At 41.5% G+C, this 72,089-nt stretch overlaps 2 protein-coding genes across 2 annotated transcripts; one reads left to right on the top strand and one right to left on the bottom strand.

The window, feature by feature from the left end:
- Positions 1-15,229: 15,229 nt before the first annotated feature.
- LOC308076475 (ecto-NOX disulfide-thiol exchanger 2-like) lies at positions 15,230-51,554 on the top strand (the record flags this gene model as incomplete). The annotated part of the gene is made up of 13 exons (XM_080416780.1): positions 15,230-15,364; positions 23,159-23,317; positions 26,355-26,561; positions 28,397-28,630; positions 30,196-30,408; positions 37,814-37,920; positions 41,593-41,713; positions 43,982-44,169; positions 46,693-46,833; positions 47,101-47,157; positions 47,568-47,679; positions 49,587-49,672; positions 51,423-51,554. Exons 1-13 carry the CDS (start codon positions 15,250-15,252, stop codon positions 51,552-51,554), a joined length of 1,872 nt encoding a protein of 623 aa, XP_080272906.1. The 5' UTR covers positions 15,230-15,249.
- A 2,356-nt stretch (positions 51,555-53,910) lies between these two features.
- Positions 53,911-54,351, bottom strand: LOC308075667 (snaclec CHH-B subunit beta-like; the record flags this gene model as incomplete). The annotated part of the gene is made up of 1 exon (XM_080415615.1): positions 53,911-54,351. One exon carries the CDS (start codon positions 54,349-54,351, stop codon positions 53,911-53,913), a length of 441 nt encoding a protein of 146 aa, XP_080271741.1.
- Positions 54,352-72,089: the final 17,738 nt, after the last annotated feature.

Raw genomic sequence — 72,089 nt, 5'->3', positions numbered from 1 at the left:
AAGGACCCCCAAAATGATATGTATTTGTCTGCCGACCCCCCCCCCCCCCCATCTCAAAATATGTTGTTCCAAGGACCCCCAGAAGCAAAGATTTGAGTTACAAATTTTCTTGATTTTTCGAAAATAGCACATCTACAAGCTCGTAGCACGGCACTCGGTGAAGCGCTACGAGCTTGTAGATCTGCTATTTTTGAACGGCCAAAGAAATCTTAAAAATGACACAGATGCGTTCCTGGATTAAATGGGTTAATCAGCAGCAGGGGATTCGCCCGGCAAGCTGCTGTCGACATTCCATCTCAGCAGGTCCCTCGGCTTCTAATTGGTTACCACTGATAAGATTCCCGTGCTCTAATTGGCTGCTACTCATACGATGCCGTCAGCATATAGTGCAGGAGTAGACAGCAGCTCAGGAACAGGTGTGTGTGTGTGTGTGTGTGTGTGTGTGTGTGTGTGTGTGTGTGTGTGGGTGAGTGGACAAGACTAAATTCAGGCCCCGAACCTTGTTTCTCCACGGATAGTTTTCCTGACGTAAATGGTAAATGGTGCATTTATATAGGGCTTTTATCCAAAGCGCTTCACATAGATTGTGCACTACATTCACCCATTCACACACACATTCATACACCGATGGCGGAGGAAACCATGCAAGGCACCAACCTGCTCATCAGGAGCAATTAGGGGTTCAGCGTCTTGCTCAAGGACACTTCGACACTTAACTCTGGGGGAGCCCGGGATCGAACTGGGAACCTCACGGTTCCCATCCGGCCGCTCTGCCCCTGAACCACTGCCGCCCGTGTCATGAGGCTTCTCTGCCAGTGGTGTACCTGCTATAACAGTGTTTGGGATTTTGGTTATTCCACTTGAATCACCACCAGGTCATTTTTCATTATAGATACAGTGAGGCGTTTACAGCTCCTGGGGGCTGGATGGCCTATTGGCACCACAGGGATTCAGGGATTAATCTTTCTTCTGTAACCCAGTTCTGTACTTGGCTCTGTTCAGCTGACTCTGCTAAAACCATGCAGGACACATTATTCTGAAATGTTCAGCCCATATTCTGTCTTGTTTGGACCCCATGCTTATAGATTTAGCAGATGTTTTACTGGCCCCGTGTCTGGTGTTTGTGCTAGAAGTGCTGGTGAAGATATTCTCACACTGTTATGTCCATACATAAAAGACTTTCCCTTTCCTCCCCTGCTCTCAACTTCCTGTCGGCCCCCCTCTCCCACTGTAACCGTAAGCTCCCCCGACAATGAAACCGTATCGTCCTCCATATCACATCCGAGTGGTTTACTACCGGGTAATCTTGTTTGATCTCCAGGATGTAACCATCCTTCTGTTATTGCTTAATGGATCACATCAAAAGGCAGACAAAGCACTATGTCGTATTAATCTCAGGACCGGGGCGCTGTCCACAGAACATGTCTAATGGATGCGTGGCTATGAAATATGGGTGCAGAACTACTACTACTACTACTCTCAGATACCCTAACCCTACTTGTGATTGAGTGTTATGAGACCAAGACCACCCGTGTATGCCGGGTCGCGTTGTCATCCCAGAGATGGAGCGGTCTCTAGCAGAGCATGGAGACACACTTATAGAGGTGCCTTGGTCGTTCAGCTATGAGTCTCATGTGGGCTGTGTGGTTGTAGTGAATCAATCACTTTCTATTCTGTCTGTTCTGTCTCATGGAACTCTGGGGAACGGGACGGAGAACACAGAATGAATCAGATGTTTTATTTTCGATGCAGCGCATGCTGCTTTGGTAATGGTTAGCGTTGGAACTGGAACATGCAGTACAATGTTTTTGATGTGCGAGACCATTGAAGATGTTATCCTCTGGTGTAGGAGGAGGGCATGAGGTTCATGTGTAATAATACAATCCAGTTCCGTTTGAACTTACTAGCCTATGGGCAGTGGTGTAAAGTAACTAAGTACATGTACTCAAGTACTGTACTTAAGTACAATTTTGAGGTACTTTTACTTTACTGGAGTATTTCCAATTGTCTATACTTTTACGTCTACTCCACTACATCTCAGAGGCAAATATACTATACACCACTACAATTATTTGAAAACTTTAGTTATTAGTTACTTTGCAGATATGAATTATTACATTATAAAACATATATTAACCACTTCAGCCCTATTTTATACTATTTGAAAATAGCCGATCTACAAGCACAACGCGTCGCATCGAGCTTGTAGATCTGCTATTTTCAAACATTTTAGTACTTTTACTTTTGGTACTTTAAGTACATTTTGATAGCTATACTTTTGTACTTTTACTCAAGTACATTTTGAATTCCGGACTTTTACTTGTAACAGAGTACTTCTACATTGCAGTATTGATACTTTTACTTAAGAAAAACATTAGAGTACTTTTTCCACCACCCACTGCTTATGGGGTTTGAAAACAGACAGGCTTTTGAGAAAGATAGGATCTAGTTAGATTGTCATCACAGTGAGTTTGTGAATATGAAAAGCCTCGATCTGTGATTTCTTCACCTGGTTGGCAGTATGAACAGCAGGAACGATATGACTAAAACATCATCATTTTACATATTGTGTTAATTGTTTAAGAATCGGCGCTAGTGTGGGGAGCTCCTTTCACGCTGTTTCACAAATTAGGACACCATCTACCACCGTTGTGAGATTGTATTTTGCTTTAATACATGCACCCTTCCACAAGGCTGAACCTGGAGTGGAGGAGGACCATGAGGAGTTTTTATTGTTTTCTGAAAACACCTGGTATTCCTATTCTGGGGGCAAACATTTGACAAATTGCAGATCTGGAAGCTCACTATGGCATTGTGAGCTTGTGGTTTTCGACAAATATATTAAGTGTAAATATACAAAATGTACAATATTTGAATGTGTATAGAAAATTTGGAAATACTCCAGTAAAGTGAAAGTACCTCAAAATTGTACTTAAAGGGATACTTCACTTTCAAATAAAATAAACATTAAAAAAAATTATTTAAAAAAAAAGAAAAGTTATGGCAAAATAAAGGCCCCCTCACGCATTAGAGTGTCCTACTAATGTGTGAGGGGGCCTTTATTTTGCCATAACTTCTTTAATTTTTTTTAAATATTTTTTTTTAATGTTTATTTTATTTGAAAGTGAAGTATCCCTTTAAGTACTGTCCACCACTGCTGACTGGAGCCTCCTTGGACGTTCTCTGAGATGTGGAATAACATTATGATATAATGGAGAGTAAAGGATAAGGCTTCACACTTGGCTACTCTAGAGAGGTCTGCCTTCTGAGACGGAAGCCTGTGAATATTTGCACGATGTTTTGTTCGTAATTAGTTTTTTAAGTTATTTTTTTACTTTATTTCCAAAGAAATGCTAATGTTTGTGCCCAAAGTCACAGTTTGTCTTTGGTGTATTGTAAACAGTAGCACTTTAGTTAATCTCTCTCTCTTCATCCTCCACATGTATTCTCCATGTGCGCTCCACGTTAGAGAGACTGCACCATTGACTTGTTCACATAAACACAGCTACAGTTACTGTAGTTAGTTCACACCAACTGAGCCCCTGTTTGTTTGTTTGTTTATTTGGATCCCCATTAGCTAATACCTCAGCAGCAGCTACTCTTCCTGGGGTCCACACAGAAATGAATTACATTACATAACATGAAAACATTTTACATGACTGTATCAAAAACAAATGTTAAACACTTAAAATACAACAAAAATGGAAAATATTAATCAATCTTGAGTGTATGGTATAGTAGCCTTATAAGCCTTATAAATGTAACATCTTAATGATACCTCAACAACCAAATTCAAACAAATTCAGGTTACACATACAGTTATACTATGTAAAAACATTAAACAGTGTACAGTCTGTTCTTCCGTCCCCTGGAAGAACAGACTTCCAGGAATTAATTTGAAACACCTTATTATTACCTTAACATTATTAATGTGGTTTTGGGGGTTTCCAGCTTTCAGTGGTATTTGACCTGGGAATGTGCTGTATGCCACAAATAACTCTGGAAGTAGGAAATGAAGCATGCTGTCAACCTTGGCATCATTTCATTACTGTACATTGTTGTGGAGAGGAGATAGAGTTCTGTGTGACCTTGACCGAAATGAAGGTATCTTTAACCCATGAAGACCTGAGGCCGATTCTACAAATGCCGTTCCAAATCAGTAGTTCTCTCACACTCAAGATTTTTCAAAAATGTTCAAAAATAGCAGATGTACAAGCTCGCAGTGTGGCACGAAGTGACGAGCTTGTACTGTATATCTGCTGTTTTTAATAACCAATGCTAAAGTCTAAAATGACACAGATGCTTTCCCGGTTTCAATGTATATCGCGTGGAGGGTAAAGTGGTTGTCGGGATAACGATAAAATACAATTTCAATGGGGACATTTTAAACAGAAAAAACAATTATTACAAGAGAAACATGAACATAACATTTACGTATGTGATTGCATATGGAATTAGGCCAGCAGAGGATACTGAAGCAATTATCAGTTTGATGGAGTTGGATGTAATTTACTCATTGATTTAATTACAGATATTTCAAGGGCCCTCTCCTCAGTGTAGTAATTAAGACCCATTAATGAAGCTGTTTTGATTAACGACGGATAATGCTGGGGAATGAGGTCATTTTAACCCATTAAGACCTGGAACTGTGTCATTTTTAGATTTGAGCTAAAAAGCATTATTTTACACTTTGGGCTATTCAAAAATAGCAGATCTACAAGCTCATAGCGCGGCACCGAGTGCCGCGCTACGAGCTTGTAGATCTGCTATTCTTGAAAAATCGTGAAATGTGTGCAAATCTTTGAATATATATATATTTTTAAAGCGAACATTTTTAACTCAAATCTTTGCTTCTGGGGGGTCCCCTGGAACAAAATATTTTGATGGGGGTCCGCGGCCAAATACATATAATTTTGGGGGTCCTTGAAATGAAAAAGATTGTGCACCACTGATATAGAAACATGGTTTTTCAGAATACTGTGGAGATTTAGGAGAAATGTAGAATCGGCTTCAGGTCTCAAAGGGTTAATAAACAGCTCCTGAACACACCAGAAACCCAGTTCAGTCCACCACACACATCTCACGTTTCATGTTACCATGGAACCTGATGCAAAAAAGGGACTTAAAGAAAAAGATCTGTGTATCCGTGCAGTGTTTTTTTTTTTTTTTACTTGGCAGATATACAACTTGGACATAAAGAAACAAGAGAACTTGCATTCCAGAAATCAATCGGGTTCATACTGTTAGGTTCAGGTATTTGTAGTGCGCCCGGCCCCATCCAGTTATAACTCTGGCCCGGAGCGTAGTCCGAAGAAAGAGAAAAAGATAAAAAAAAGCATAATACAAGACAGACAAGTGAGTAGCATTGTGGCCCCAGAGCCATGTATTAGTAGTTAAAGGAGAATCTTGGAGTTTTTCTTACCTTTTCTATGATGTTATGATATCTTAGGATGAATGGTACAGTAGAAAAATGTCATAACTCGATCCCGGGTCCGCCACAGCTTAACACATTGACTGCCAGAGTTTATTCATAATGTACTCACCCCTGTGCCAGCAATTTGCGTGTTTTTTAATTTTTTTGTTTTGTAATTTTTCATTCAAATACATTCTCTGATTGTGTTGTCAAGCACCTACGATTGTTCCACCAGTAGAGAGCAGCACATCCAAACATTGATCACCTCGCTCACCCCCTCCCAAACAGGCCCACGTCATATCCGGTCATTCAAAGGATGTGACGTTTTCGACAATTCCCGGCCCGCTGATCGGCCTGAAAACGACGTGATACACTACGACGATGGCTGTTAGTCACCCGGACCAAAGAAAATAGAAGTTGAGCTGTCCGTTTGTCTTTTCTACCGTGTGAAAAACCGTGTTTTTCCTTATTCTGGCCGAAAATCACCGGAGAAAAACAACGTGACCCGGAAATGATTTTTTTTTTTTACATCCGGCTCCGGGTGAGTGTGACGTAAGTGGAAAACGAAAGTGTTGATGAGAAATAAACACAGCCGTGCGATCACAGATTAAACAATGAAAATTCAAAAGAACGTGTAAACAGGCTCTTATGAATCCTGGCACTCAAGCGATGGATTTGAAAGAACGTGTAGACGGGATCTTGGCACTGTATGTGTTAAAACGTGCGCGGATAGGCCTTGCGTTAGATCGCATATTTTAACAGCTTTTTTTTTTTTTTTTTTGTGAGATCTGACGTTCATAGTGACAGAACACTGTCAAAAAAGAAATGAGAAAAAAAATAGAAGTCGCGCTAGACGAGATTGAAATCTCGAGATTTCAATCTCGTCTAGCGAGACCTACAGTAGGTTTTTTGGTTGCATAGTGTTCTGTCACTATGAACGCCAGATCTCACAAAAAAAAGAAAAAAAAAAGCTATTAAAATATGCGATCTAACGCAAGGCCTCTCCGCGCACGTTTTAAGCTGTGGCGGACCCGGGATCGAGTTATGAAATGTTTCTACTGTACCATTCATCCTAAGATATCATAACATCATAGAAAAGGTAAGAAAAACTTAGTCCAAAATTCTCCTTTAAGTAATGAATGTGGATCCATTATATCGTCTAAAACTGTGACTTTTCAGGATTCAAATATATATATTTTTAAAGTAGCAGATCGACAAGTCGATCTGCTACCTTTGATGCTTTTGTGTGATGCTGTAGTTAGTATGATCAAGTAGGGCATTAATTTACCAGAAAAAAAGAAAAGTTAGAATATGGAGATACATACCGACAGCAACGACACAAAGCTAATGAGGCTGTAGTAATATTAGTCGACCTCCAGGAGCCCGTTCAAAGCCGTTCATCTCTTGACCAGCCATGGAGAGACGAGGTCTTGACGCTGCATTCTTCATATTGGTAGAAAAGGGTTTTAGGGACTGTGACATCGTTTTTAGATGTCTCTCAGATTAAGACAAATTGAAACAGAACCGCAGAATCATTCTACTTATTTTCTCAGATATCTCTTCCTGCCGTATATTGCAGTCCTCTTTCATTAGCTTTTATGCTGCTTATCTAAATTCACCACCATGCCATTTCACATACAGCTTTTGAAGTGTTCATACGCGAGGGTGTATGAAAGCATATTACATGTTCAGGTTTCTCTTAATGGTATTATAGTGTTTTTTTTATCATTTCTAAAGCTCTAATTTCTCATGAATATTGAAAAGTGTATTAGGCCAACCTTCAGTTGGACAGGATTTGCTCATTTAGTTATGACTCAATATTAATCACGTGTCCGACTAACTATAGATTTTCTGCCATTTTGCATTTTCTTCTAAACTTGACCATCAAATTTGGTTTTGAAATGCCTTAAAGTAATACTAGGTAACGTTTTCAACAAAACTAAAGTTAAATTGTATATCTTTTGTGAGTGGCAAAAGTTTCACAACACCCACTCCATGAATTTCACCCCCGGAAGCCTTTTATTTATATATTTTCTATTGAATGTGGACTGGGGGGACTTTCCCGGGGAAATGACGTTCCTGGCCAACGTCATGACGTCGTGGCCGACGTCCCCAGGAACTACCGCAACGGTTTCCTGTTTGGCCAGGAACTATCGCGGTAATAACTAAAAGGAACCTCACGCTGATGTTAAGAGAATGTAGGATTAGAAGATCGAAAAAGAACAGAAAAAGAAAGCACAGCTCATGGTAACTAATGCTCCACTGGCTAAGAGAAACGATCCGTAGATAGTATAAAACAATTAAAAGATCGCTTTTTGAAACGCTTCCGGCTTCCGGTGAAAACGAATGGAATTCTGGGTAATCGAGGATTACGGAAATTGTATGCAGTGACGGTAGTGACCAGCAGAGGTTGCTAAAAATCTTTATTTGGGATTCTGCATTGTATAACTTTAATGTTTGCCTATAATTGAGGGTCAGTTTCTCACAAAAACAAATGCCATTCTGTACATCATGAACGCAACGCCCAATCAACCCCAAATTTCAGTCGCATGATGAGGGGCCTCTATAGAGCTTTTTATTCCTCTCTTTCTACCTTCATTATTATGAAAAAAAGAAGAAGATTGAAATTGTCCTCATCCATGGTGGAGGTTTCTCTCTGGAGGTGATATTGGCAGCACAACGCAATGAAATCATCTGTAATCGGATGATGTCTCTTTGCACAAAGGAGGGACATCGGTGGGTGTCTCAGTAGCATTGTGTTCATTAAGGAGTCTTCCTCCTCTAATACAGCTTAACGTTCCTCAGCCAATGGTGGCTTCTGCTACATCATTAGGATCAATGGACCAATCGATGCCCTCCTGAAACCGAATCACTCACGTCGTAATCGTGCCGCTTGTAGTTGTCAATAGTGCCTGGTCGTGGATGAGTTAATCAATAGTGATTAATCGTAGAGGGTGAAGAGGTCTTCTGCTGTCCCTCAAGAGCCTGAGGACTGACAAAGGTGTCGACCACGTTCACCAAGTATCGTCAAAACAAGGTTGTTTTTGTAAAGTTTGAAACTTTCTCACGCAGTTGTGATTGTATACTTTAAGCACTTTTGGTAATGTTTGGAATTATCTCTCTCCATCTTAATCTCTCTCTTCTCTTCCTCGCTTTCTCTTTAAAACACCTCCACCCCAACTCTATTTTGGTCTAAAAATGGATCCCGACAAGGGAATAGGAATTGAGATGAAATGAAAAGCGATCGGCCCTGGGAAGTCCTCAGCACATGACTTCAAAGACATGTTGCTGATGTCCTCTTGGGTGCCGGGGATGCTTTAATGTGAATTTGTCTTAATTTTCTCTCTCTCTCTCCCTCTCTCCCCACCCTGCCTCTTCAAAGCTCTGTAACGTGTTGTCATTTGTCGGAGGTTTTCGCCTAAATGGCTTCTCAGCTGTTCATGTGCAATCAAAGCGAAGAATCAAACTCTGTAAAGGAGAGCCCTGTTAAAGTATTTAATTTAGAATAGGCACCCATGGCATTCGGTCCTTTGGGTTCATTCATGGCATTTTTAATTTAGGAACTAACTAGACATTTAGCTCCAGTCGCTATATGAAGCCTTGTAGAGTTAATTTTGGAGCAGTTCTAATTTGTTGGTTCATGTCAGTATTATTATCCAATCAGTCCAGAATGAGAGTGACTTGTTGGGGATGAAAGAATATTGGAACGACTGGACCATTTCTAATTCCAAATATTGGAGGGGAATCAAGTTATTCACCTCTGCTGGCTGCACATTAATTTTCTCTCGAGTCTGTTAAATGCAAGTAAATGTGTGAGTAGAATATTTCGCTGCTCTTCAGCATCTAAATTTGTTTGTTGATGAGAGACAGAAAATGTCCTCGCTTGGTTTGTTTTCATTTTGGCCCCGGGTTCACTTAATCTAAATTGCAAATGAAGAATTTGGTTATTTTGTCAGATGTTTTGTTATGCAGCGGCATTACATGAATAGAAATGTGTAAACATTCTGTCTCTTCTTGATGCCCCACAGTAGACCGCTGCGACACTCAGGTTTTCCCTCAGACAGTCCCAGCTCACTAATGTGGAACCATGATATTTGTCAGTGTGTAATTGTTGCCAGGTTAGCGGGTGAAAGGAGCACATGGAGACAGGATTGACAGTACTGTATAGCTCAGTGACAGTGCAGTGCAATGCAGTGTTGCCAGATCTGGTGAGTGAAACAAGTCTATGAAAGCAAGCCCAAAAGAAGCGACCGGTTTTACCACTTGAGCTCGATTACATCAGCTATTTGAAAATAGCCGATCTACAAGCTCGTTGTGAGCTTGTGGATCGGCTATTCTCAGAAATAATCTTGAAATAAATGTGCTATTTTTTGAATGTTGTGAAACATTTTTAACGACACTAATCTTGTAATAATTTTAGATGGGAGTCTGCAGACAAATACATATTCATTTGGGGGTCCTTGACATGAAAATGTTGGGGAACCATTGGTTTAACCCATTGATACCTGGAACGCATCTGTGTCACTTTAGATGTCTTTGGCTATTCAAAAATAGCAGATATACAAGCTCATAGCGCGGCACCGAGTGCCGCGCTACGAGCTTGTAGATCTGCTATTTTTGAAAAATCTAGATTTTTTTTTCTTTTTTAGATTTTTTTTTCAAAAAACTGTTAGGATTTTTTTTTTTTTAAGAATCGCCTCAGGTCTTAATGGGTTAAACAACATTAGGAAACAAGCCCCAAATAAGCTTTTCAATAAACTACACTTCATAAACAACTTTACAGGAAAAACAAGCCCAAGGTCGCTTATAATACGCAGACCTGGCAACACTGGTGCCGTGCTCAGCGAGACCTGCATTCCATTATAGCTGCTTTCCGAAAGTGAAGGAGAAATGTGGTCTGTCCTATGAGACCCATGTCCTCAGGTCTCTCCTGTTGTCTCTCTGTGCTGGGTCTGTAATCCCTGCTGTCTTTGTTCCTGGTCCTAAATGAGATGTGTGTTTTTTTTTTGAGGAACGCACCGACGAAAATCTGTGTGTGTGTGTGTGTGTGTGTGTGTGTGTGTGTGTGTGTGTGTGTGTGTGTGTGTGTGTGTGTGTGTGTGTGTGTGTGTGTGTGTGTGTGTGTGTGTGTGTGTGTGTGTGTGTGTGTGTGTGTGTGTGTGTGTGTTCAGAATCATCTTTATTGTCACATTACAGGTGTAAAACAGTGGGTGAAATGTGTTTATGTGCAAGTTCCATCCAATGTTAAATGTATTTGTGTAACAGACAGAAAATCTTCCCCTCTTCATTCTCATGTTGTGTGTGTGTGTACCCGTGCGTGCGCAGGAGCATTTGCTTTAAGCCTGCACAGTCACTGAATTCAGAATTATGTAAATTGAGACAAACCATAGTCCCATCCCTTATTTATAACAATCTTCCTAAACTAGGTATTCTGATACTACAGTGGTTGACACTAACGGTTGCCAGACTGCCCGTGGCAAGTAAATAAAAGGTTCGGGCAAGTGGGGTTTGCTTTCAGGTTGCCCGATGGGTAAGTGCATTCCGTCTTCATTAACTATTATTGGCTATTCATGAAGAACAGTGCTACCTTATTACAACTAGCAGTTGCACTTTTTGAAAGTGACTGTCGCCACTCGGCAATTATCCATTGGATTTAACATTAATTTGTTCTACAATCATACATTTAACCTATCATTTTATAATATATGGAGGATTTGCTTATGGGTCAAGAAGAACATGACCTGTGCTTGCCCGTCTGGGCAAGCACCTTAGTGTCAACCCCTGTATTTATATTTAGCAGCTACATATAAAACGGGCCTGTCTAAAGCCTAGTTCAGACTAAAGATTCATGACGAGATGAGTTGCAACTTGCAAAAGCTTGCTACAGAATGCCAATACTGTGGATATGAAACTGGACAGTCCCCACGACCGATTACCATTTCCATAGCAACGATATAATGATATAGAATAAAAACTGCAGACGAGCCTATCCCTAAAATCCGACGGTGACGATTCACATCAAGGCGACGAGCAGATGTTATTTTACTGCATCCATAGCATGTCAACATGTAATATATTATATCGTTGCTGTCGGGCAGAAATCTCTCATCTCCATATTCTAACTTTGTGTGTGTTTTCGTAAATTAATGCCCTACTTGATCATACTACAGCGTCACACAAAAGCATCAAAAGCTTCGTGCCGCGTCTTGAGCTTGTAGATCTGCTACTTTTGCTATTTTTGAATTTGAATCCTGAAAAGTAACAGTTTTGGACATCCAGTATGAGGTTTCTACCCGACAGAGATGATAGATATTATATACTCTTATATACAAATATGAAATAGTTATACGTTATCTCTTCCTTTCTTCCGTTTGCTCCCTCTCTCTCACAGGCAGGTGTGTGAAGTAAAAAAAATTAATAAAAAATACATGCCTGCATCACTACTGTGTGTGCATTAGAGAGAGAGAGGACAACATACTGTATGTACCGTTACAATGGCAGATTAATGTGAGCAACATGTTTGTGTGATCACTATTTTGTCAACGGTCAACTGGAATGTTCTGCAACAGTTTCCCCGCGTTGCAAAACATCGGTCTGAACTCGGAGAAAAGTCTCCCACCAGAGAAAACCCCCCACTATTTAACGTGTGTGTGTATCTATGCACATGTATAGGTTATATATCTCACACTAGAGAAACCCCCCCACTATTCAACATGTATACAGTATCTCTGCATAGTTGCCACGTGTATAGGTTAAGTAAATCTTCCACAGCTGCGTGCAGGGCTCAGGTCCTGGAGTCCTTGCTTGTGTCTCTGTTTGCATGTAGGTGTGTTGTTCTAAGTTGAGTTGATCTCTTGTGCTGCTGGTGTGGATTTACCGGTGTAGTTGTCTACAGGTGTAATGACTCTGTAATGATGAAAAAAGGAAAACAACATGCACATCCCCTACCCGAAGTTGGGCAGGTGCTGAGCGACGAACAGTAAGCAAGGATACATAAATTAACGCTTGTACGCTGAGGGCTCCAATGCGACCACATTTATTGCACCACAAAAAAAGCTGTGACGTTTCCAGCTCAAAGCTCTTCAAAGTCTGAGGAAGAGCTTTGAGCTAAAAACGCCACAGCTTTTTTTTGGTGGTGCAATGATAATAAATCATCTGTTGCATTGGAGCCCTCAGTGTGCGAGTGTTAATTTATTTGTCCTATGACTCTGTAATGTGCCATGTACATGAAAAATACACCCAGGAACACAAACACGCACACATATGATTTGATCCCCCCCCCCCCTTTGATTGGAGCACATGCACACATGATTGGAGCACATGCATTGAAACGTAATGCTGTCTATTCAACATTTTCCGCTTCAGTGGATGCATTAGTATATTCGCATTCACTAACTGTAGGGTTAGGTATGAATATGAATACCCAGTAATAATAGGATCGCGTTCATTCACTCTCAAAGGTTCTCTGTTCCAAGTGCAATCAGGGCCTGAGGGGCGTGGAGCAACTCATGTTTTTCTTCTCTTTACGTCCTCTCATCTTTCTGCATCTGCCTTCTTCTTTCCCATCCTCCTCATCTATTCCTTTCCCTTATTCCCCCGCCCCTCCCTCTCTCTCTCTCTCTCTCTCTCTCTCTCTCTCTCTCTCTCTCTCTCTCTCTCTCTCTCTCTCTCTCTCTCTCTCTCTCTCTCTCTCGGCCGTAATGGCCTTGTAGTTACAGTAGCTGGTAAAACCTCGCCCACTTTCAACTAAATGACCCACAGCTTCTCTATGCGTCCCGGAGGGCCTAGCGATGGGCTAACAGCCAATGGTCTTTAAAGTGACTTAATTTACTACTGGCCTCCTGAGAGAGAGAGTATAGGGGTACTAAAGGTCAATCTTCTGACTCCGGGGGGGGGGGGGGTGAGAGAGATCAGAGGATCCCGTGGCTGGTTGGTTGTCCTCGGTCTGTGCTCCCTATCCAGTCTATGTGGTTAAAATAAATAGAAAATATATCACTGTCCATTTTGTCGATGTCAGTGGGTTAGGTTGCGACATGACAATAATTGAAAACTCTCTCCAATATTGACGCGTTTGGTCTGATCAATAAAGCCAATATCGGCCAGCTATAGCGGCCAATGAGCGACGTGTGGGAGAGAGTACCTGTAGAAGGCTACGATTCAGTGACATGCCCCCACCCTCCAACCACCAGCCCACCCACCCCTCTCCTCCACCCTCCATCAGCAGGGGTCAGGAGGCTAATGTAGCGGAGTTGACCCCCAGGTCAAATGCAGCAGGGCTTTTCAGATGAACCTCAGCTTAATGTCACATCAATTCAGGACCTCTGGCCTCTTGATTATTTCCCCTCCATCACAGGAGATGCCTTGGGTGTTGATGCCAGGAGCAAAAGCACTTAGTAATGCAGTATATATCATAGCATGTTGTCATTGCATAATTACTGTTATATATGCATGCACACAAGCCTACAGTATATTATTCATGTAATTACAGGCTGCCATGCCCTGCACTTTATTTGGAAAGAACTGTGTGAGATGTATCCCTGGCGGTCTCATGACCTGTCACCTGCCTCAGTCAACTCTCAGTCACTATAATGGTCAGTGGTGGAAAAAGCTGGTATGGGCGGTCCTTGGCACAATGCGAGTGAGATTGTACAATTCCACCCTATAGAATGGATGCATACATTTGATTTGGATGTAATTCCTTTCCATTGAATGGGGTGATTCATAGTAGATCGGGTGACCTCTCAGTCACAGAGCAAGTGCATCCATTAGCACTGTGACTGCAGTAGAAAGTGATTCTGCAGTGAAACTGCAGTAAAACACCCAGCTCTCTGTTATGTAAGTGCTCCAGCAGTCTCTCTGTTAATAGAGTCGTATTAGTTAACAAGTCCATGAAGCTCTCATCAGCAGCAACATTATCGTAGCGTCACACCAACAGCTCAGGACTCACTATGAGGCAACGCACAGCAGAGAGCTTTGAAAGAGCCCCTAAACAGGAAATGCCCTGTTCTGGTCTTCAGTTTCAGTGATGTCAGACAAACACGGCCCGAAGCCACACATTCTGAGCTTGTAGATCTGCTACTTTTGATGCTTTTGAATTTGAATCCTGAAAAGTAACAGTTGTGGACATATGAGGTTTCCACCCGACAGAGACGATATGATGTTTACAGCCAAATTAATACGGGTTAGGGTCTAGCCTTGCGTGGCCTAGGCTGCCCCAACGCTCCTGATTTCGTGTATAGAGGGGCGGGTGTATAGAGCCGGCGAGAGATTGCGCCTGATCCCATTGGTTCACCGATCTGTCCGTCAACCCCCGCCCCGTTAACACAACATTACGAGCGACGCCCACTGCACTCTGGTTGGTTGGGAAATGAAACACTTCCTCATACCGAGTACACCGACGCGCTGGGCCAGGCTTTTATTTTTTAGCAAAACTAAACAATAAAAGCCTGGAGATCGAGGCTATGCGTGGCCAGACTACCGGTATATCACTGCGTGGATATGAGTCTGGTGCTTCTATGAGCACATTTTTTTTCCCAAGGGGCGGGATCAAAGTTAATTGGTCAGACCTACAACCAACTACCAATTACAGTCTCCCATATTTGAATACTGGGCCCTGATTGGTCACCCCAGACTTCGGGCAGGAAATGGATTCACAACGGAGCTTTGCCAGACCCAAATCGCAGAGGGCAATTTTCTTTTGCACTGGCAGATTTGTCTGCTCCCAGGCTAATTAGGGTCAATCCTGTCTTTGATCTAATCTTTTATCCCCCTCTCTCTCTCTCCCTCTCTTTTCTCTCTCCCCCTATCTCTCCCCAGAAGGGATCCCTAACATAACCATGGACTCCAACTCCATGACGATGCCCATGTCAGACCCGGGTGCCTGGGCTACAGCCATGAGCAACCTGGGCATGGCTCCCGCCATGAACATGAATGGACAGCCTGTCATGCCAGGTAAGGTACCAACCACACGACCCTACAACTGAACCACACTGCTTTCTTTACGCTGGACTGCATCTTGACATCATGACGTCACAGAGACACTTGGGTATTGAATTAAAGGTTATTTAACGTCACGTCACCAACAGTGTTGCAATGCTGAATTGGAACGTGGTTGCACTCTATTTTAATGACTTGACGCGCAAGTCGCTTAACACCTACACTACAGGTCACACAATGGACAATTGATATAGCCTGGTATCCAGCCTGCTTCGCTACATTCGGCGGACTTTTTTTTCTCTCTCCGCTTCTCAGTCTGGAAAGCCTCCCATTGGGAGGTTATGCAGAACTACACTGGAACTACATATGTTACGTTGGGCAACGTCGTTGCTGATTGGATGTTGTTCAAACGAATGACGAATCACAACGATCACACTGTTTTTTTGGTCCCGCCCCGCACCACAGACCAATCAGAAGCCCCAGGTTCGATTCGAAGCTTTTGGCATGTCCCGCCTCCCTTGGAGATAGGAGGCTTTCCAGACTGAGAAGCGAAGAGAGAAAATAAAGACCGCCGAACGTAGCGAAGCAGGCTGGATCCCAGGCTACAATTGATATGCATCTAGACTCATTCCTATGTTAATCCACCTGGTGTGAGTCGGGAGCCTGTGTAAACTTTGTTGAGGTTTGAATTTAAAGTAGTTTTAAATCTATGCGCGTGCTCCTGGTCAAATAGGTTCCTGCACGGCGTGCAAGGCCGTCCCATGAGCAATGCAACCCTGGTCACCAGGCTTTCCCTTTACTGCTCAGTGCTTTGATCCAGTCTAGAGTCTGCCTGCTGAATCTGTTAATATGCATAGACTAGATCAGGGGTCTCCAACACGGGGTCCTGGACCCTAGAGCGTCCTCAGAATTACTACAGGGGGGCTGCCAAATCCTTGTGTGATTGGAAGGTTTATTTATTTTATTTTTTTCTTTAACCACTTCAAGCCTATAGCATCCCTATTCTGAGGGGAACATTAGCCAAAAATAGCAGATCTACAAGCTCACAACGCCTCGTAGATCTGCTATTTTCGGCGAAGAGGTTTGATGTAGAAGGGGAAAAAAGCAGACCAAGTACTGAGCCAAAGGTGAAGCTTACTATGTATTTGACGGTTTAAGTGGATGTCTGGAAATACACATTGAATCCAACTTGCAGTGCTGACAAACACACCTATAATGAAGCTATCTATGAAATCTATGAAAAGGTTTAATCTGTAGCACAATCTTATACAATATGTTGTGGGGGTCCCTGCTTCATCTTTCTCTCAGCTAAGGGGTCCTTGGCTAGACCCCTGGACTAGATGTTCAGGCCGATGCTTTTGCATCATTGTGTACTGATGAGTTAGCCTGGTAAACCCTCCCTCCGGAAATCTCATTTGTAATTTATTTTGGAAATGAGATTTTCCGGAGGGAGGGGCTTTACCAGGCTACTGATGAGTATGTGATATAATATGTCAGAGGAGGCCATTCATGTGGGTCCATCAGCTGCTGGAAGCTGTCAGGTCAGCAGAAAGAGGAGTATGGAGGTATATCAGGTTCTCTTCATGGACTTCTTTGGAGATTTACTGTAGTGTGTGTTGAGCTAATTCACCCAACTCAGCTTATCTTGTCATCATCGGTACATCTGAACGTGACATGATATTGTTTTGCACACTGATTCTGTGGTTTTGTATTGGAGATTACTGGAGGCTACACCACAAAATGATCCTCTTCAGCCCCCCTGAGTTTACGGTGTAAACAAAGTCTATTTAGAGTCCTGGACCTTGCTTACTGTAAATCGCTCTGGATTAAGAGGACGGATTTCCCCTCAGTAATTCCAGCATCATCTTTTTACCTCGTTAAAGGTGAGTGAGTAATTGTTCAGTAGAAAGGGCTTATATTATATCCTCCAAAGTTTTATTAGCCTTTCGTTGTGAGGTTAAACTTTGTAAACCTCTTATTCTCATTACTCATGAGAGTAGGCTATTACTTTAACGTTCAGGGGATCCATCGCGTGAGGGATTCACTTGCCAAAATAAGCTGATCTACAAGTTGTTATGGCTGTGCGTTCCGACACGTTGTAAGCTTGTAGATCAGCTCATTTTGAGTGGTGATGGTGTTTTTTGGTCTGACGATGGATGTTTCCAGTTACCTTTTATGGTCTCAAATGGGGCGTGGAACAATGCTAATGATTTCCATGGGAGCGTGCCTATGACTTAGAAACAAACATGAGATACTGTACACCTGTGATCTGCACAAATCAAGGCTCTGCACTCCCTTTTTTCTTTGTTTTGTTTTGACGGGACACTACATTGATAGGTATTGTTCATTAATATGCAATGTAAATACACCAGATTTAGCAGAGATGCTAATTCACATCCGTAGTCCCCACAAAAAAAAATAAAAAACAAGCAGACAATAGAGTACATTACATTACACTACACAGGGAAAACAAACCATAAATACAAAAACAGAGGTACAAAACAGGTACAAAAGGTGAATCGCCTTTCAGAATTGACGTATGCAATATACACGATATTTACGACCAGGTTATACACAAGATGTACGTCCTGACCAGGTTAGTGAATGAGTACATGTTCAGTAAGGTTTGTCTTTGACTGCAGTGCAGAGTTTTGCTGTAGAGAACTCTGCTTCTGGGGACTTGTAGGGTGATATTGTACATTCCCATGTTAGGCTGCGTCGGCCATTAGTAGTGACTGTATTGAAATGAACAGGCTGAGCTGTGTCAGCGGGATGGAGTTCTGACTCTATTATCAGTCTGAGGACTGGAGAATCACACACACACACACACACACACACACACACACACACACACACACACACACACACACACACACACACACACACACACACACACACACACACACACACACTCACACATCCATAAGATGGCAGACAGAGGCTGATTAGACCGACACTCGTCTGGGTTTCTGACAAGATGGCAGTGGCCATGTGGCCTCATCCCTTAAGGCTACGCTAGCTTCTAAATGAAAAAAGTAAATCGAAACTTGTTCTGCAGAACTCTCCAATGAGGCATGATAACCTCCCTTCCATCCAGTCACTCAATCTCTTCCCCTCTCTCTCCTTTTTGGAGTGGGCAGGTAAAGACAGCAGTGGATGGTTGTAAATGCAGGCTCTCTCAGCTACAAGTGGAGCTGATATCTCTGGCTCCTGGCAGCACTTGATGTTCAGCTCTCACCCTCCACCTCTGGCTCGAACCGTGAACCCACCGTGTAGGCATGTAAAGATGTATCGTAAATTGATTAAAATCAATTCAAACTGGTGACGATTTAAATCTATTTAATAAAAAAAATTGCGCGATGCAAACAGCAGAGGGCACAATCGAGATAAGACAAAAGAAAAAGAAAATACAGGATATTTGTAAGAGTAAAAATAGTTTTCAGTCATTTGCTACTGTATTGAAAAGAGGATAACAGAAAACACAGCATTGTAAAGAAAATATGAAAAAAAAAACATTTAACTCTTGAGCGTACAAATGGAATCAAATGACTCCATTTGACTCCATGTCTACACTCTTAGAGCTACAGACCAATAAGAGTAGCCTGCATTTGGTTCCTAAAGATAATTTGGCTGGGGACCGCCTGGAACCCCCTCAGGGACCCTTGGGGGTCCCCGGACCCCACTTTAAGAACCACTGCTCTAACTCACCCCATATTCAAGCTGTTAGGCTGCGACTGTAACATCCACTACGGTGCAGATGAATTAAGACATGAGGTCTCTCTTTAGATGTGTATAATTCCTCATCCTTGAGAGGAAACTGAACACCGCTCCATCCAGACCCATGCCGTTCCACCGACGTTGGTTTAATAACATTGCGTTTAATGGTTCAGAACCAAGAGGGGAGATTAATGAAAAACACTGAGGCTTCGTTGCTCAGGTTTATTATTTATCCAAGCTCATTACAAGCTCAGGAAGCATTTACCATGAAGCAGGAGGTTCACAACTCAACTTACCACCATTCCACTCTGCAGTCACTTCACTCTCCATCTATGTGTGCTGACATGATGCTTTTACACTCTCTGTCCTTAACATTATGATCTTCTCTTTGTTCTTTTTATGAATCTCGTTAGTTGATGTGTGTGTGTGTGTGTGTGTGTGTGTGTGTGTGTGTGTGTGTGTGTGTGTGTGTGTGTGTCAGAACATAACCAATGGATAACTTCCAGTACTGGCTAATAAGCCTTATATGCCTTTATACATTATAATTGCCCTCTACAACAAAAATAAATAATTAAAAACACCTTAAATATTGTATTTATTTTAGAAATAGTTAAAGGTAGGGTAAGTGATTTACTTTGGTTAAAATAAGTGTTAAATAGCTCTATATTCTGATTGTACTCATTGCTATAGAGTGTTTGTTCAGTAAAAGGAGTCTCCCATGTCTCTCCAGCTCTTTATTGAACAGAAAAAGCATTTTCCGTGCTCTCTCCTGATTGGCTTACATTTTGTCACCTACCTGAAAATGTACTATATTCTGTTTACTAAAGAGCTGGAGAGACCCCTGTGACCGAACAAATGCTCTGAAGCAATGATTACTATCAGAATATAGTACTTCAACCTTTTTAACAGAAACCCCCCTCCCTCCAAAAAATCACTTACCCTACCTTTAATCTTTAACTCAATTGCTCATATTGACCTTAGGAAGTATTAAGTTGGTTTTTAGTCAGCACATGCACTCCATACATTCCATAGGGCTGCACCACACATGGACAAATTACATCATCAATTTGCGACGGGAGCGGTCCCTATTGAGTGAAAGACACAAAACTATTTCTAACATAAATCAAATATTTAAGTTTTTTTTTATTTCTAATTGTATTTGTAGAGGGCAATTATAATGTATTAAGGCATACAGTATAAGGCTTATTAGCCAGGGATCATTTTAAGAACTAGAACTTGTGACAGGCCATCTTATACACAATGATAACTAAAAGTTAATAAATAGATGTGTGGTGGTGGGTTAACTGCATACTGACAGAACTGTGTGTGTAATCAAATGTTGCAGGCAGGTGTAGATAGAAATGCTTGGGTAATCATGTTGTGCAGGCTACGTCCTTGACTGTTGTACACGGAGGACATTTAGTTCGTTAAAACCATAAAAATATGAATATTATCTGGAGACAGACCGTCATACTCCTTTTCCAAGAGAGATAAAACAAGAGCTCTTTCATAGAGCAGGCGCTCAAGGTCTCTTAGATAAGACACACTGTGTTGCCAAGCCTTAAGGCAGAGGGTCTTCAAAGTTTTTCAGGCCAAGGACACCTTAGCTGAGAGAGAGATGAACCAGGGACCTCCACTACATATTGGATTCATGTTATTTTCATTGTCATTTAACGACTTCAAAACCCTCAATACTTTGTAAACTTGACCTTTGGCTCGGTACTTGGTCTGCTCTTTCCCCCCCCCCCTGTACACCAAACCTCTTCGCCGGAAATAGCTGAGCTTGTAGATCTGCTATTTTGGGCTAATGTTCTCCCATGAATAGGAACGCTATAGGGTTCAAGTGGTCAATGTAAACATTTAAAAATAAAGTCCCTATCACCACACAAAGATGTGGCGGCCCCCATGCAGTATCTCTGAGGACCCCCTAGGGGTCCTGGACCCCTTGTCCAAGTGTTCAAGGTGTCTCACATGCCCCGCCTGTCCTTCACTTTCAACATGGGTAAAAGTATTCTTAGGGTGGGGGTAGATTCATTATTATTATGTGGGCTACAGTCCAATATTGTAAATTATTTGCTAAATAATTTGTCAGGCCTAGATATTATCGCTGGCGGGCACGCTCTGTCCCACGGGCGGCCTGTTGCCTACCGCTGCCCTAGCACATGGATGCTGGGGTTCACATTCACGTGAAGTCTACAAGGGCTTAGGGCTTGTCCCACTGTCAAATTGTCAAGTGCATGAGGGCCAGTGTTGCCAGATGGGAAATATTTTAATTATCGTACCAGAGGCTTAAAATGATCTGAAAGAAAACTATCATACACAGCCAGAAAAGATATATCATAGGTGTAAATAAGTAATTTCACCCAAATAAGTGCGTAAACAACCTAGTTTGAGACAAAAACAAATGCAAAAACGCATCACATATGCTGTGTGGAAGCAGGCAACTTCTTGGACCTTACACAAATAAAAGTATGAAACTGGACTGGAATTTGGTAAATTAACACACTTTTTTTGGTGAAATTTCGAAATGATCGTACATTTGGGCATTTTTTAAACTATTGATTCAATAATGGGACCCCCAATCTACAGTACACTATTGTATCATGTGTAGTAGACTGTGACTTTTGAATGAAGAATAAATGACTTATTGTTAACCCTAACCCACTGAATATCTCTGATTACACCTGTCCCATCGGATCAAATGCAGCTTGCCTAATGAGAACACTAAATAAATCAAATCAACGTAACAACTGGGATAAAACTAAAAGTAACATTTGCAAATACATTTGCTAAATATTTGGGAACACTGCTCAGAGTAGCCAGCACTGGAGTGAGTCTTGAATCCTGGGACAGAGGAGGAGATGACTGCTGGAGCACAAAGCATCTGCAATCCTGTCAAATGAATGTACACACACACACACACACACACACACACACACACACACGCACAGGGACACTCGCGCACACACACACACACACACACACATGCACATCGGGCTTGTAATGTTTTCGTGTGTGCGTGCGTGATGACTGACAGAAAATTCTGCAGTTGGGACTTTCTGACAGCGAGAGATGGATACTATATATTTCATGATAGGATCACACACACACACACACACACACACACACACACACACACACACACACACACACACACACACACACACACACACACACACACACACACACACACACACACACAGGAGTGTGACTGTAACAGCCAGGAGCTTTCACCATCATTTTTTTTTTCTAATAATAAAACTTGTATTCCCCTCCCTGTGCTCCGATTTATGGGTAGCTTCAAACGTAACGACCTTGAGCAAACCTCCAAGAAACAGATTGTTGAACATCCAACGAGAACAGAGAAGAAAAGAGAAGATGGAGGAGAGAGTGAGAATGCAGGGAGGGAATGTAGAACCACACAAACAGAGGACACAGGTGTTACGTTGTCTTGTGTGGGTGGACATAGAAGCTTCACGTTTGATGTGTTTTTTCTGAATTGGATCCTTGTCATTCTTGTCTCTGGAGAATTCTCACCTCTGACTGAAAACCGATCTGTTTAAAATTCTCTCATACCCGCCTGTTGTTTACTTACACTGTACACGCATCCTCACGGCTCCTCGATCTGCTTCCAATTAAGCTTCTATTCACAATGAACGTTTAATAAACATTTCACATCCAGTCACAAAGTATCAGTGTATACACATGAATGAGCAGGAAATCCTGTATTTGAGCAGCAGATGCATGATTGTGGTATAAAAAAAAAAAAAAGAGTGGGTAATTTCTCAAACAGCAGGAGGAGAATGACAAGAGCGAGAGTCAGTCAGATAAAGCTGGTTAAATATGCATGTTGTTTGTCAGATGATTTATTCATGAGAAGCTGTGTGTATTCTGTTGTTTTCTAGGTTGCTTGTGTGTCACTGGTATTGACAGAGGAATCAGCCAGAGAATAAAACACTATGTAAAATAGAACATGAGCTTTGGGTTAAACCGGTAGAAGACTCTATAGCTGTAAAGTTGTGCTGCGTTCCCAGCAGCCAGATATCGCTGTGGTATTCTTCTCCTCATGAACGTTTCTCTGCCACCTTCCAGATTTTGACCCCAACAGCCTCGGCATGATGACTGGCATCGCCCCCATGAACCCCATGCTGCCCGGCCTGGGCATGGTGGGCCCGCCCCTCTCCCAGGACGTGCCAATCATCAAGGAGATCATCCACTGCAAGAGCTGCACCCTCTTCCCCTCCAACCCCAGTAGGTTTACATTTATATTGCTTTAGAATACTGTTCCTCTGAAAAGACTTGTTATTCTCTGACATTACACCTTTTGACTTTTAGATGAATAGAGAGAGAGAGGCAGGGTTCATAAATAGAAAGAGCAGGTAAGGATTAAAAAGCACATGTTTGTAACTGGAAGTGTGACCTGTTGAACTCTCTGTCTATCTGTCTGAAAGGTTCTTTACATTTTGTCTGTGTCGGGGGGAAACCTCATGTCCAAAACTGTTACTTTTCAGGATTCAAATGCAAAAGTAGCAGATCTGCAAGCTCAAAACGCGGCGCGTTTTGAGCTTGTAGATACTTGCGTGTGCTCAAGTAGGGCGTTCATTTACGAAAAAACACAAAAAGTTAAAATATGGAAATAAGAAGTTTCTGCCCCGACAGTAGGCCTGACCTCGACTAAGTCGAATAGTCGACTGGTTAGTCGCGGGAGGTCCGAGTCGACTGCGTGTCTCTTAGTTGAATCTAGTCGAGAAAAAAAAAAAATATATATATATATATATATATATATTTTTTTTTTTTAAAGGGACAAAAATGTTTTTAATTGTTTTTTGGCCAAGTCTACACCTGCAACCACACGTAACTTCCACTTTATTCTTCTTACTCCTCGTCTTTGTATTGGTATTGTTTGTGTTGGAGCGCCTCAGTGCGGCTGCAGAGTTCATGTGCAACCTCTTCCAGAGAGAGATAGAGACACTAGAAACTCTGCTGGAGACACAAAACAAACTGTGTAGACTTGGCCCTTTGAAATAAAATGTATTTTGGCAAAAAAAATTAGTCGACTGCCAGTCGACTATTGGCAATTAGTCGCCAATTAGATTCGACTAAACAAATCCTTAGTCGGGGACAGGCCTACCCGACAGTAACAATTTCAACAAAAAACACCTTGGCGGGAGTGTTGTGCTGGGTTGTGTCTGCACTGTGTTATAAATAAATAGAAAGAGCAGGTAAGGATTAAAAAGCACATGTTTGTAACTGGAAGTGTGACCTGTTGAACTCTCTGTCTATCTGTCTGAAAGGTTCTTTACATTTTGTCTGTGTCGGGGGGAAACCTCATGTCCAAAACTGTTACTTTTCAGGATTCAAATGCAAAAGTAGCAGATCTGCAAGCTCAAAACGCGGCGCGTTTTGAGCTTGTAGATACTTGCGTGTGCTCAAGTAGGGCGTTCATTTACGAAAAAACACAAAAAGTTAAAATATGGAAATAAGAAGTTTCTGCCCCGACAGTAGGCCTGACCTCGACTAAGTCGAATAGTCGACTGGTTAGTCGCGGGAGGTCCGAGTCGACTGCGTGTCTCTTAGTTGAATCTAGTCGAGAAAAAAAAAATATATATATATATATATATATATATATTTTTTTTTTTTAAAGGGACAAAAATGTTTTTAATTGTTTTTTGGCCAAGTCTACACCTGCAACCACACGTAACTTCCACTTTATTCTTCTTACTCCTCGTCTTTGTATTGGTATTGTTTGTGTTGGAGCGCCTCAGTGCGGCTGCAGAGTTCATGTGCAACCTCTTCCAGAGAGAGATAGAGACACTAGAAACTCTGCTGGAGACACAAAACAAACTGTGTAGACTTGGCCCTTTGAAATAAAATGTATTTTGGCAAAAAAAATTAGTCGACTGCCAGTCGACTATTGGCAATTAGTCGCCAATTAGATTCGACTAAACAAATCCTTAGTCGGGGACAGGCCTACCCGACAGTAACAATTTCAACAAAAAACACCTTGGCGGGAGTGTTGTGCTGGGTTGTGTCTGCACTGTGTTATTGCGCCATGATCCTTGGCATCCCCAATAAGAGTTCCTCAGCGGGTTGGAGCGTCCCGGTTCCAGCAGGTCAGGGATTGTAAAAAGGTGTTTAGTCAGTCTAGGTGATGACGGATGGGTTTGTGTAGCAGAGCAGTGTAATGGCCACAGAGACGGCAGTCCTCAGGGACACATCTATTTCTGCGGACTGGCTCCCAGCCAGGGACTCTGTGTGTCCCACATCGCTCCATCCCATAACTCTGTACCATGGGAATGCAGGGTGTCCTGAGGACAGACCTCTCAGGTCTTTGTTTGTTTGTTTGTTTGTTTATTTGGATCCCCATTAGCTACTACCTTAGCAGCAGCTATTCTTCCTGGGGTCCACACAGAAATAAATTACATTACATTACATTACATTACATTACATTACATTACATTATATTACATTACATAACATGAAAACATTTTACATCACAGTATCAAAAAATAATGTACACTTAAAATACAACCAAAATGGAAAATATGAATCAATCTTGATTTTATGGTGTCGTAGCCTTAATTATAAATGTAACATCTTAATAATACATCAAAAACCAAATTCAAACACATTCAGGTTACAGATGTAGTTACACTATGTAAAAACAGTGTTGTTGTTAGCCATTATCCAAAAGCAGATTCCATAAGATATTTCTTTAATTTATTTTTAAAATCAGATTTACTTGTTGCCTGTGTGAGTTGTGATGGAAGACTTTGCAGCTCTTTCATTGCTCTATACATTACTGTGTGTTGCATTGCATTCGTCAACTCTCTAACTACAACCACAGATCTGTTTAGCTCAGTTTATTTAGACCCACTGACATTATAGGTGATTTTAAAGAGCCCATAAACAGGAAATGCCTTGTTTTGGGCATTTCGTGCTGAGAGCAGTTTTTGTGTCACCTCACCTGATGACACACTCAGGTGAGAATTATTTCATTGCCTTCAATGGTCTGACAAAAACATAATACATAATACTGTACGTGCGGCCTAATCATACTGGGTTAGGGTACTTTCTGTTTACGGGGTCTTTAACTATAACCACAGATCTATTGGGTCAGTCTGTTTAACTACAACCAAAAATAAAATGGATAAAAAAGTTCAGTATATTTCTTTCAGGTAGCTTAACAGTGCCACCCGCCCAGCCACAGTAGTAGTATTTCATCCTACTGTGAGGTCAAACACATAACAGTGCGTCCTGCGTTCTCCTGTCTCTCCATGTTTGACAGACCTTCCACCTCCGGGTTTCAGAGAGCGCCCACCAGGCTGTAAGACGGTGTTCGTGGGCGGCCTGCCGGAGAACGCCACAGAACAGCTGATCGTGGAGGTGTTTGGACAGTGTGGAGAAATCATCGCCATCCGCAGGAGCAAGAAGAACTTCTGTCACATCCGCTTCGCAGAGGAGTTCACCGTGGACAAGGCTCTCTTCCTGTCTGGTGAGACATTCTAACCAAGAAAAAAAGTTTTTCAGTTTTTATTACATTTTTATATATATATATTTTTTTTACTTTTTCCACACAGAACCAGGAGATAACATGCATACAAACTGGCTCAATAGCACCCCGTGCCAAACAGGACAATGTGGTATTGCAGGTGAAAGTGCTTTATAAGCCAGAGAGAAGTTAGTTGGAATGAGTATACAGTATCTGAGGCTTGATTTAGGCTCAAACCTTTTGAAAAACGTTTGAGGGACATAAACAATATGATATTAACACATTCCACGCCAGAGTTTAATATCATAATGTACTCACCAGTGCCAGCAATTTATTGTTGTTTTTTAGTCGCCACAGACCTCGCTAAATACCTTAAGATCGCGCGTTAAACTGTTTGTAGACACACAGGGTAGCTGTGTGAGTGGCCCAGAGAAGACCGTTTCGATCGGCGACATTCCATTTAGCAGTAGGCGCGGTTTATGTTAAACAGCGTTCAGCGAGGAGAAAAAAAAGTCAGAGATAATGGCGGATTAGGGGAAGATTTAGAGCGACGGCGGGTGGGAACGAAAATCTCCGGATACGGATATTTCCATATCCGGGTGTGCTACAATGAAATGTGTCACTGCGAGGGAGGCCTACAATGAAATGTGAACCTGCGAGAAAAAAAAAAAAGACCACTTCGCGTAGATCTACGCGACTGGCACGCTGCGCAATTATTTAGGTTCGCGTAGATCTACGCGATTGGCACGCAATGTGTTAAACATTATTTATTTTTTTTAAATTCATGGTGTAGATCCTTTAACTTATTTTACCTACAAGCTCAAGGAAGATCTAGATCTTTACTGCCAAATTTACAAATGCTTTCACACTTTATGTCAGAGCAGATACCCTCTGTTAAAGGTAGGGTAAGTGATATTGTTTTGTTAAAATAAGTGTTAAATATCTCTATTTATATTTTTTTATAAAATGCATGTCCATCATCATCCCTATTTTAGGCACAAAAGAAGAAGAAAAAATTCAACCGGCACTCACTTACTTATACAGTAGATGGCCTGCCTCTGAAAGAGGCTAGCCGTAGATGTCATCCATGGCCATGATAGCTTCCAGCTTCCTCGCTGTTCTCACGTTAACCACCCCCTCCATCCCATCCACTGACGCCCCAACAATGGAGCCAGCCTTCCTCAGCAGCCTGTTCAGGTTGTTGGTGTTCCCAGTGCTCCTTTGTTGACCTGGCATCCTAGAGTTTGTATAGTTTCAATGTACAGATTATTTTTGTTTTGATATTATACCGTTTAGACTGAACGCACGCACGCACGCGTAGAAAATCCACACTGCAGGTTCCTTCTTTTAAATAGTTTTTTTTGTCTACACCTGGCCGAAGTCGTGGCCAAGGCTATGTTTTGACTTCCCGGATTGTAGTAAAAAGCAGTCTCTCTAATATGACCCCAGCTGATGGTTTCTTATCTTATCTCCATTTCCCAGCAGCCTCCAGAATCCCACACGTCTTAAATCTCAAAGTAATGGTTCAGATATCAGAGTTTTGTAGCTTTCTCCATTAACAATACTGACTCTGTACACCCCCAACCAACCCCATAGAAACACAGAGGCCAGCATACGTGCACACACACACACACACACACGCACACGCACACGCACACGCACACTCACACTCACACTCACACCAGCAGAGCAAGCAACAATATTGATGCAAGTTGAAACTCTGGGCAGCACTGAAGTGTGTGTGTGTGTGTGTGTGTGTGTGTGTGTGTGTGTGTGCGTGTACCTGCTACCTGCTCTACCTGCTCTCTTTTTAACCTCTTCTTGTCTCTCCTCTGCAGGCTACCGCATCCGGTTGGGCTCCAGCACGGACAAGAAGGACTCGGGTCGCCTCCACGTGGACTTTGCTCAGGCCAGGGATGACCTGTATGAGTGGGAGTGTCATCAGCGCCTGCTGGCCAGAGAGGAGAGACACCGACGCAAGATGGAGCAGGACCGCTTCCGTCCGCCCTCCCCACCACCCATCATCCACTACTCTGAACACGAATGTAGCCAGCTGGGAGACAAGATCAAAGGTACCGTATATACAGTCACCAGTTAGTCAAACCGCAATCTAATAATCTATCGAACAGCCTAACCCACAGGCCAGGATAGTGGTCTGGCTCTGTGCGTGCGTGCGTTCAGTCTAAACGGTATAATATCAAAACAAAAATAATCTGTACATTGAAACTATACAAACTATAGGTTGCCAGGTCAACAAATGAACCTGGCACCTGTCTAAATTACATGCTATCTAAATTACATTTTAACCCTCGCACAAGACTGCTTAAAGTAATACTAGGTAACGTTTTCAACAAAACTAAAGTTAAATTGTATATCTTTTGTGAGTGGCGAAAGTTTCACAACACCCAATCCATGAATTTCACCCCCGGAAGCCTTTTATTTATATATTTTCTATTGAACGCTGTCAGGGGGGACTTTCCCGGGAAAATGACGTCATCTGTGTTTGGCCAGGAACTACTGCAACGGTTTCCTGTTTGGCCAGGAACTACCGCGCTAATAACAAAAAGGAACCTCACCCTGATTTTAAGAGAATGTAGGATTGGAAGATCGAAAAAGAACAGAAAAAGAAAGCACAGCTCATGGTAACTAATGCTCCACTGGCTAAGAGAAACGATCCGCAGATAGTATAAAACAATTAAAAGAACGCTTTTTGAAACGCTTCCGGCTTCCGGTGAAAACAAATGGAATTCTGGGTAATCGAGGACTACGGAAATTGTATGCAGTGACGGTAGTGACCAGCAGAGGTTGCTAAAAATCGTTATTTGTGAATCTGCATTGTACAACTTTAAGGTTAGGTTAAGTGCTATGGGCTTAAGGTAGAATCTGAAGAAGTGAGTCTTCAGATTACGACGGGAAATTGGGAGTGAGTCTGCAGTTCTAAGTGCAATGGGGAGTTTGTTCCACAGTTTGGGAGCCAGAAGAAGAGTCTGGGACGTGTGGAGCGTTGTCTCGGATGTTTTAGGGAAAATTCAGACAGCTTCCCTGTGTTAGCTGATCTGAGTGAGCGGGAGGGGTTGTATGGTCGGATCAGGCTTTGAAGATATGGGGGTGCCATGCCTTTGGTTGCTTTGTACCTGTGCTCTCTCTGCTGTTGTTGAGGAAGTATTTACAGTGATCAGTATTTCCATTTGGCCAAATTAGGCATTTATTCACAAACTGCTCATGTAGTAACTTACTAATGAGAGCTCTTATTATGTGTGTTGTTTTTACTACGTTCACACATTTTAACCCCTGACTCTTGGGGCGGCAGTGGCTCAGGGGTAGAGTGGCCGGTAGAGCGGCCGGATGGGAACCGAGAGGTTCCCGGTTCCATCCCGGGCTCCCCCAGAGTTAGTGCCGAAGTGTCCTTGAGCAAGACGCTGAATTATGCCGAATTGCTCCCGATGAGCAGGTTGGTGCCTTGCATGGTTTCCTCCGCCATCGGTGTATGTATGAATGTGTGTGTGAATGGGTGAATGTAATGCACAATCTATGTTAAGCGCTTTGGATAAAAGCGCTATATAAATGCACCATTTACCATTTTACCATTTACCTTTGCTTTTTTCTAAATCCCTTACCTCCTCTCCTCTCGGGTCAGATGACGGTGCATTTCCCGAGGCGGTGCGGGTGCTGTTGACCTGGGTGGAGAGAGGCGAGGTGAACCGGCGCAACGCCAACAACTTCTACTCCATGATCCAGTCCTCCAACAGCCACATCCGCCGGCTGATGGGGGAGAAGACTCAGCATGAGAAGGAGATGGAGGAAGCCAAAGAGAAGCTGAAGACCGCCCTGTCCGGGATACTGGCTCAGTGTGAGTGGACGACAACACCACACGCTGTGAATGCATTATGTACATCATTTTGTGTATTTTCCACTGTACAGTGATAGTTTCATGAATATTCAAACGGGTCATTCCAGAATTGGAGGACATTTGGGCTTTCAAATTTTTGAAAAATTAACCTTCTATTTGACACATTTCTGTTATATATTCATCAATAATAGGTACTAAACTATCAAAAGCTTGATTGGCTCAGCTCAGGCATCAAAGATATTTTTTTTATTACATGTTTTATTTATTGTTTGCTATACCTGGCGCAACCCTGTTACCAACACTCAGGAACCTGCAAAAAGTGCATTAATGTATTTTTTTAATATAATTCCTTTACCATTTGGTTAAAGAAGTAACATTCTCTCTGAATAAACATTTGATTTCAGATATGAATTTATTTCAATTAGTTTAAGCAACTTTTGAAATCTATCTTGCACAACTTTTCAATTGTGGCATGTTTCACTTTACTAATTTAAGTATTAATTTTCAAATATTTGCTCTAACCCATTATGCATATAATTACTTAAACTCTTTAAAGGACAATAGGTCAAACCCTTATGCGTTGAGAAAGACATTTATGTTAATATTTGATTAAAATGTTAATGGTAACAGGGTTGAAATTACAGTAACAGGGTTGAATAGCTACATTAATTCTGATTATAGATTATTTTCAACGTGACAAATAAATGCTCAAGACCACATAATTAGTCTTTTAATAACTTTTAATAACAGAAAATGAAATATTATTTGAATAACTTTTAATATGTTTCACATGAGGATTGTTGGTAAGTAGTGTGGAAATGGAAAATGGACCAGGATGCAGCAGAGCTGTTCCAGAAAATCAGGGTTTTATTTTGCAAACAGGAGACCTTTTATACCTGATCACCAGCTAACTTGAGGGAAGACTCTAACTAAGTAGTTCCACTTAGACACAGGTGGCATTGATCACACCTCAATTAGACCTAACCTGTCAAGCCTATTAAGTTAAAGGACATAACCATTTACCATAATCATGTGTACAATGCAGACAATAACACATACTGTGTTAATGTTAATAAATTAACAAAGTATTTCCTTCTGTGAAATTAATAATACAACCAGAAAATCAATATAACCAGGAAATCACATGACAACTTAAGGGGGATGAACACTCCTTCTTAAATGGTTATGTCCAGGGATTTAAGTCTGTAGACAAAGAATAGTGAAAGTGAATAGTGAAAACATGAGCAAGAGGAATCCAAACCTTCCCCTTGCAAACATTACACAATCAATGACCTCATACCTGAATATGAATGTGATTACATGTTTGGAATTTTGGGACTGGAGAAATGAGCCTCCATGATGTTTTTCACCCCTTCTCCCTTTGGCTCACACATAACCTTGAAAAATAATAAGGTTTTTCTTGCCACAAAAATGCTTAATAGTGAACTGGTATGGTTGGAGGGCTATAGACTATGCCTGGAGGATGCAGGCATTCTGATGTTGCATCGAGCTAGTGCATCCACCTTAGGGCTCAGTGGTCAGTCAGCAGCTTGAACTCCCTCCCCAGCAAGTAGTAGCGTAGTAGTAGTAGAATGATGACCTCTCCAATCTCGTCCTTGGTACGACTGCCTGGACGCATCCATCACTTGTACAGCCCCTTCAGTCAGATCTCTCTGACAGTCTCCTCTGCTGGAACAATGGTGCTGCAGAACCTCTGTCGATAAGTCTCTTCAGTAGCATTGTATTTGTTTGGTACTGCTGTTTTGATAGCTTCATATGACTCTGACTGTTGTTGTTCATCCATGCCAGCATATGCTTCAAGGGCCCGTCTGGTCAATAAAGTGACAACTGGGGCAACCCATTTTCCCTGCCTCCACCCCCATGCACTCAAACCGCACAGAGAAGCTCTCAGCATCCTCACCTTCTCTGATGTCTGGGATTCTCAGTTCTGAAACATGAGAGGCTGAAGTTCGGTTAGGTGGATTATCAGGTCTCTGATCCAGTGGCATGGGCTGTCGTGATGTCTCTGTGTCCATTGCACCAGCAGCTGTTTGGACTTGGTTACGGCCAGAACAAAATTTATTCAGTCCGTTTAGAACGACACATAAAGTTCCTCATCTCTTCCATGAAGCTAGTATCAACAGGTGGTGCCATTGGTGTACTCACTGTAGCCTCTTTTGGTCGCACCACTGGTCCTTAATCACTTGGTTTGGCGGCTACCAGAGAACAGTCAGATGGATCGGGAACAGAGATGACAACCCCTTTAACTGGAGGCCCCAACTCCATGCTCCCCTCACGCCAAACACTTTCTTGACTCCCCAGTTCAACTGGGTTCAGCCTGGTAGCTCAGCCTCTTCCACGGCCACCTGGCATCATGGTCTACTTCACAGTTGTCAAATTCATAAAGGCATACCATCCCACCACTGCCACCAAACAACTATAACTCATTTGGACTACATGGTTAAAATAAAATGAAGCAATATAGTCTGTAAAATTCAATAATGTTTAAAATACGTAGATTAACCTAAATTATAGTTTAGATTATGTAATGTTTTTAATTTAACCATAAATAATAGTGTTTTAATTCTATTAATGCAACCCTGTTAATGTTGTACAAGCCTGTTACTCTAATCACAGTAACAGGGCTGCAAGTAACAGGATTGCAAATCTATGCTAATGTTAGCTTTTTCTCAGGAATAGAAGCTAGCTGTTTAGATAGCTGTTAGGATTTACCAAGAGGACAAACTCACATAAGTACATAAGTACAGATCTTTTTGTCAAGTATTTATCTTATTCTGGAAATATGCATAACAGGGTTGCGTGAGGTAGGTTGAGACATTCAAGCAAGGCTGACAATGTTATAAAAATATGAATAATAGAAGAGAGGAGATACCTTTGCTCTACCCATGCTGTTAGGAAAGTGTTTGATGATGTCACTTCTAGTGTGTCATGTGACTCACACTTTTCTTCTTCTTTTACCATGCTAAAAAGGTTAAGGTAACAGGGTTGCATGCAAGTTGTGGGACACAGGTTCCTTGCATAATAATACTTATTTAAAATATTATGTTAATTAAAAAATATGTTTGCACATCTACAAGCGACATCTATGAACAAAATAATGCAAAAGAAAGTAGATTTAGATGTCATTTTAACAGTTTTATCTGAGATTCAATTTGGTCACCAAGGGGGTGGGACAAGAGAAAAGTAGCATTTTAGGGGTACTACAGACTTATTTGGTATTTTTTTAAAATATGTTCAAACATTTTTTTCTCTATGTTGATTTAGATTTGGTCTCAGGACAAGTCAAAGTTACACGACAACTGCATTATTTAGTATTTTGTAAATGGATTATTTGACATTTCTTGGGTGGGACGTAAAATGTCCTCCAATTCTGGAATGACCCAAACATTAAACACACAATACACACGATAGGAAGTGTTTAGGGCTGTTCATTATAGTCATTGTTTGGCCATTAGATATTGACATGGCAAGCACATAGACACATTGCCTAATGGAAACAGCAACTCTCAGACTGAATCAACGAAAGCCAAGGAGTACAAAGTAACAATAATATTAGATTGAGTGGAAGTCAAGCGGATGTTTGTTTGTTAACCTTTAAGGATATTAGGCTTTGGTCGTTTATTTCCTTGTTCTTCTGTGGAAGAGGGTTAAAGGTAAGTTCATTTCATTGTCAGTACACACATGGTTATGTCTGGCGGTGTTCAGCTGTGCATTGACCTTACAGAAAGGTTTGTTTTCCAGCGTGAGGACCATCTCTCTAGGGATTCAGTGTCTTGTTTATTTTCCATCTTTCCCGAGACATTTAAAGATGCTGGACCCGCTTCTCCCTGCATGCTCTTTAGTTTATTGACACACCAGTCTGGTCCTGTGAAAGGTCGTTGAAAAGTAAAGTAAAAATCAATAATGCAGCTTTGATGACATAACAGACCTCATCTATTGCCCTGACTCACCCTTGAAGGCTTTGGTTTTTACACCTCTTGTGTTAGGCCACTATACAGCAGTCTGTGTCTAGGTGGCAGTGCACCTGGGTTCAGTTTGACGCCCTCAGATTGTCCCTATCTGTCTGTCTCATCTACCCAGTTTGTCACCCATGGACACTCTGTCTCTGAAAGGACAAATCCATATGTCCCTCCTAACAGCCACCCTGTCACCTGCTTCCTCTGCCAGTTCAACTAACCTGAACCATGATCTAGCTTTGCCCATTTAGTCAATAGTAGTAATACACACCATGAGATCACATGAAACAACATTAATCACTGGACAGAGTTGTTCAATGTTAAATTTGATTGATTGATTGATGTACTTTATTTAGTAAGACATGAGAACATCAGTACATGGAAGTACAAATTCACAATACAAGGTCTACTAAACTGGGAGACTCATTAAGCACTGAGCTTGTTTTAGATGAGATCCCCATGCACACAAATCATGATGACATATAAGAGACAGACAGATATACACACTACTATACAGAACGTCATACAATCAGCTTACAGGTTACTGGTATGAAGAGTGAAAGAAAATTTACAAGAGAAGAAAAAGAAAGGGGGGGGTAGGGGGGTAGGTTAAGACTTAGACAGGGGCCATTTTCGAATTGCAGCCTCCTGAAGGTGTATCTTTTGGGCAGTTTTGAAAGTGAGTAGGGTTTTACACTCCTTTACTCCTTTTGGTAGGGCATTCCACATTTTTGATGACTAGCATGAGAACGAGTTCATTCCCTTTGTTGAGCCAAATCTGGGTTGAACATGATTTTGTGGAGCTGCCTCTGGTGTTATGATCATGGACTTCATTAACATTAAATGTAGATGTACAGTATGCAAAGTGTAAACTATGAAGAGCAGCTGCTTTGTGCTACTTGGGCTCATGATACCAGTTAACTAATTGAGTGCCAGAATTAATTAATTAAGTCAGCCAGTGCCAGCGTTTCTGAGCATTTGTACTAACCTTTCAAGAGCCACAGAATATTTAGTTCCAGGACGATCGACACAAAGAATGTCGCAAAAGACGGAGGAGTGTCTCTGCTTCCATCATAAATCCTTTAACTTTCGGATGGGGCTGGATTTGTTGTGATCATGTTATTTCCCGGTATACTCTTCTCTGGAAGTCATAGGATCACTCATAGGTTGGCGAAGAGCGCCATCTAGCGTAAACACTGAAAACACTGTCTTGACGTGTTACACGTCATTGGCACTGTGGGCTTTGGAAAACATTTACGTGTTACACATTGGCACCGAATGAGTTAATAATGAAACGTACCACCAACCAAAAGCAGCACGCATGCTCGCCCATGATTTTGATTTGATTAGATTTTGATAAAAGATATAAATATAATCACGATATGACTTAAACCCAGGATAAAGCGTAATGAAACATTTCCAATTTGGTCCTGTGGACAGGCCCATTCCTGAGCATGTCCACAACCCTGCACCCTCTTTTCTCTTCTGTCTTCCCCATCGATCTACTCTGTCAAATTAAAGGACCCTGGGAAGGCACTATTGATCCATGTACCGTTCACTTTCACCACTCCACGCACGCACGCACGCACGCACGCACACACACACACACACACACACACACACACACACACACACACACACGTTGGACCAAGGCCAAAGCTCTGGCGGTCTTATTGATTCCCTTGTGTACATGAGATCCTCTGAGATACAAAGGTCTCTCCCTCTCACTCTCTTTCTTTGCATGATCCTCTGAATCTGCCTAGAATACCACAGGATAGACCAGTGGTTCTCAACCTTTCTCTCCCCCCCCCCCCCCCCCCGGGGATCCCCACACAATGGGGGGGTGGGGGGCGGTTCCCAGATGACAGTGAAGTGACAATATAAGGACTTTTAATACCAAAAAAAATAGCCAAATTGTCCATGTCAAATAACATATGAAAGATTGTGGAAAATAGCCGATCTACAAGCTATACACAATATTTATCTATGGTCCCCAGTTCAAATATGATTAATTTTGGGGGCGTCACGGTCTGAAAAGGTTGAGAACCACTGGGCTAGACAGCCGAGAGGGGTACAACTGTATCAACAAGTTAGGATCTGAAAGACAGAAGTCTATGTGCTGAAACCACAATTTACATCTCACAGTTTAGGCAACTGTCAGATGCTCTTACAGTATCTGTGTGACTTACACGTGCAAGATCAGAGTAAATGGTATGACAGGGTAAATGGTCACGCAAATATGGGTCAGGCAAGTAAGTTTAGCTGCTCACAGCAATGTGCCTTTTAGTCTCGCGTAGGCAGACGATCAGAGATATCCACCTACTTACACGTCTGGGGAAATCTAAATGCAATAGTATATGGGCTGGAAGAGCAGCGAGTATGGCTGATAACAAACCTACGCCCACTGCTTTGAAGAAGAAAACAATTCATCACCATCCCAATATGAAGTGTTTGCCTTGATTCTGCAAGGCTGTTATTTATAGGTTTTTTTTCTCCTTATTTTCCAAGTGATTTCCCCCCAGTTTTAACCCCTATACTTTGAATGTAGATGTCTCCAGAGCCCAGACATATCAGTAGGCAGAGATCTCCAATTTGCCTTATAGCAAAGCACTTAAATTACTGCTGCTGCAGTGGAGCAGTCCATGACTAGAAGACAAGAGTTGTCTCTGGGCAGCCTCCGGCTCTGAATGTGTTTCAGCTCCAGCTCTGAATGTGTTCGAATGGGTATGAATGTGAAAACAGGCTGTACACTGAAGCGGAAGCACTCACACCTGAACAAACCTCCCCTCCATTAAACCTAGGTTAAATCAATAGCCAAGGAGCTGCGTGTCTATGCTGAACCAGAAGCCCATCGTACACTGCCTGTTCAAGGCGGCAATGTTGTCATTTTCAGAGACTAGACACTGAGATGTTCTTGGCTGTATCAGAATGATTGATCTGAGCCGAAATCGCCATTTCCAGGTTGCAGTACAAGTGGCCGCTGTACATTGGTTCTCTGTGTAGTTAAATGTGTTGAAGTGTTGATCATTTAAGTTCAGGAATCTCTATGGGAACTGAGTGACCCCCAATCATCATAAGGTGATGCCTTGGCATCAGATGGTAAGTAGAAGACACAAGCTAACACACACACACACACACACACACACACACACACACACACACACACACACACACACACACACACACACACACACACACACACACACACACACACACACACACGTACACGTACACGTACATGCACACACAGTTCTATGCGTCCGTGGCTGACTCCACTTTTTCCTCCTCTGCTCCCTCCTCTACTCCTTCCTGTCCTCTTCCTCTCTCTTTCTCTCTCTTCCTTCCTCTCTCTCTTCCTCCCTCTCTCTCTCTCTTTCTCTCTCCTGTCCCTGGATGGTCTCTCTGTCCTTCCCTGCATCCTGCCACAGTTGAACAGATTGTGTCTGTATTCCAAGCTGCTTCCAAACAAAAGGCATGGGACCATTTCTCCAAAGCGCAGCGCAAGAACCTGGACATGTGGCGCAAGCAAGCCGAGGTTGGTATACTCTCTGCTTCTATTGTGTTCGTTCCTCTGGTTAATGTGGTTCATTAGACATTATGGGACTGTTGCTGGTCTTAATTCTCAGTGGCTCATCTCTGGGTGTGTGTGCTCTCTTCTACTGTCCTTCATTCACCATTTAGTTTGACCACTTCAGTTAAACCTACAGTTTAATAGCAAAAGGCTAAACAACACACACAAAAAAAGAGGTAGACATCAGACATGAAGCTAAGTAAGTAAGTATTAGGTTAGTCCAAGTCTCTCTCTCTCTAGTAGTTCTCCTGTGTCTTTCTTTTCTCTGGAAAAGTGTGTGTTTGCGTGCGTGTGTGTTCTTCATCTCAGTATTTGACTCACCTGCCGTTCCCTGCCATTCTCTTCTGGGCTTTAACCAAATTCACAGCCAGCAGACACAACAGGTAAGACGGAAAGAGCTAGGGGAATTAGCTGAAAAAAAAAGAAGAGAGCCAGTAGACGCAGCAATACGATCCAATACCCTGTCTGCAATGGCTACACTTTGAAAAGTCACAAACACCAGGCTTCTGTTTTACCAGCATTGTGTTCCTTGAATCAGTGGGTATTTTCCATTACTTCTTACATAAATCACATTCCTAAGTTGTCGCTAATAGACCACCGAAGTCCTGACGTCACTGCCACTAGAGGCCGCTGTCCCCCTGGGTTGTGGCTTTATTTTTAGTGTTGATATCCCCATAGGGGAATCTTAGATCACGTCATATGTTCGGCGATTTTACTCGTATGGATATGAAGCATCGACTGAAGGTGTAAAATGTACACATTTACCCAAAGAGTAACACAATCCTTGGAGAAGGAGTGCGCTATGTGCTCCTTGGAGAAGGAGTCAACACAGCAGAGGTCATAGGTAAGTAATTATGGCTGCCCCGGGACCGCTTAGCATCAAGCAGGTGGCAGCTTTGACTCGTGTGAATCTTTGGCCCACGGGGGGAAAATAATGGATGAACATATACTAGAGAAGACAAACTGAGAGGCAGACAGACAGCAGCTGCCACCATGTCTGTTTTATCTGCTGTTTGTGTGACAACAAACCTTCTACCCAGGCTCTAGGTGTGTGTGTGTGTGTGTTTGTATTACTGTACTTGCGAGGACCAAGTATAGTGGAATTATACATTGTGAGGACCGTTTTCCTGGTCCTCACAATGCAAATGGTTGTTTTATAGTAAAAAAAAAAGAAGATTTTTAGAGATACGTTAACAATCAGAAAAACATTCAGGTTAGGACTAGACATTTAGAGGTTAGGTTTAGGGATTGGAATTAGAGTTAAACATGATTCATACTTGGTTGCGCGCCAGTGTCATGCACCGAAAAATAGCTGATCTATAAGCTCACAACGCGTCGCAGCGCGACGCGTTGTGAGCTTATAGATCTGCTGTTTTTCGGCTTTAGGCTTACGGTTGAAAATGGCAAAATATATATATATATTTTTAAATTGCATTCATAAAATGGCTGTCCTAAAGTGTTGATGTCCTCACAAGAATAGTAATACAAACGTGTGTGTGTGTGTGCGTGCGTGCGTGCATGCGTGCGCACGTGGGGCTTACAATGCCGGGGGCTGAGGTACAATAGATGGTGGCAGCAGGCAGATGGTTGTGTGAGTGTGTTTACTGTTGTTTTCCTGTCTTCTTTACTCCCTTTATCTCCCTATAGGAGCGGTTGTCCTTGCGTTGGTGTGTAGCCCGTTCATGTTCATCAGATGTGTCATGTCTCTGTGTTGTGTGTTGGCGTGTATGCATGTGTCTCCTCACGTTGTGGTTGACTTACCCTCCATTCTGCTGCTCCATTAGCTTCACAGTATAGCCTGGGATCAATACCTTTTTCAGTTTTCTGATCCGGTCTGGAGTGGAAATAACCTTTACGTCATCAGGCGGCCGGAACCCCACGACCAGAAACCTCCAGCTCCGTGCACCTCCAAAATTATTCCAATGTTTAACTCATTCACTGCCAGCAGTGGTGGAAAAAGTACTCAGATATTTTACTTAAGTAAAAGTAGCAATACTGCAATATAGAAATACTCCGTTACAAGTAAAAGTCCAGAATTAAAAAAGGTACAAAGTACAAAGGTAGGCCTATTGGTATCAAAATGTACTTAAAGTACCAAAAGTAAAAGTACTAAAATGTTTGAAAATAGCATTCGCGTTGCGAAGCTTGTAGATCTGCTATTTTCAAATAGCCTAGGTATAAAAACATGTGTCTGATTGGCTTCCTGGCACGCATAGTTTTACTGAGGTTAGTGTTAAGGCTAGGTTAATGCATAGTTTTACTGAGGTTAGGGTTAAGGCTAGGTTAATGCATAGTTTTACTGAGGTTAGGGTTGAAGGACAACTTTGTTTTTTTACAACCAAGGTTTATGTTTTAGATTTACATTTACAGTGGGTGGCTAAATATGTCTTTTTTTACACGATAACCCGGCGATTTCTTTATTATTATTTGCAGTAGCTTTTCTAAAGAAGAAAAAAGAAAATTGCTAAAACTATAGAAAGCAGTAAATGAAAGAAAAAAAAAACACCCATCTTTTATTTACTTTAATTACAAGCTAAAATATAAACCTTGGTTGTAAAAAAAAAAAAAAGTTGTCCTTTAAGGCTAGGTTTATGCATAGTTTTACTGATGTTAGGATTGAGGTTAGGTTTAGGCATAGTTTTACTGAGGTATGTTAGGTTTAGGCATAGTTTTACTGAGGTATGTTAGGTTTAGGCATAGTTTTACTGAGGTATGTTAGGTTTAGGCATAGTGGTATTTTAGGTTCAGGCATAGTTGCAAAAACGCTAGGAAGGAAGAACTGTCAATCACAGCGACTACTGGCCAATCACAGCGGGTCTCCCTAGAAAAGCGGTGGGATCCATAAGTACGCGTCAGTGAGCGGAGGAATGGAAGCAGAGAAGATTGGTATTTGACAGTCTCACTGCTGCTGAGCTTGTCCAGCTGTGTGCTGTCAGATTAAGACAGAGGTAATTGGACACAGAATAGAGAGAATTGCACATACAGAGATATGCAGAAGCCTACAGAAAAACACACATACAGAGAGACAGACATGCCTTGCTTTGTTCTGAATCAGGAACAACAAATAACAGGATACATGGAGTTTCATGTTGCCATGGTGTTTCTCATGGTATCACTATGGTTGTGGTTGTTATGAACCTGTGTTAAAGAGCCATTGCTGATATTTCCCCACAGAACGATACAATGCAGTGTATTGCTGTTTAATGTAGCTGTTTCAGCTTCCATCTGCCTTGTTTCTGTGCCAGAGGGAGAAAAAGCCCTGGGCCCCGGACCAACCATCTCCTCTTTCATCATAACCTTTATTTCAACTCGGAGTACAGTTGAGGGGCAGGCCCTCATTTTCAACGTAGCCGAGATACAGAACACTTTACTCATCTACTCTCTTTTGTTCCATCGCTGTCTGTTGAGAACATCCCATAGCACTCAGATTCACTACCAGTCTCCCTGCTTGTACATTCTGTCTGCAGACACAGGAAAGGAGAGATGACACAACTGATGTTATGTTTCTGTTGTTGTTTTTCGCCGGCACAACCCAGCTCTGTAGTCCAACCAGAGCGTCTACAAACGTCATGAGTGTCTTTAGCTGTGAGATAGATCACTAACTCTGCCCCTCTTTGGCTTGTGGTTGTGTTCCAGGAGATCAGGAACATGCACAACGAGCAGCTGATGGACATCAGACGAGAGGAGGAGATGGAGATGTCAGACGACGACATGGAAGATGCGAACGGTGCAGACAGCAAGGACTCTGAGGACTCAGGTACATGGCACACGCACACGCACACACACACACACACACACACACACACACACACACACACACACACACACACACACACACACACACACATACATACTTTGGACACCTCTGTCATAATACATGCCATGCATGCATAAAAAAGTATATTGAAAGGAGCCACCTTCCAGAGTCTGCTGAGTTGATACAGAACATTTCTACAGAGAAACGGACACCCTAAAGACACCTGTGCGTGTGCGTGTGTCGCGTGTGTGTGTTATGTTAACATTGGGTACAGGAATTGATCAAGAGAGATGGGCTTCTGTAGTCAGCTACTTGATGAAGCTTTCTGATCAATACTCCCCTCATCCAAAACCTCCCTCCTGCCGGGAGAAACACACACACACACTCTCACACTCGCATGCACACAGCAGGAGATGCATTAGCACCACTGATGGGCTACTGTATGTCTAAACCGTGTCTCATCAACTCAGTCTCACTGCTGGACTCTCCTGCTGGACTCTCCTCAATCTGTCATTTATAGATTTGAGCTAAAAAGCATTATTTTATACTTTGGCTGTTCTGTTCTGTTGGCAGATCTACAAGCTCATAGCGCCGCGCTATGAGCTTGAAGATCTGCTATTTTTGAAAAATCGTGCAAATCTTTGAATATATATATTTTCAAAGTGAACATTTTTTACTCAAATCTTTGCTTCTGGAGGTCCCTCGCAAAGTATTTTTGAGATGGGGGTCCGCGGCTAAATACAATCTTGACATGGAAACGTTTGAACGTTTGAACCACTGTACTCAAAGGAGTAAACCCAGTTGATGTTGCCTGTAGGAGTCGGTGTGTGTGGAATGCATACTGGCCCAATAGGCTCTGTGCATGACTCACTGTAGTTCCCTTTTCCAGAAGGTGGCTGTCCCGTTTCCTGTTCCGCGTCAGTTTCTCGTAGCTTCATTTGATTGGCTCAGCAGCAGATTTGAACCGGAAACACATGTGAAGAAAAACACATTGTGTCAAATACGGTACAGAGCCTATTACATATTGTCCCCCCTTTCAGACTCACTGACTTAAATGTGCGTTCACTTGGAGACGTGAGGGCTTAGTGCTGTCCCACTGTCAAATCGTCAAGTGCATTAGGCCTTTGTGCACTCTCTCTGTAAATCGGCATTTCTGCTGACTTTGCCTGAGGGAATTACCCACAGTTCATAGCTGTGTGACATCAAATATGGGATTAACAGTTTATCCTCCAAATGTCAGCAAATTAGTCATGAAGCCTGAATAGCGATAAGAAATGGGTTAAGTTTAGCAAAAGTACAAATAATATACAGAATAAGGAAATAATACAATTGAAAACAAAAAATATACAAAACCTAAACTAAACGCAAATTAAAATGAACAGAATAACCTGAAGAGAAATAAACACTCGCAGCCTTTAAAGCCCTGACTGTAATTATGGACTGTAAAGGCGGTTACACACCGGCGAATATGCGAATATACGCAAAATTCGGACTCGTTCCGAATAATTAAAAGACGCTTTTTTCCGCTCCGCGAAACTGGTGTGGAAGCTTGCATTGACTTTATAAGGTTTTTAAAAAAAACGTATTATTCGCATGAAAAAAATCGCCCCGGTGTGTAAGGACCTTAAGCGTTTTAAAATGGATGGAAACAGCAATACACACAGCAAGTGAGAAGTTGATTGGATGAGAAGTTGCGATGAGAAGACATGCGATGGACAGCCAGACATGCTGATATTCCTGGGAATTATAAATAGAAGTGATTGGAGGTGCAATCTAGTGACGGCCGCTGTCAATAGGGCCAGTGGCGGCCATTTAGTGGTTCCACAGATAGAAGGCCCATGATTTTTTTCCCTTAGAGATTTCCGAAAATATGTATTAATTATTTTAAGCCTGGAACCAAACCATCCAAGCTCCTGGTGAATCATGACCATAAAACATTTGATTTTATGTAAAAACAAAATCGAAAAACGCAAAAAAAAAAAGCATTTCTATGATGCAATTCAATATTCAGATATTTTTTTTGCCACAGACAGAATCAAATGTTTTATGGTCATGATTCACCAGGAGCCTGGATGCCTTGGTTCCAGGCTTATTAATGTATATACATATTTTTGAAGATCTCTATGGGAAAAAACGAATGGGCTTTCTATCTGTAGAACCACAAAAAGGCCGCCACTGCTATGCCCTATTATGAACATACATAGTTAACTGTGTGTGTGTGTGTGTGTGTGTGTGTGTGTGTGTGTGTGCGTGTGCGTGTGTGTGTAGCTGTGTTCCAGACAGAGGCCTTAAAGGAAGAGAATGACTCCCTTCGCTGCCAGCTGGACGCCTACAGGAACGAAGTAGAACTCCTCAAGCAGGAACAGGGCAAGAACCAGCCAATCACGAGTGAAGAGGACAACACACGCTGTCAGCAGCTCAGCTTCCTGCAGCAGGCTCTGCAGGGCATGCAGAAGGTAGCGCACATGCACACATACACACGCATGCACACACACACATGCTACCGTATGTGTCTGTTATTTCTATCAACTATGTTGCACTTAACCCATTAAGACCGGAAACACATCTGTAATTTTTTTGATTTGAGCTAAAAAGCATTGTTTTACACTTTAGCTATTCAAATATAGCAGATCTACGAGCTTGTAGATCTGCTATTTTGGAGAAAACCGTGAAAATGTGTGCAAATCTTTGAATATATGTTTTTTAAGGCGAACATTTGTAACTCAAATCTTTCCTTCGGGGGTCCCTGGGACAAAAGATTTTGAGATGGGGGTCCGGGGCCAAACACGTATCATTTTGGGGGTTCTTGACATGAAAAAGTTTGAGAACCACTAGAAACATATTTTTTTTCATTAGTGTCCAAAATATGTTATTTATTTTGGTAATCATGAATTGGGCTTTAAGGCCTTCCTCCTCACATGGGCAGAGCCCAGTAGATTGGTGACCTCTGGTTCCTAGACTGCAGATACATTGATGTGAAAAAGAGAGTTCCCCAGAACTCAAACACTGTTCGGAAAGCTCCAAATGCACCTTTTGAATTGTGAACGGATTCCTTCACCTTTCATTTGTCACCTATAGCTAGTTGCCACAGGTAATGGAAATGATGATAGATTCTCGTTTAGAAGAGGAGAATCCATTATGCCCCCGCTGCTCATTTCTGCAGGCAGAAAGAAATCACAATGTCTCTCATGGTGTGTTTATGAAAAGATTAGCTGAATGGATTAACCCATTAAAACCGGGAACGCATTCTGTGTAACCACTTTAACCATTATCTTATACTTTGGCAATTCAAAAATAGCAGATCTACAAGCTCATAGCGCGGCACCGAGTGCCGCACTATGAGCTTGTAGATCTGCTAATCGTGAAAATGTGTGCAAATCGAAATTTTTAAGCGAACATTTTTAACTGCTTCTGGGGGTCCTTGGAACAACATATTTTGAGATTGGGGTCCGTTTTTTTCAAAAAAACTGTTATGCTTTAGAAGACATTTGTAGAATCCCAGAGGCAAAGATTTGAGTTACAAATGTTTGCTTTAAAACCATATTTATTCAAAGATTTACACAAATATTCACGATTTTTCTAAAAAGAAATAGCAGATATACAAGCTCATAGCGCGGCACTCGGAGCCGCGCTATGAGCTTGTAGATCTGCTATTTTTTAATAGCCAAAGAAATCTAAAGTGACACAGATGCGTCCCCGGATTGAATGGATTAAATGAATCGGAAGATATGCCAAGTTTGGAAAGCTCTCGCCTGGTCCACGTGTTGTATCACACCGCCACATGAATTACAGTGAAATTATGTAATGTGTCTGTTTCCTCTCCACGCTATTGTAGCATGAAAGCATTCTGAATGTGTCACACTTTGACGAATATGCTAAAGCCCCCCCCCCCCCCCCCCCCCCCCCCCCCCCCCCCGCAACTGGGCCAGGGGCTTGGTGTTGAAATGAGAGCACAGTAGGGGATGTTTGTCATCTCAGCTGGGTTCTCACTCAGTGAGAGAGAAGAACCCAACAAGATCAGGAGATGATGATGAGCAAGCAGACCACTGCCAACATCCAGCTGTATTCCACAATGTGAAACATAAAATAGTAGTTTTCTGATCTTATTTCTTTATTTAGTCAACCCATCTTTTGCCAATTGCTTACCAAGGGTTTTCACCAGTGGTGTTACATTAAAAGTACTCAATTTGTTTTACTGAAAGGTAAAAGTATCAATACTGCAATGTAGAAATACTCGTACTTAAAAGTCCGGAATTCAACATTTTTCAAACGTATTGGTATCAAAATGTACTTCAAGAACCAAAAAATAGAAAGTAGCATGTAGAATGTCTCGTTTCACACATTTTCAAATGTATAAAATGTATAAAGAATCTTTTGAAAATAGCAGATGTACAAGCTCACAACGTTGCATCACGACGCATTGTGAGCTTGTAGATCGGCTATTTTCAAATGGCAGAAATGTATGTAGGGCTGAAGTGGTTAATGTATGTTTTGTAATAATAATCAAAACATACAAACTAACTAATAACTAGTAAGTTTATTTAGAGGAGTAAAAGTGTAATATTTGCCTCTGAGATGAAGTGGAGTAGAAGTAAAAGTACTGACAATTTGAAATACTCCGGCAAAGTAAAAACTGTACTTAGTTACTTTACACCACTGGTTTTCACAATCTCAACAACGCCTCATCTCAGACACACAACAGAATGTACGCTTTGTCTTCTTTCTGCAAAACACTTTTCATTAGTTCCGTCACCTCATCACCTCTCCATTCTATGGTCATTATTTCACATTAAATTGACGTCAGTGACAGTCGGCTCAGTTCCCTCTGTAACGCCTGCTGAGGATGGAACTGCCAGGGAGAACAAGATACCAAATAACTGACAGTAATTGCTAGTTATTTTTGTATGAACCACAGTTAATGACCGACCGCTACATGCTAAAATGTTTCTGAAGAACCGTTTCTGTTTTTCTTGGTGTAGCAACTATTAAAGATGAGGGAGGAGCTAAAACAACGGGAGGCGGAGCTTGAGAAGAGTACGGAGGAAAAACAGCAGCTGCAGAACCAAGTCCAGACGCTCAAAGAAGGACTGAAGAACCTACAGAGTACACACACCATACAGGTTAGTTCACACATATGTGGATGTACGCGAACGCACGCACACACACAGGGAATGATTTTCCTACTTGTGCTCTGTATTTAAATAATACAATAATTATTATTCTGTCCTCTTTAGTTGTTGTTTGTCGTAAGTAAATGTGCACATAGAAAGACAGGTGTAAAACAGTGGGTGAAATGTGTTCATGTGCAAGTTCCATCCAATGTTGAATGTCTTTGTATAACAAACCAAAAATGATCTTGCTCTCTTCTTTCTCATGTTCTGTTGCAGCTGGAGACATCAAAGCATGATGACCGAGGGAATGAGGAGAGTGTTAATCAAACCAACGTAAGAGACAACAAGGACTGAACCCTTCTCGCTCTCTCTCTCTCTCTCTCTCTCTCTCTCTCTCTCTCTCTCCTCTCTCTCTCTCTCTCTCTCTCTCTCTCTCTCTCTCTCTCTCTCTCTCTCTCTCTCTCTCTCTCTCTCTCTCTCTCTCTCTCTCTCTCTCGCGCTCGCTGGAATCTCCCTTTATTCCTCAATCCTGTTTTTATAATCTCCCATGCTTATAACATATAGTCTAGTTTAAGATGACTCAGTCTGTACAGTAGCTCACACCATGACTAGGATGCAAAAAAACATGAAATGCAATTTCATCAAAGATCGAAAGTGTGGGTTCGAGGGCCAAAAAAAAACAGACCAAAAATCATCAGTTTCTATGTGTGTGTGTGTGTGTGTGTGTGTGTGTGTGTGTGTAGGAGGCGACAGCATCATCAGTGGTGTCTTGCAGCCAGGAGAAGGAGAAGGACGGCCCCCCAGAGAAGATTCCCCAAAGTCCTGTCAACTCTGAGAGAGAAGCCCTGCTTGTTGGTACGATGACTCATCTACTGTATACATCTTCATCAATACAACTACCAATGATACACCTATACGTTTTGAATCACTCCAATAGTCTTCATCAATACAACTACTAAAGATATACCAATATGTATTCATTGATTCACTCCAGCAATCTTCATATATGTTTTTGCATTATAGCAATGAAAAAAGCTTCAGATGGCATATAATGATGCTTTTCGAATATTCCTGAAACTCCCAAGATGGGACTAATGCAAGTGAAATGTTTGTGACCAGTAATGTACCCACCTTTCAGGCTGTGTTGAGGAATTTTATGTTTAAATGTATGTGTACACTGATGGAGTCAAAGAATGTATTCATTATGGCCTTAACAGGGATCACACAGAGTGATACATGGTATTCCTCATGCTTCTGGAAACACTGTAGGCAATGTTTATGTGTTTTTAATTGATCTGGGCTTTATGGAGTGAAAACTGTCTGGTACTCTGTGCTGTTATTGTCTGTTTTGTATCTCTGTTTTTTATATGGACTTATTGTGTTTGAAATAAAATAAAAGTTTATATATATAAATCATCAATACCAATGATACCAATATGTATTGATCATTCCAAAAGTCTTCATCAATACAACTAACCAATGATATACTGTACCAATACTGATTCACTCCCAAGTATTTGTCGGCACAAACAGGCACAACTGCCAACGTACCTCTCTGCAATGCATTAAAAATCCATTTTGGTGCCTGACTGGCCTACTCAGGCATATGGACTTATTTTCTGGCTCATTTTCTGGTCCCAGCTGCTTGGTGTTTCTGAATCTTTTAACACATTCGGTGCCATAATTTTATAATAACAGATTACGTTCGGTGCCAGAAATCTCACCGTTGAGCTGTGCGGCGCTGTTTAAGCTGTAGACTCCAAGACGAGCAATCCATGTGAAACAAAGCATGCGTGCATTTTGCACGATGGTCCTGGCTAACGCCTGGAACGATAACATCTTTCACGCTGGTCACAATGGCGCAGCGATCGCGCATACAAAATGAGACGTTTTCCCCAACGTAAAACATTCGGAGTTATAGGGGTTTTAGAGAAGGAGATGGAACAGAAGCGGATGGGGAGCCATGTTTTTTGGCACGGTGATCTATAAGGCCCTTCCTTCTCAGAATCACCGTGGGTGATTCCAGAGCTGCTCCAGCCCCTCCCGTGTGGAAAAAAACGGAAAAAAACAAAAGAGACTGAAAACACGGTTCAGACCGTGTTCGGCACCAAAGCGCTACTCTGTGCAACGGGCAAGTTGATGAAAGATTAACTATTTGTAAAATAAATAAAATATTTAAGGTATTTTATTTTTTTGTTATAGAGGGCAATTATAATATATTAAGGCATATAAGGCTTATTAGCCAGGGATCCTTTTAACGGAGCGTTGCTTTTTTTATCTCTACTGCGCCACATGTCATACATAGGCTATTTGAAAATAGCCGATCTACAAGCTCACAACGCGGCGCGTTGTGAGCTTGTAGATCTGCTATTTTCAAATATTTTTGTACTTTGACTTTTGGTACTTTAAGTACATTTTTATGCCAATACTTGTGTACTTTTACTCAAGTAAATTTTGAATTCTGGACTTTTACTTGTAACAGAGTATTTCTATATTGCAGTATTGGTAAGTAAAACTTTTTCCACCACTGAAGGATTGTATGTCTCTTAGTCACCAGGATGGTCTTATGACTGAGCTGATAGATAGCAGATGGTTTTGGTTGTAACATTTCTTTATTCCATAATCTGTGAGAGATGTTTTGTTTTTTTCTACATCAGGCTCAGCAGGAGACCGGTTCAGCTCAACAGTTGGGACGTGTTTTGTTCTACTGACAGTGTGATTAACATCTCTGCACGCCTTCCTTGTGTTTCTCTGTACCTCAGGGATCATTTCAACCTTCCTCCATGTCCATCCGTTTGGAGCCAGCATCGAGTACATCTGCTCCTATCTACAGTGTCTGGGCACCAAGGTACTGGATGCACACACACAGCAGGGGTTGGCCTCTTAATAGCTTTGCACTGGCGCACACGCACACACACACACACACACACACACACACACACACACACACACACACACACACACACACACACACACACACACTTTCAACTGAGATTCATACAGACAGACCCTTGCATTTACAAACCGTTCTAATGAAACAGAGGAGCCCTTTAACTAAAATACAGGGGCACTCACATTCAACAGATTTTTTTAATTCCTCTACAAAAGCTCATTTTGAAATATTGTTTGATATCTTACAGTGTTTGTTTGTACAGTTCCGGTGTCACTAATGGCAGAGTTGTTGTTTGGTCGATGTTTGTCTGGTAATGGAATACGAAAGCCAATTCCACATTGGTCTTTGAAAGCTTGTGTAATAAAAGAACCCTCAAGTGTTCTTGTAACTCAATATGATAATTGATGTCGTTCTAAAAACAGATGAGAGTGATAGTTCAGCTTTGGTGGAGACTGTTTCTCTCCAGTACTTTTCCCTCTCTCTTCACTTGCTTTAGGCCCTTCTCTCCTCCTGGAGAGGAAACCATCAACGATAGTTCTCCTGTGTCTCCTGTTCTGTGCTGACATTTTCTCTCTCTCTCGTTCTCTCTCTCTCTCTCTCTCTCTCTCTCGTTCTCTATCTCTCTCTCTCTCGTTCCTTAAATGTCACAGCCATCATCGTTATGTATCTACAACGGCTATATCTGGCTAGCAGCGACCGGTGTGATTTTCAGGGAGCTATTACAAGTAGATCCTTCATTCTGACACATGAGTGCAAACAGCAGCCTGAACCCACAGAGGCAGCCCTCAGCTTGCAGCGCTGTCGGCCAGAGTGCCACTATTGTAACACTCATAGAGAGCATAGCAGTGGCGACCATTTTGTTTACTGGCTCTGGTTCCACAGATAGAAAGCCCATTCATTCAGCCCATAGAGATTTCCGAAAATATTTTATATTCATTATTTTAAGCCTGGAACCAAGCCAATCCAGGCTCCTGGTGAATCTTTTTTTTATATATTTTTTCATCCCATGATTTTGTAACCCATTTTTCACCCAGTGCCAATTGCCTAAGCTTGTAACCCTGGGTGCTACTCTCCCTCTGCTAGCCTGGGGAGAGCCCCAAACTGAGCTCATGCTTCCTTCAATGCATGAGGAGCTAGCAGGCCGCTTCTTATCACCTGACAGGGGGGAGTTTCCTCGGTAGGACGTAGCGCGTGGAAGGAACATGTTATTCCAACCAGTTCCTTTCCCCTCCATCAGGCGCCCCGACTGACCAGGGGGAGGCAGTATAGAGAGACCAGGATTACCAGGAAATAAAACGTGAAAATGTGTGCAAATCTTTGAATATATATATTTTTTAAAGCGAACATTTGTTACTCAAATCTTTGCTTCTGGGGGGGGGGGGTCCCTGGAACAAAATATTTTACAAATGTTCGCTTTTAAAAAATTTATATATTCAAGGATATGCAAACATTTTCACGATCTTTCAAAAAAAGCAGATATACAAGGTCATAGCTATGAGCTTGTAGATCTGCTATTTTTGAATAGCCAAAGGAATCTAAAATGACACAGATGCGTTCCCGGATTGAATGGGTTAAACAGTATCTCTTGTTGTACCGTCTAACCGTGTGTGTGTGTGTGTGTGTGTGTGTGTGTGTGTGTGTGTGTGTGTGTGTGTGTGTGTGTGTGTGTGTGTGTGTGTGTGTGTGTGCGCGCGCGCATGTCCAGGTTAACCCCAGTGAGGTGGACGGCCTGCTCTCTCGGCTGCCCTGCACCTTCAGACAGGAGCTGACGGGGGTGGGAGCCAGTCTGGAGAAACGCTGGAACTTCTGTGGTTTCCAGAGCATCAAGAGCACATAGAACTCTTTGAAACTGAACATAACGAAGAAGTGAGTTCATGTCCTTGAAGTGCTCCCTCATGTTTTACTTTTCAGGACTCAATTTCACAAATTGCAAAATCAGCAGATATCAGACATGCAAACTTGTAGCTTTTCTGCTACGTTAGCCTTTTTGAATCCAAATAGGGCAATTGTGTGGCACCTGACCCGAAAAAAAAACAACAACATGTTGTCACCTTTTTCGCCTCGGTGCTGTTTGCATGCCTGAGATATACAAGCTCAAAACGCAACGCAAAGCGACGCATTTTGAGCTTGTCCATCTGCTACTTCTCATGCCTTTGTGTGGCGCTGCAGTGTGATCAAGGACATGAATATATGAAAAAACTAAAAGTTAGAATATGGAGATGGGATGTTTCTGCCCGACAGCAACGATAGGTGTTTCAGAAACAAACCCTCAAGCCTTCTCTTACAGTGACAATCCCTGACCCCACCCGGTCCCACTGTTTATTTACCAAAACATTAAAAAGAAAACGGTTATGATGAAGTGCTTGCTGGGCTGTACCTCTGTCTGCATGCATGCATGCATGCCTGCATGCTACATGCCTGCATGCATGCTACATGCATGCCTGCATGCATGCATAAATCAATAAAACTCCTCTAACCTCTGCTAAATGCATTGAAGTAAGTTGCACAGAAGTTAGCTAATAATTAAAAAATGTATTATAATTGACTTCCATCGATACATGTTAAAAATTCAAGGTCAATTTCATGTGAAAGCAGGCTGTAGAGATGTTAATGTGATTAATGTTATATGGATTTACATTAGATATCATGGAGGTACTGTCAAAACGTTACCCTTTTGTCTAATCTGTTAGGTATGGTCTTGATACAGGGAGTACTGTATTCTAAACTGAACGGCATTTTATGCATACTTAACCTGGTTCTGCATTAACATTTAGTGCACTACTGGGCCACTATACTGGCCCCTAGGCAGAGACTCTGAGCCGCTACTGCTACAGTCGCTCTATAGAGAAAACACCAGCAAAGTAGCTATGCGATTAATTGATATTTGTCCCTCCTTTTGTCTTTTGCTCTACACATTTCTCACACTTTAGACTGAGTGCTGCGTAACAGTCATTTCTGGAGGAGTTCTACACAGTGATGCAGCCTTATGGCAGCAGCTCTGAACATTCTCCAGGCAGAGACAAACTCCCACATGTGTGGACTTCTCCTCACCATTCACCTCCTAGAAGACAAGCTGGCAAAGACGGAGACTTGCATCGATGTGTGCCTCCCACTACCACACCACAGTCTCTCTCTCCAACATGACCTCAACACGTTATTTGGGGACATGAAGAAGGACCCTGTGCTCTTCTCTGCAACATTCTGCTCCAAGTTCAAAACCAACTGGACAGATGAAGAAAGGATCATAAAGTCGGGTATGTTTTCTTGCAGTGTATCAAATTATTGTTAACTAGAAAAGTTTGCTCCTCGGATCACAGGTCTGATCCTGATTGGCTAAGATTGACTGCTACCTGGCCTGGCTGACTGTGGTCCAAGGAGCACATTTTTTATATATTTTTTGGAAAATGAAAATAAATAAATGAATAAAAGGAATTAAATGAAAAAAGTAATTGAAAAAACACGGCCCCCTCACGTATTAGAAGGACAATATCAGTCACCAGAAACAAGGACGGTGTTTTCAATGAATCTATCGTGGTTAAAATTAAGTTTGAAGTTACACTAGGTTCATATAGGAAGGGGGCGTGTCTGATAAAATGTCTGGGGGTGCTCACAAAACCAGAGTAGATTAAAATTACCCCAAATGTTTGAAAGTGAAATAGCCCTTTAAAGACGTGGTGAAATGAATAATACGTTTTTCACACTTTTAGAGCATATCAGTGGTCATAATATGGACATAGCTAACAATAGATGCCAACATTTTTTTAAATGTTTGTGTATTTTTATATCAAAAGTCCCTAAAAGGCCAATCTTAATTACTTCCTGTAAATGAAAATGTACTGTGTGATGACATAGATAGACTCTTATCCTATCCTATATTCAGCTAATGGGAGGGCCACGGCACTCTAACAAAGACATAAGCATGAACAAACCCGCCTATACACTCATATAGGCAGACTCAACTTTTGAGGAACTTTCACATTTTTACTGAGTAATATTTAACCAGGAGTATATATTACTTTGACTGAAGTACTGGGATTGAGTACTTTGTCCGCCACTGGTCATAATTATATGAATGTTCTTCACAAATTCAGACACACAGACCTGGATTGCACCAGTAAACACGTGAATTATGTTTAATGTACTTTTATTATTTAGACCCAGTACAAGTCAGTGGTTGAATCAGACAATCCACATTAGGGACAGTCTGAACGAAGTTTACACACAAAAGGATGAGCATGAGAACATGGCCTGTCACACCATTTACCTGAACAGCTTGTAACCACACAATTCTGAGCCTCTGCACCATCTGGCCCACCATTCCACCACACAGTGTAGCTCACTTTGGAACCGTCAGTCCACATCCACACAGCCTCCTTGTGAATGTCACTCAGCCCGATCCAGGCCCAGTCCCGTGTCGGGTCAAAGTTCTGGATCAGGTTTAGGACAAAGTCGTGCTCCTCCTTACTGCGGATGGTCACCAGGTTGGCGTCTTGAGACACACAGTTCTGCTCTGCGTCAGCCCAGGTGAAATCTGCTGCCACATACTTGTAGCAGCGTCTGTTGAAGCTGAACCAGAACATTGGACAGTCTCCACGCTGTAGCTTCACCTCAGCCAAGGGAGTGGTGGTGTGCATGGTGCCTATACGGTACACATAGGAAAATAAAGGTGACCAGTGGAACTGAAAATGGTTCTTCAGAGATTATTTTAATAGTTCTATAAACTTCATCGACCGGTGTCTCCACGGGCTACTCGGTCCGCTCCTTTTTCACTCTACACCGAATCTCTTTGTCGAAAATAGCAGATCTACAAGCTCACAACGTGACACGTTGTGAGTTTGTAGATCTGCAATTTTTGGCAAATGTTCGCCGATTAAGAAATGCCCAAAATTGTATGCTAGGGTTTAAGTGGTTGTTCACTCAAAAAAAGGAAGCCTTGAATTCATGGAGCTTCATTTATTTTTTCACATCCCTGATTCAATATTCCAATATTTAATTAATTGAAGTAAGTAGGAGGCCAATCTTAACAAGAGCAAACTACTGTGTGTGTGTGTGTGTGTGTGTGTGTGTGTGTGTGTGTGTGTGTGTGTGTGTGTGTGTGTGTGTGTGTGTGTGTGTGTGTGTGTGTGTGTGTGTGTGTGTGTGTGTGTGTGTGTGTGTGTGTGTGTGTGTGTGCGCGCGTGCGTATATCACTATACTGTATATATAATCACTTTAAGCAGGACAGTAGAACAATTTTAGTTATTTAGTACGTATTCGTTTTGCCCTGGCGTCCAATTTACTTCAATTAATTCAATGCAGTGTATCAAATATACCATTTCTGGTTCCTCAAAGAAAAGAGGTTCATTGGAGGAACATGATGAACCATTCCCTAAATAAAATGGTTCTCTGGTAGGTGTCGGGATGGTACTTTGTAGAATCAGTTTTCCTGTCACCTCACAGGTTTAAATTACAGGTGTAAAGAAGTATGTGAAATAGTTTTTATTGTGCAAGCTCCAACATTTGTAGTTTTCAGGAAAGAAAAAAGGGGGGGGGGGGCAGAGAGAGGGAGAAAAACAGAAAAGAAAACATGTCAAAAGAAAAATCTAAGATATCGACATGTATATACACATGAGGTTAGACATGAAGTGCAACCATATGCCCATATGGCAGTGGTTCTCAAAGTGGGGTCCGGGGACCCCCAGGGGTCCTTAAGCCGGTTCCAGAGGGTCCCCAGATACATTATTGATAGTTAGGAACCAAATGGACCCCTACAGTTCTGTTACTCTGAGAGTTAAAGGGCAAGACCACTTCAGTAGAGGTGTGGGTTGTGTAGTTACCTTGCCATGATGTAACTCCAAAGATGGACAAGAAATCAAAAATAATTGCTCCATTGATTCTCATTGACTTACATTGTACTGTATGGCAAAACAGCTCTCAAAGTCACTCTTTTAGCGCATAAACAAACGCAAACAAAGCTGATTCAGACAATATAGAACATCACCAAACCCAGTACTGTTTTTATTTTTATTTTTTATGTTAACTTCCTTGTTTGTTTATGTTCTATATTGTCTGAATCAGCTTTGTTTGTGTTTGTTTATGTGCTAAAAGAGTGGCTTTGAGAGCTGATCTACCGTACAATGTCAGTCAATGAGGAGCATATTTGTAATTATCCATTTATAATTAATTAATTAATCTAATTATTTTTGATTTCTTGTCCACCTTTGGAGTTACACCATGGCAAGGTAACTACACAACCTACTACACAACTACACAAACCTCTAACAAAGTGGTCTTGCCCTTTACATTAACAATGAGGAATTTACAGTGTTTTCCAGAGATAAAAAGCGTGTGTGAAATGTGGGCTAATCAAACTGGGGGTCCTTACAAAAAAAATAATCCACTACCATATGGAACCATAAGGCTCTTTAAAGAAAACATTGAAGAACAGGTATTTGAACGTACCTAGTGCCAGGCCCAGCAAGCATAGGAGTTGAGGAATCAGGAGCATGTCAGCGGGTCTTCTTGAAGGGTGAGGGTCTGTGGCGTGTGGATTAGGGTCTTCTTGAAGGGTGTTTGTCGGTGGCGCTGTCTGTGTGCCTTGCAGACTTTAGGCTTGTTTGGCTTCTTTATCTGCTCCACATGAGGGTGTCTTCAGAGCTGGCATCGTTTGATTGGTCATAATTCATTAGCAGCTGTGGCGTTCACATATTCATTTGACCCACCTTTTTACACACACACACACACACACACACACACACACACACACACACACACACACACACACACACACACACCACACACACACACACACACACACACACACACACACACACACACACAGAGAGAGAGAGAGGGGGGAATATGATTTTTGGAAGAAATAAATCTACTGGAGTTTACTATATGGATTAAAGTCTTTCACAATGGAGAGGCACATTTATTGCAAAGGCAAACATAAGCATGTTTAATGTACTTTTGTTGGTGATGGACAAATTATATACTGAAGAGGTTAATTCATTATTTAAAAAAAATCAGTCCCAAGAGTCTCTCATCAAGACAAATATCTGTAAAACACTACAATGTACCAGTTTTCATCATTCACCAAGCAAATATGGTCCCTGTTTGCACCACAATTTAAATAATACTTGTTTTGAGCGCTTACATTGAAGTCATCTGTTTAGGTATTCAGTCAGGTATGCAAAGCACAATTGGTTTTCAACCCTTTTCATATCAAGGTCCATTATTTATTCGGCATTTGATTCACGGACCACCGTTTGATGAGATTTAGACTCTCAGACTTAGAATATTTTGTTATTGTTGGATAGGATTTTGTCCACAATTCCATGCTGTATTGATGTTGTTACCATAGGAGAGATGACAGGCAACCGTTGATCAAAATAACAGTTCTTTAATTAAGTAATGCAGATGTTTAACAATAATTTAACTATTGAGAGCGTAAAATGGGTCTCTCAGGAGTTAAATCTACAGTATAAGGGTCCATTTGGTTACCAACTCCATCGTTTAGCTGGGGACCACCTGGATAGTTAATGCTGTGTGTGGTTGTGTGTGAGGAACTGTTCAGTTGTATAGATAAATGTCCTTGGATAGCTACTGTATCTCGTCTCTGTCGGATGGAAACCTCATATGTCCAAAACTGTTACTTTTCAGGATTCAAATTCAAAAATAGCAGATCTACAAGCTCGAAATGTGTCTCTTTATTCTGCGTTTCGAGGTTGTGGATCTGCTACATTGATACTTTTGTGTGACACAGTATGATCGAGTAGGGCATTACTTTATGAAAAGACAAAAAGTTATAATATGGAGATAATAGGTTTCTGCCCGACAACAACGATATGCTAGTTGTTCATTAATCTAGCACCTGTGGTGTTCACATTAGCCCAAGCCAAACGCGCCCCCACACACACACACACACACACACACACACACACACACACACACACACACACACACACACACACACACACACACACACACACACAGAGGGGAGGGGGGGTGATATGATTTTTGGAATAATTCAATCTAAAGTCTTTCACAATGGAGAGACACATTTATTGCAAAAGTAAACATAAGCATGTTTAATGTACTTTTGTGTGTATATTATACACATATACCCATACATACATACATACATACATACAAGGTCATTCAACACACTGACATAGTGTACTGTATGTACATACATACATACATATGTGTATATGATTGGCATTTGTCATTCAACACACTATGTCATATCAAAGTCCATTATTTATTCGGCATTTGATTCAGGATCTTTGATGAGATTTAGCCTCTCAGACCCATATTTTGTTATTGTTGGATACGATTTTGTCCACAATTCCATGCTGTATTGATGTGTTACCAATAGGAGAGACAACAGGTAAACGTTGATCAAAATAACAATTAGTTAATTAAGTAATGCAGATGTTTAACAATAATTTAACTTGAGAGCATAAAATGAAAAGGGTCCATTTGGTTTCATTTACGCTCTCAAGAATTAAAGATCTATAAGGGTTACCAACTCCATTTAGCTGGGGACCACCTGGAACCCCCTCAAGGACCACCGGTGGTCCCCGGACCACTGGTTGAGAATCACTGCACTACGTAATGGCTATTGTCTTGAATACAGTAAGCCAGCAATGGGGAGTATAAAAAAAGAATGATTCATATCAAAAAGTGAAGGAATAATACTTTTAACATTAATGCTGTAACTCACAGTAGTATGTCAGTTTCAGCTGTCAGTGTTTAATACATTTAATAGTTAATGTTATGTGTGGTTGTGTGTGAGGAACTGTTCAGTTGTATAAATAAATGTCCTCTTGGATAGCTATATCGTCTCTGTCGGGTGGAAACCTCATATGTCCAAAACTGTTACTGCTATTTTTGAATTAGAATCCTGAAAAGGATTCAAATAAAAAAATAGCAGATCTACACGCTCGAAATTGTCGCTTCGCGTTTCAGCTTGTGGATCTGCTACATTCGATACTTTTGTGTGACGCTGTAGTATAATCAAGTACAGCGTTAATTTACGAAAAGACAAAAAGTTAAAATATGGAGATACTGTAAGAGGTTTCTGCCCGACAACAACGATAAGCTAGTTGTTCATTAATCTAGCACCTGTGGTGTTCACATTAGCCCCTGCCAAGCGCGTGCGCACACGCACACACACACACACACACACACACACACACACACGGACGGACAGACAGACAGGGGGCAAAAACATAGTCTCGGCCACGCCTTCGATTGCCAACAAAGTTTGTTTACAGCACCATAGTAGTTTAACAGCCAGAGGCCTGTTAAAGGAGTAGTTCACCCCAAAAATTACTTATTTTCTATCAATTACACACCCCATGAAGCCTTGAATTCAAGGAGATTTCAGAGCAAATAATCAGCATCTTTCCACCGGTCATCAAATTATTGCCTTAGAAATGTGACAAGAACAAATTCACACTTCATGGGGTGTGTAATTGATAGAAAATAAGTAATTTTTTGGGTGAACTACTCCTTTAGTAAGTTTTTTAAAACACCCTATGGTTATATGCCTGTTGTATTGTATGTGCACCTTATTTCCTGCCATGTCCTTTATATTTAATAGGCTGGTTTCTTTTATTTTTCATTTTTACTTTTTACTTCATTTTACCTTTATGCAGTCCAATGTCAAGGAATGTTTTGCTGATGAAAAACGGAAAAACTGAATAAAGATAAAGTAAAAAAATATATGAATGAATAAGAAATTAGGAGAGAACTTGCAGATAACTGGAGTAATAACTAAGTACATACTCTTTTCAATTTGGTTAGTGAAACTGTCGTGTTATTTTGATTTGGAAAATAATGTACAGTGTAAACACCAATTTTTAGGCCTGACCTCGATTATTCGAATAGTCGACTAATCAGTCAAGGGGTGTCTGAGTCGACTGCCAATCTCTTAGTCGAATTATGAAAAAAGAAAAAAAAAGTGTTTCTTTTTTTTTCATTATTTGACTGAGAGATTGGCCTAGTTTGCTATATTAATTGACTAATAGTTTGCCAAAAATATAGGATATACATCATGATTTATTGGGAGAAACCAAGCAAGTATAATTATGTTAAATCAGACATTAAGCACCCCTACAGCCCAAATGGAATGTTCCTCTATTGCATCTTTGTTGCATGATTCGACTGAGAGATTGGCAGTCGAATCAGACTTATTCGACTGCCAATCTCAGTCGAATCATGACTTTTCTTTTTAAAATATGTAATAGTAATACTACTTTTTTTCATTTTACAGGGATGGACTTTGTCAGAAGACACATTGAGGTGATACAAAGTGAAGCTACCTCAGCTCTTTTTCTCAAGAAAACAATCTACAGTATTTGAACCAAAAGCCCAGATGAACTGGATGGCTACCTGACACGCTCCTCAGAGAAAATGGACCTGCTAATGCTCCTTTCCTGTATTCAAGATGCTCTTCATCAAGACAAACACTGCCCTACTTGGCCCTGCAGCTTGAGAGAGACAGTTAAGTTGTACTGGGTTCATCTTCCCAAGCAAAAGAGACAGACTTTGAAAAGACAAAACTTTGAAAACCACCTTCTACTGAAGATCAGTAGCAGGTCATGTCATGCTCTATGTGAGGCTGTTTTGCCCTTGCACAAGGAGCATTTAAACTGTTTTAAGTGACATTGTTCTATGCAGGACATCATACATTACTGTATGTTTAAAAACACAACTGTATGCTACCTTTTGTTTTAAAAAGAGATCCATTCAATGTGATAATTGTGACTTGTTTACATTATGCTGCTTTTTTCAATGTCTTCTTTAACAGATATTTATGTTTGAATACCCTACTTACACAGCCGCCAAACTATCTTATGTACTGTATATGTTTTTTACTGAGTGCAATTTTGATCTCCACCAGATCGGACAGCCCAAGGACAGGAATTAAATGTTTGCCCCTGTCTGTCCGCCCGTCTGTCTCAGTCTTGTGTACATCTGTGAACAGCTAATCTCAGGCGCTGCTGGACCAATCGGCGTGAAACTTTGCTCGCACACTCCCAGTAGGCCAAGGTAAACCTCTGCCTCAAATCGGCCTCATTGTGGTGCTCTAACAGGCTAATTCACGTTTTCATACTGGCACATTATAAAATACAAAGTAAAGCTATGTATCTCATATTGTTTTCCGTAATTTCTTCCACTGTAAATGAAGGAATAATAAAAATAAAAAGGCTGGTAATTTATTTTCAAGCCAAGCATACAATTATGCAAAAGAAGACTCATCTACCATTAATCAATGGATGAAAGAATACTATAATACTATAAAAGGAAAACCCAAAGGCTATAGGGACATGTGGGGTATTCATGGACAATTACTCCAAAGTTGTTATGATTTCATATTGATGAACCATTACAACTCCAAAAGGACAATTATAATGTACAGGTGGTGGTGGTGTTTTTTTTTTGTTATTTTTGCATATTGTTTTAATTCAGCAATTCAAGTGTTTTCTAAAAAAGTGTTTTAATACAAAAATACTATAAATACCTTCATAAAAAAAGAAAACAGCAGCAGCAGCTACCTTGGCCTTCAGGCTGGTTTAAACCGTTATAGCACGAGCCGTTCATCAAATCTAACGCAGGACCCAGAATTCATATCAACTAATCGCCGCATTCAAAGATGTTGTAAAAGAGATTTAGAAGGACCAGGGAAAGACAAAACAACTCCTAAAACATGATGAGAATGGAGTAAAGTATGTCACGATGGCATTCAAAGAACAAAAGCAAACAAACAAACAAAAACTGGAGGGACGCAACAAGTGTGTTTGAGGGGTGAGGACATTTTTGGTAAGATCTCTCAGAAAAGAAATACCTGCCTGATGCAAAAGCCCTGCATGTATCTGCAGCCCAGGAGAGGGGCAGTGGTGACAGACAGCCTCTATTACCAGTACCACCATTCCCCTGGGAGTAAAGCAGCATCACCGATGTTATCCAGGATATATGCAAAGAGGCAGGCGACACGCGTGTCTTAAACCATTAAGACTGGGAACGCATCTGTAATTTTTTTTATTTCTGTGGCTATAAAGAAAATAGCAGATGTGCAAGCTCATTGCGCGGCACCGAGTGCCGCGCTATGAGCTTGTAGATCTGCTATTTTAGAAAAATCCTAATATTCTTTTTGCAAATCTTTGAATATATATTTTTTTTAAAGCGAACATTTGAAACTCAAACCTTTGCTTCTGGGGGATTCTACAAATGTCTTCTAAATCCGAACAGTTTTTTGAAAAGACGTATGTTGCTATAATCAGTGGTTCTCAAACTTCTCAAACAAAATTATATGTAGCGTATTTGTCGCGGACCCACATCTCAAAACGTTTGTTCCAGGGACCCCCCATAAGCAAAGATTTGAGTTAAAAATATAATATTTTCAATGATTTGCACAAATTGTCCCGATTTTTCAAAAATAGCAGATATACAAGCTCATAGCGCGGCACCGAGTGAATAGCCAAAGAAATCTTAAAATGACACGGATGCGTTCCCGGTTTGAATGGGTTAAAATCAACCACAGGCTGTGAGCCACTCTGCCATACAGAGTCTGTCTAATGTGGGGACTGGAGTGGAGACGAGGGAGATGAATGGCAGTAAGTGGGCGTAGAGGTAAGATGCTTCATATAAACAGTGGTGGAAAAGTACTCAAATGTTTTACTTAAATAAAAGTTTCAATACTGCAATGTGGACATACTTCTGCTACAAGTAAAAATCCAGAATTCTAAATTTACTTGAGTAAAAGTACAAAAGTATTGGCATCAAAATTAAAAAAATCCAAAAAGGGTATTTACTAAATTCCCTGGCTGCTGATTCGGGATCCAGTTTGGCTTTTCAAAATAAGTCAGTAAATCAGTAAATCTGACCTTAGATCTGTATTTGGAGACATTAAAAACACCGGCCGCGTCTTTCCAGTCCAGTTTCAGACTTTTATTTGTGTAAGGTCCACGAGGTTGCCTGCATCCACGCAGCATAATATACAACGAAGCGATAGTTCATGTAGACACGGAAGGCAGGAGGTTTATGCTACGTTCACGCTCCCCGGACCCCCCCCCCCCCCCCCCCCCCTATTCATTCGCTAACAAGCTAATTCATTCGTACTCCCACAAGTCAGTAGTAGTACGCTCATCCTCAAGCCATTCTCTTTCGCTACAAGCAAACTCACTCACAGCGGTTCATTTAAGCAGCTCTCTGTTCTCTGTTCATTCTACGTGCTTTAGCTGTCTCAGCTGGTGTACAGCTGTTTGTTTTCAAATTCCCTCCACCTCCGCGGCCTCCTCCCTGTGGGATGGTTAATAAATGGTATTGGTTATTCCTGAGCTGAAGTGTCTAAATGAAGTGATGCGTTTTTATCTCATACAATGTTGTTTCTTGAATAAATACGCAATTTATTTGGGTGAAATACATATTTACACCTGTGATTTATATTTTTTGGCTGTGTACGATAGTTTTCTTTCAAATAGGAAAATGTTAAGCCTCCAGTACAATAAAAAAAAAGTTAAACAGTTTGAAAACCACTGTGCTACACTAAATGGAACAGATGGAACAGAGCCTTGTCAGCCTTCATTAGTATAAGTGGTAAGACCTGTGAAGGAAGTAAGCAAGAGGCCCTTTCCAATATAGCTGCTGTGCTATTTTTTCATCTTGCAGGTGTTAACTATGGATATGTTGTTAGATCACGCGGTTAAAGGCCAATTTATGCCTGGAGAGCGGCAAGTGTCAAACGACGTGGCACGATGAAAGTGAACGTTGAAGAAGATGTGTCGCAGAGGACTTTCACAGACAGTGTCGCTTACCTCCGGAAAAACGTCTGAGTTTTGTGAAGCTGAAGTGAGCTCCGCGGAGATGTGCGAGCGGCGAGACCACATTCACTGTATACATATTGCGGCAGACACTGTGGGCAAGTCGCAGACAGTATGAATGATCAAAAAAACTCTGAACATTGTGAGACATGTTGTGAGTATGTATCATTCGACACTTGACACTCAAAGGGTCAGCACTCAAGCTAAATAATTGGCCTTTAACTCACTCATGAAATCGACTGCGAACATAATAATTTCACTGGTTGAACAATAAATGGAAGCATACCGATAAATGTACATGACACAAAGTAGCTGGCCTGCAGGGATATGTCGTCCTACACAAAGTAGCAAGCCAGTGTGCTGGAAAATGTTTGTGTTGCCTGGCAACTGTCCAGTCGCAGAACTATTTGTGTTGGCGGAGCCGAATAAAATGATTACATTAACAAACAAACCATGATTTAACAAACAAACCATAATCAGTTGTCGATTATTACTGTTAACTAATACATGGAGCGTGTAAACTGTTGAATAAATGCAATATCATCGTACTGTGTATCAGCATGGCTGTAATTATCTTTGGCACTTAATTGGGCCTGAGGCCTCATGCCATTAACCAAATCACAGCTGTGCTGATGTACTGTAACCACAGCACTCCCTCTTGTGTGATATTGCTTAATCTATTAACTAATAAAGGTGATCAAACTAAAATGCTGTGGCCCATGGGAGGAATGAAGAGACAGAACCAGAGAAGGGCCATAGGGAAGGGTGGGTATTTTATACTCTGTCGGAAGACAGTGGCCAGGTCAGGTATCTCCCCTTCCCCTGATTACCTTCCAATCAGGACCCTGCAAGACAGTTAGGCACACAATCCTGGCAAAGGCCCCAGGGAGCCGTCACGTCTTGAAAATACTGTGTGTCTGAGGATGGTTTGGGAGTGGTGGTGAAAAAAAGTTTATATCCAGCATGATGACGCGAAGTCATATCCGCTCTACAGCGGATCGGAAAACTGAGCAAGGAGTTGATCCCATTCTAACATTGACTAATCATATTATAAATGTCAAATAGTATTACGTTACAATCATGCTCAGAGAATAACAGTCAATGTATTTCTGAAATCGGATAGTCCTTTTTTATGGTCAAGATCTGCATGTAAATGATAACAGATTTGAGTGTCTAAAATCTGTAAAAAAAAGATGTTGCGGGTGGTGTCAGATGGTGCTGATAGTTGGTCCACTGACCATCAGCTCCTTCTGAGTCAAGAAGCAGAGTTTGAGTTTGGCTTCTGTCATGTCTTATGTCTGTTCGCACTCACTACTATACCCCTTTTCTGTCTTACTGCACTGTGCTGTCTGATAAAAAGCGAATAAGCCCTCCGTTAAATGTATCTTTAAATAAATATAATATAAACTAGTATAAACTGGTCTCCGCCAGGTCAGGTAGGTTATTGTGGGCCAGCAATGTTCGGAATTCATTCACTATAGAGGTGAGTGGAATCTGTAGAAATTGAGGGATTAATGTTGATGAAGTGATTGCACAGACACCATTGGCCTAATGGGAATGTTTCACGGCAATCGCAAGCTGCGTTCATGATTTGAGGCATTTGTTCAAAACTGAGCACTCCTGCAAACTTTAAGCCAATCTTAACCACTCAGAATGGAGTATGAAAAATCAGACTGATCCGCCTTGATCACATGACTATAGAGATACTGTGTGCTGATTTGCGTGATGTTTGGACAGAATCTGTAGGAGTAATATTTGATATTATCAAAAAAAATCACACCCAGTGTGAAGAGAGTGGTGCCTTTCATGAGTTCATTTCATTAGTTACTTTTTACAGACTTTGATGACTTCAATGTATTTTTACTCATTTTAAGTACTTTAAAATGTTTGTACAGATTTGTACGTGTTTTTACTCATTTTAAGTATTTTTACTCATTTAAAGTATTTTTACTCAGTTTAGGAACTTTAAAGTATCTTTACTAATATTTAAGTATTTTTACTCATTTTAAGTATTTTTACTCATTTTAAGTATTTTTACTCAAAAGTGTGTGTGTGTGTGTGTGTGTGTGTGTACTGTACTGTACTGTACTGTACGGACTGTACTGTACCTGTACTGTACGGACTGTACTGTACTGTACCTGTACTGTACTGTACTGTACGTACTGTACCGTACTGTACTGTACGGACTGTACTGTACTGTACTGTACGGTCCTGTACAGTTTGTACTGTACTGTACTGTACGGTCTGTACTGTACTGTACTGTACTGTACTGTACGGTCTGTACTGTACTGTACTGTACTGTGCGGTCTGTACTGTACTGTACTGTACCTCTACCTGTACCTGTACTGTACTGTACTGTACTGTACGTACTGTACGGTCTGTACTGTACTGTACTGTACGGTCTGTACTGTACTGTACCTGTACCTGTATGGTTGCATCTTTGTGTTGCAATCAGCCGCAGCTGTTGAGGTTGTGCTCAAACATACAGAGAGGCCGTGCTCATACGGACACACAGACGGACACACAGACGGACACACAGACACGGTCAAATGTAGGAGTGGTTGGCACCACTCAAAAGAAATCTGCCTCCTGGTGGCGCTATAACAGGCCAATTTGGGGCAGAGGTTCTGCTCTGGCCTCCAGGGAGTGTGTGTGCACAGTTTCACGTCGATCGGGCCAACGGTGCCGGAGATTAGCTGTCCACAGACGGACGGACACACAGACAGACCGACACACACACGGACGGACGGACGGGCAGGGGGCAAAACTTAGTCTCAGCCACGCCTTCGGCCTGGCGGACACAAATATAATTTCCCTGCTCAGGGTTTTACTTATTCTATTTTGTTACGTACAGGGGTGTCTGTTTATAAACTATAAATACACATTCAAGCAGACATCTGTTACTGGCACAGCGCTGTGTCTTTCCTAGTGTTTAGAGGCTGCCATAGCTTCAACGTGTCAGCGGGGACTCATTAACACATGAGTGGAATGTAAACAAAGGACCAAATGATCCCTCAAACAATCCTCTATACAGAAGGATTTAAGTGCTTGTCTTGGCCAAGCTTGGAGCAATCAATCGGTCACGATCTTAAAAAATAACTGTCCAATGGCAACCAAAAACATCCTATCAAATTCACCATCTGAGCTGATCAATGCGTTTTTTTTTTTACAATGTGGAATTGAGGCATTGTTGAGAGGACCATGCACGTTGTGTGATATCACATATTTATCACATTCCAACATGTTACAGTCAGTGCAGTATGTATTTTTCAAAACTTGACGAAATTGTCTTCAATAAGCACTATCAGTAAAAAACGGTTTACAGGAAATACGATGATACGGCAGAACATTTTGTCCCCAGTCCCACACAGAGTGCCTCGCGGGTTATCAGGGTAGGGTACTTCATCATAGAGATGAGTATGTGTGCTGAGACACAACCACAGCAGACAGAAGAGGCCAGAGAGCTGCTTGTGAAGTATGGATCAGTTCTGGTAAAGGTGTTATGATGAATCCAATGTATGGAAACTGCTGCAGAGCCCTGCATTGTCCTGTGCCTTGCGGTGCTGTCGTGTTGTGTCTCTGCAGTGGAGTCACATAACAAGGGGAATGTACTCACGGGGGATAGGTGGGCACTATAGGGACATCACACCTCAATGCAAAATTGGCTATTTTGTCCAAAATGTTAAAAAATAAAATATTTGAAAAATTGTCTAAAGTAATGTAAAGTACACATGATACATCAGTATTAGATTACATTATATCCTTCAACTTCTTGTTTACGGCCCAAAATGACTGGACATACAGGTTTTGTAGCAATTGTAGAAATATTAGACCTTAATTGGCAAATGTTTAAGCATGTTCTAATCATGTAGGCCTATACTTTACTTTACATAAAAACATTTTCCAAATATTTTTTGTTTTAATATTTTGGAAATTCAAGGTGCCCACTCTTCCTTGGTACCCACCTATCCTCTCAGGACCATATTATATGGGGGGGAGGGGTTCGGCTTCTCTGTAGCCAGACAACTATTACACAATCTCCGAATGCTATATAGAGTCTGGAATTACACCTCCGAGAGAGGAAGCTGGCACTTCTGTTCACGAAAATATATTTTAAAATATCTTTAGATTAAATGTTTTCATTTCCATTTCTGCTAAGCAGCAAGCTATGTATATTTATATTTGATTTATATTAGGATACATTTGCGCGACTGTAAAGACGAAACGGAAGTCGGGAGGAAGCTTCACATCCGCTTTATATTTTAATCATGATCAGAGCTTCCGAGTCCCAGACTGTATGACCGGAAACATTTGAAAATTGTGGGAGGCAACACAGTCTAGCCACGCGAGACTATTCTCTCCTAGACAGGTTGTTTCCCCCAGCGCTTTCATTGACAACTCCTCAAGATGATGAATGTGTACCAGTTTGCGTGCAAAAACATAGTAGTACAGTATCTGCAAATAATAAGGATTTAGGGAAATTAACATGCTCCCATGGTGGACAGCCCCCGCTGCAGCCCAAAGCCCCAGGTGGAATAATCTCCCGGTCAGCAGACAAAACTGTACTTGTTTGTTCTGCACAGCATTGTGTCACATTCTGATTTATGAATACTGTAGATGAAACCTGTTTTGAAAACCCTTGTGAAAGGCTTTGATCTTAAATACACATCCCTGTGAGATTGACTTAATCTAGTTAAATCCTTCAAAACCTTCAAATCAGACCCCAAATCCACCACTGGCATCCGTATAGTAAGCTACCTGTCAAGGATAAAATAAAGGAGGTAAAGTTAACTATCATTGTTGTGTACATTTCGTTTTACAGTTGCTTGACATTTCCAAAATAATGTATGATAATCTTTTTGTACTTTATTTCCAAGTTCACAGGAATCACAGCAGCTGAGCAGCATAATCCAAAAAATATGGTGGGGATAATTTGCTTAAGTGGTGATAACACCCTGTCCATCTTTTTGATATCATAAACTAAACTCTTGCTTGTCAGAATAACAGTTTTTTATATAACTTTTTCACCTTCAACATACAGTATTTACTATTTAGACTGCACCATATGCATCATCATCGTCATACTGTAGGAATAGTATGTGAATTATGAAAACGGGTATAGTACCATAGTAAGCGCCATAGAAGACAAAACACCATAGGAAGCACCATAGAAGACAGGGAAGCACCATATAAAACAGGTATGCACCATAGTAAGCGCCATAGAAGACAGGTAAGCACCAAAGTAAGCACCATAGAAAACTGAAAAACGTTGAAGACCTGTGACTTAAATTATTGTTGGTATTTTTGGTACCTCTCCCCCTCCAAAGACAACAGACTTTATTTAAGAGCGTGCCGGGGCACATAATACTAGAACACAGTCAGGAGGCCAAGCTGTAATTTATCTCCGACCTCAACCTTGTATTAGAGAGAACAAATAGAGAACACATTTTAGGAGGGTTGGTGATACCAGGAGATTCCATAAAAGGTTGTTGACTGGGTCAGAGATTTATAAGTGTGAGGTTACAGAGCAGGGCTCTGAACAACATCAAACAATAGGGAGTAGATTTTTTTACAGCGTGGCTCTGCAGGACTCTAGCTCAGTGGTTTTCAACCGTTTTGTGGCCAAAGCAGACAAATGGGTGAGTCGATTTTTATTTGTGAAAAAAGTATTAATTAAAAATATACTGTGTTATGTAAAATGTTCACCTATAATGGCATGCCCAAAATAGGTATACCAGGTTGAAAGTGGTAACACACACACCCACCCACCCACCCACCCACCCACCCACACACACACACACACACACACACACACACACACACACACACACACACACACACACACACACACACACACACACACACACACACAGTTGAGTATTGATCAGAAAGCTTCATCAAGTTGCTGCCTAGAGAAGCCTATCTCTCCTGATCAATTCCTGTACCCAATGTTAACATCAAGCACGCATGCACACGCGCACACACACACACACACACACACACACACACACACACACACACACACACACACACACACACACACACACACACACACACACACTTTGCCTCTGTATTTGGAAATGAGTCTGCAGAAAGTACATCTCTCTCTCTCTCTCTCTCTCTCTCTCTCTCTCTCTCTCTCTCTCTCTCTCTCTCTCTCTCTCTCTCTTCATACAGTCTCTCTGCAAAGCAAATAGTGGATGAATTACATTCTCCTCAACTTGTCGTCTGTCTTTGTTCAAGACAAAGCTCTGTTATGACTCAGTCCCCATGCAGTGTCCTTGAGCGATTACAGAATAGGCTACATAAGCTGGGGTCCCTTAGAGAGAGAAGTCTGAAGATCCAGAACTCATGTGTTCAAACCCCGCTCAGTCTTTACCATGAAGCTTTAGAGCATTTCAACGATAGATTCAAGGATAATGTCACAGAACATTTATACATGGAATTTCACTGGTTGTGTGTATGTGCGTGCTTGCGTGCGCGAGCACACGTGCGTGCGTGTGTGTGTGTTTTGCTACTCACTTGATGGTCAGTGGGCGGGGCCAGCAGCACACATCACCCACCAGGGGGCAGTAGATTGGTACCAGGTGGGTCCCAGAACACCACAAGTGTTGTGGATTTGGACTCTTTGGTCTGACCTCTGTGATCTCTGACCTCCGCGATCAAGGGTCACAGACGAGGCAGGGTCACAACAAGGCAGAGTCCATGTGGAGGGAGGGTTTTTATTTGACCCATTAAGGGTCATTTTAGATGTTAACCACTTTAAACATTATCTTATACTTTGGCTATTCAAAAATAGCAGATATACAAGCTCATAGCGCGGCACCGAGTGCCACGCTATGAGCTTGTAGATCTGCAATTTTAGAAAAATCATGTTTTTTTTTGCAAATCTTTGAATATATACATAAGTGAACATTTGTAACTCAAATCTTTGCTTCTGGGGATTCTACAAATGTCTTCTAAATCCTAACAGTTTTTTGAAAAAACGCATGTTGCTATAGGGTGCGTTCTGAAATATAGCACTGAGCGCTCTGGCCAATACAAACTAATAGGCGAGTGTGCTCCGGTGCGCAATTTCCGAACGCACACCTAATATCAGTGGTTCTTTTTCATGTCAAGGGCCCCCAAAATGATTGTATGTATTTGGTCACGGACCCCCATCTCAAAATATGTTGTTCCAGTTAAAAATGTTTGCTTTAAAAATATATATTCAAAGATTTAATGTTATATGATATATGATATATGTTCACGATAAAAATAAAAATAAACGATCTACAGGTTGAGCTTGTATAGAATTGCATCTTCCATGTCAGTGTGGCTCAGGAGATATACCAGGGATTTATAAGCTGAAGGTTTAGGGTTTGAAACTCCTAAATATAATTTTTCACTCTCAATCTAAAATGGAAGAGGTTGGTTAAGTATTGCTTTCTTACGTGATAGAAAGTTTAAGGGCCAAAACTCCAGAAGAAAAAAAATCACGCTCCGTCTAAATTCTCAAAGGTGGGTGAAGTAATACATTATCTATTGCATCTTCCATGCCAGCTAGCCTGTGAGATGAATCAGTGATTTATAAACCGTTGGTTAAAGGTTCAAAACTCCTAAAGAACCTTTTCACTCTCCATCTAAATTCTAAAAGGTGGGTTAAGTATCACATTCTTAGTTAATTATTACATCCTCAATTCCATCTTCCATGCTAGCATGGCATGTGAGTCAGGAGTACAAACCATGGCTCAAATGATGAATCAAGGGTTTATAAACAGAAAGTTTAAGGACCAAAACTCCAGAAGGAAAAAATTCACTCTCCGTCTAAATTCTCAAAGGTGGGTGAAGTATTACATTCTCAGTTAATCATTACATTCTCAATTGCATGTTGCGTGCTAGCATGGCACATGAGTCAGGAGTATAGATGGGTTTCCTGTTTGTAAACATGAGAGGATGATGCGCACGCAGTGGCGGGATGAGCCTGTAGAGGGCGCTATTACCCGCAGCAGCTCTGGCCATTGTACATTCAGAAAATAAATGGTCTTCACCAGGTTTAATGAAAGTAGATTAAATGATGCAGTTTGTAATATCTTCTTTACTCAATAAAAATGATTTGTCGAAAGTTGGATCTGTTTGTATATAATAGCAGCATTATGCCTATTATGCCTATAATAGCAGCATTATGCCTATCTAAATCCCGAAAATAACGAGAGAGTGAATGGCGCTTCCGGTTCGTTCTCCCCCGCGCATGCGCAGATTGCGCACTCTGCTCTGTGATGACGTCGCGCGGAAAACCATCTATACAAACCATGGCTCAAATGATAAATCAGGGGTTTATAAACTGACGGTTCTGGGTTCAAAACTCCCAAAAGATGTTTTTCACTTTCCATCTAAATTCTAAAATTGTGAGTTAACTATTACATTCCCGATTATATCTTCTATGTCAGCGTAGCTCAATAGATGAATCAGGGGTTTATAAACCAAAGGTTCAGGGTTCAAAAAAATAACAAATAAAAAATAACAAATAAGTCAGCTGTAATACTAATAATGTCAATGACATACAACAACTATTGCTT

The sequence above is a fragment of the Gymnoscopelus braueri genome (assembly GCF_963280865.1).
Source record: "Gymnoscopelus braueri genome assembly, chromosome: 20".
Classification (NCBI taxonomy): domain Eukaryota; kingdom Metazoa; phylum Chordata; class Actinopteri; order Myctophiformes; family Myctophidae; genus Gymnoscopelus; species Gymnoscopelus braueri.
Note: the sequence above shows the minus strand (reverse complement) of the source record. Positions and strands in the feature narration are given on the sequence as shown.